The following is a 72,089-nucleotide window of genomic DNA, read 5'->3' on the forward strand; positions in this document are numbered from 1 at the left end:
GAGGAGGAGAGAGAGCGGGATGCTGACAGATTCCTGATAGATGTTGAAAATGGCGCAAGCATGTTCGACCCCAGCGAGCCACCAAACTGTAGCACTGTAGGTCGGAACATGTAGAGCTGAAGCTGGATACCTATGCCTTTTTTCTTCTATTCACCTCACGTTGTTCTCTGCAAGTATTGGAATATTTTCTAAGTGTTTAAATGGCAACCGCAAGGCACTGCCTTGTTCCGTGCTTTTTGGGAATACTCCTAAATGCTTTAACCGGTAAGTGGCATATTACCTTAATACCATGATAGAGACTAGTGCTGCAGGGTAACACCTTTGTGGAGGGGAATTGGTCTCAATCTGCAGGTTTGCAGGGGCCGGTGCATGCTGCAAACAGCGGTAACTAAATGCACCACTGACCATTAGTCTACCAGTAACCCTGAACTTGGCCGTGCTCCGGTGTTCGTTGGTGTTTCAACAGTAAATTCCCACTTCTGGCTTTGAGAGTTGAGCTGTGCACTGCATATTTTGTGGATGTAGCTTATTGAATTAAAACCAAACACGCCGATATCCAGCCCATGTTAGACTAAACATGTTAAAAGTTTCAATACTGAGCATACTGTGGTATCCCAGCTGGGTGAAGAGGCAGACTTGTCTCCGTTTTGTTTCTGCAGCACGTCAGACTGTCTATCAGTGATAACTTCTGGATGCGCAGCACTTTAATATTACACAGTAGCCACGTGTGACGAAGTCAACAGAGTTTCTCGATCGTTTTCATGTTTGTTTTGATGTGAAGAAAAGATGAGAAGAATGGGAAGAATAGTTTATTGATAATAGAATGTGTAAAATGTGTCTAATCAGAAACATTGAGAAAGTAATTGATTTTGTCTTTTTTTTTCTAAATAATGAAGAATTTTAATAGTTGAAGCCACTGAATGTGCATTTGTGCAGAAAATATTTAATGTGCAAACCATTCTGTGTTACTTTGAAAGTGGCTTTTCTTAATGCTGGTCTGCCTCAGGACTGGTGTGTTTTTATCAGGTGTCTCAGGAATAGTGAGGCTGCTGATTTAGAGCCTATATTTATCCATGTTATCATAAGTCAGACTCTTAGTTGGGTCTCTGTGATCCAAACTCAGCACCAAAGGACAAATTAGGACCAATGACTTTTATACTGTTTACTGAAACCTTGTTAAAACTGTGCTATTAAGAGTCTGTTATCTATATGGGCTAATAGTAAAGCCATTTATTGTTGCCTTTATCCCATAAAAAGTCATCAAAACACCCTGTTGGCTAATTCTTAAAGTGAGCATTTGATATTTGTTTATGGAGGCATACTATCATATAAACAGGGTTTAATTTCATATCAGGGTATTTTTAAAGGTCAGTTGGTCAGTCTTTACAACTCACCGCCCTGTGGATGGGTAAAATGACAGTGGTTATTGCTCCGAGAATGGACACAAAGACTGTGGTTATTGCCTGCTGGGGAGAATATTTGTACAGATTAAATGTCAAGACTGTCCCTCTCCTCCTTTTCAAATTTTCTTTCGCCCCTTTGTTCGGTATGATAGACAGTTTCTCTCTCTATGTGAGGCCCCTTAATTCAAAGGCAGGAGAGAGTATTGAGATTTGCAAAGCGTACCGCACACGGACCCTCAAAGGCCCCCACTGGAATCATAGAAGGTGTACTACGCTGTGGTTCATAACATGTTCAGTGAGAGGACTGGGGGACAAAAAACTTCAGAAAAATGCCTTTGAGACGAATGTATTCCAATCTACCCATCACATAAGAAGAAATCAAACACTTTGAAGTGATTTCCTGCCTCAGAGATTAGATTCCGTTTGGATAAAGGCAGTTTTTGTGTCATTTTAAAGGGAGTTGATAAGAGTGGAGCCACAGCAGCATGTAGAGTATCAGGATTAAACAGCGGTTGGACTGAAGAACTCTGTGGCGAAACGCAGATAGATCATCTAGGAGATCTCATGATATGGTTTTGAGAGTGCCACTCAGAAAGTTTTGTGCTGTAATCAAGGACAGTCCAGAGATGAAAAAGAAACATTGTGTTTTGTCTCATACATGGCTCCTACATGGCAATGTTTCTGAAGAAAACTTTAACCCATCAGCTAGGCTAATAGTTAAGCTTTAAATAAGTTGACTGAGTTAGTGTGTGTCTTTTAAGTTTCAACAGAAACAGAAGTATAGATTTGCATATTGAACAGATGTCAAGACTGCAAAAGAAACAGAAACTGTGTCATCCTCCATAGTTTTACGAATACACATATGATACTTGACTTAGCTGGGAGGTACAGTATCTTTTGCAATGATATTCTCAAATACATTTTAATTGATTAAACACTGGCTTGGAATGACAGTATCAATGCTGTTAACTCTGAACAAATGAGTGAAAAGATTACATCTCCCTAATACTTTAGAAATTACTTTTACTGTTTGTCGCTGTTTGCTAAAATATCTCCAAAACGTATATATCGTAATCCAAAGCTACTAGTATGAATTTGATTTATCACAGTTAGGACCGGTATATAAAGATACCATAGGTGAATATTCCTTTTAAGGAAATTAACATATGTTGACAATTCAATGTATACCTTTGGCATAGGGAAGTTGGTTCAGGGAAATGAATTGTTCAAAAGCTGAACTACATCTACATATCATGCAAACACATACAGTATTTCTCAGCACTCTTGTACTGTTTTTTTTTCAGAGTGTTCTTTAGAGTTTTCATTAATGTGTTCCTATAATTGCATTAGCTGAATGCCACCCTAGTTGAAACTACACTCTCATGAGTACTGAGGTGGTTCAAATAGAAGGGCATTGATTAATAATTTAGCGGGCAGAAGCCTATTGGAGGGAATGCAAACATCAATGGTGCATCCATAGTCTTTCCCTGGAAATAGAACGAATATTGCTTTTCCACGGTCAGACACTGTAGGCTATATTCGAATAGCAAAATAGTCTAGCTATTCAATAGATGCTGTCAGCAATAGTTAGTTTATACTGGCAACTTCCATAGTGTTTAATCCGAGGATTAGCCATGCAGAAGACTGTATTTCAACTAAGGTGAATGATAGGGACTTTTCCTGTGCATGCTGGAAAACTCTTTTAATTGGCTGTCAGATGATATGTGAAAGCAATTTCATAATTATAAGCTAGGCAACACCAAACCACTATTTACATAGGGCTGTCATATGATATGATGCCCAGTAGTAATGTCAGTAGCCCATTATAGCCTCACACTGCTGTCAGTAGGAAGCCTGTGGCATGTCCTGAGCTCACTTAGCTCTGTCAGTGGTATTTCCTTCTGCTAACTACATGTGGCTGTCAGTAGCTGGTGTGTGATCCTCACTTTACTGTTGCAGCGCTAAACCTTTGTGCCAGCTAGCCACACTTATCTGTCAATAGTAAGCCAGAGCATGAGCCACACTTAGCCAGCACTTGTCTCTGTCAGCCAGGCAGCCTCCTGGTCTCACCCAGAGTAATCCTACATGTGAGGGTGTCTTTACCCAGCATGAAAAGAGCCTGTGATGTGTGTGTGTGTGTGTGTGTGTGTGTGTGTGTGTGCGTGTGCGTGTGCGTGGGTGCGTGTGTGTGTGTGCATGCGTGTGACTGTCTATCTATGCATGCACATCCATGCATGTATAGATTCATGTCTGTGGATATGTGTGTGTGTGTGTGTGTGTGGACGGGTGTGTAAGTCCGGCCACTGGTGTCTACAGCTGTGCTGTCCTGTCCTCTCCTTTTCCACACCCTGCGGACCCACAGCATTCACAGATGGGTAAACCATAACCACATAAAGTACACAACACCTGTCCATCCCCTTTTCCCCAGTCTCCTTACCTTCTCTTTCTCATTCATTATGGTTCAAAAACAGTATTTACTGTCATTCAGAATGATTCTCTCTGACATTTTTCACACTGTGGTTTTAACTTCCATCTTCTTACAGACCCCATAAACTCAAAGACTTCATTTTGCAATAGGCTTTATTTATTAATAAAGTCAAAGCCAAGAACTTTCCAGTTGTTCTAGGCAATAGAAGAAGCTGTAGTCGATTTAAGTAAGTATATACAGCATCAATAAAGCTATTTAATAAACTCCAAATCAATGACATCCTCACACACTGTGCTTGCTGGTTTAAACCACAGGCGTTGAACACCGAACTGTTATTATCTGCTTCCCTGCAAGGCTTGATAACATTGATTAATGTCTTGTGACAGTTTTGAAAGCTGAGCATGAAAGGCACCAATATATTGCAAGGGCTGAACATTCTACACGCTGTTCCCTCAAATAAGGATATAGTTTAACACTTTTGTATGCTTCATATCCTCATATTTGTCCAGAAGCATTTTGTATAGCCTATAATAGAGTTATTGGTTTTTTTCGCCTTGAGTCTTATCCATGCTTTGCTCAAAACATGAAGCGTGACTGAGTGTGTCTGCAGGCTCTTTGTGTGCTGTATTTTTTTCTGCTGGGAGCTTCCTGTGTGGAAACATGTGAGCCTCACTGGACCAAAGGAGCTGGGGAGCTGTGGCCGGCATCGTTTTGGACAGCAGCAGCCCGGGCAGCGGGAACACCGCCTGCCAGCTAAGGGTTAAATATTTCTCCACCACTACCCCCCTTGTTTTTCACAAGTGGTAGCACTGATGTCTCTATGGTCCCATGGCCATTTTACTTACCATGCTTGTTGAGTGAAAAAAGGGGAGGGGAGGGGAGGGGGGGGGGGGCACTCAAAGAAAGGAGAAAGAACAAGGGGAGAGGTAGAGGAAATTTTTCTTTCCCTGCATTATATATGTGATCTTCATGGACGAGCATGCCGTTGCATTCCTGGTCTGCACCTAAGGGGGAGTATTTCTGGGCTGGAATTTGAGGGATGACGCCGGAGGTTCTCTGTTTTGACCCTTGTGCTGCGACCCCCCCAACCCAGCCCCCAACCCCCCTCCCACCAGATTCCAGGGCCTGGGGCAGAGACTGGTAGTGCTTAGTCCATCAGCAGCTGAAACATGATACCAGGAGAGCCTGCTAAGCTCCTCTTTTATAGTACCAAGTCAGGTCAGGCTGTTTACATCCTTTATTTATTGTTCTCCCTCTCCCCCCTCTTTGCCCTGATAAACCACAAATACAGAAATACAGAACTCCTCATACTATTGTAAAGCGTGAAGCATAACTACAAACAAATACGATTGGTCAGGACCCTGCTTCAGTCACACAATTATCTTTTGTGCCTATAGGTAAGTGAGAGTGAGGAAGAAAGAGAGAGAGACTGCTGACAGAGAGAGAGAGTGCATGTGAGCGAGAGAGAGTTAAATGCGTGCCTTTCTTTTACTGCTTCTCCCTTTAGTCTTGCGTGCATAGGCCTAAGTCTGGACCAGGTAGTCTATTAACCTTGTTGTCAGGTTCTGGCTGAGTGGAAAGAGAGATAGAGAAGCGAGTGGCCAGAGAGCCAAGGTGAGTTTACTCATTGACCCACTGCTGTGCTCTGCGTCTCCGTCTCCCTCCTCGATACATAAACTGCAAAGGATCTGAGTGAAGGATCTGCTGTGGAGATAGGCGAGGATTTAGAAGGGAAGGGCCCATGTCCCTAATCAATGATATTCTCTCTCTCAGCTCAGCTCAGATGTCAGCAGGTCAATGGGAGAGGAGCAGAGTCTTCCACTAATGTTGCAACTGATGACAGACGAAGAACACTGCTGGCTTAGGGGACACAGAATTGGTAACTTTGACTGTTAAAACTTTCTCTCCATTGCAGATAAAAAGAGCTTAAAGCAATATTCCACTTAGTTTTAACATGGAGGTTATTTGGCACTTGACCGCCATGAAAACCAGAATATAAACTACTAACCAAGATCGGACGCAGCTGGGACGAGTTTGTAGTGTTTGGATTTTTACTTCCCATTCATTTCAACGAGGCCATGAAATTAGCCTGAAAACTTACATTTAACAAGTTGGTGAACAGATTCAACAACAGATCTCGCTTTTAAGACTGTAAAGCAGTCCTGGGTCTGTTGTCATTTTGCATTTCTATTGTTGGTTTACACTAAAATTAGTATTTAAAAATAAAAGTAGATCCTGTCTCCCGAACAGGAACTATCTCTCCTAAATGGTATTCCTCCACTGGCGAGAAGAAAAATAGTCCGCCTATCAATAAAAATGCTATTCGGTGAAATTATGTTCTAAAATGTTGGACCCACAGTCCCGGATCTGTTGTTGAATCTGTTCACTAACGTGTTAAATGTAAGTTTTCATGCTATTTTCGTCACCTCATTCAAATGAATGGGAAGTAAAAATCCAAATGCTACAAACTCATCCCGCTGCATCCGATCTTGGGGAGTAATTTATATTCTGGTTTTCTTGGCGGTCAAGTGCCAAATAACCCCCATGTTAAAACTAAGTGGAGTATTGCTTTAAAATCACTTCGACATTGTCTTTGACTGTTAGGTCTAGTTGTTAGATTTTTTTTACCCTGCAGTGTCAGTGGCCTTCAGGTTGTAACAAGCCACAGACACCTGCAGAAATGCCACTTTTATCACTGCCAGTAGAAGGAGATTTCAAGGAGAATTACATAATCACTGTCTTCCTACTCCCTGTTATGATGACTGACCTTGCAGGTGATTACAGGGTAAGGACACTTATCGGAGTGGATCGGCAGGGCGCGCAGTGTGTTATAATGGGAGGATGAGAGGGGGGCTTTCAGCAAAGAGACAGTGCATAAAATAGGCCACTCCATCGTGGGGGAAATCACTGCACCGCTCTCCATTCACTTTGTGTGACTGAATGCACATCATTGTCATTATTGCCCAAATTGGAAACATGCCTAAAAACTGTTGTGTGGTGGGCTTCACAGCCAACAAACTTAAAAACCGTGAATTACAGTTTTTTCCTCGAAAGCCACGCCCACCGTGGGGGAAAACAATATCGCTAACAAACCGGCAAAAGCGGCGATCGGGAGGAAATCTTAACAGATATGGACGGCCTGACAAGGTTTTTCCTGTTTTCGAGTAGACAAGTCTGTCAACGAATTTTTTCAGCACACTGCCTCCAACAGAGAGGAGAAGGTACGCTGAAAAAATGAACTTAATTGGCCTCCATCAATGTCCTTTTTCAATAAAGCTAAATGATCCCACACAGTGGCCTGAAGTGAAATACTTCAACATTTACTACTACTTAATTCAATCACCAGGTAAGATAATAAATTGACTTTGAATAATTTCACATCATATTTAAAAATTGGAAATACAGCTATGCATTTCAGATAAGTTTGAGCGACGCTGATGTGACATTGGTTATTAAAGTGGATTGTTGTTAACTATCTTATGTTAGCTAACAAGTCAGTGAGATTTCTCATTACTTTTGCACCCTGGACTGACAGTCAATACAGAGCAAACTATCCTGAGACCCACACATGAACACAACTCATCTGTTTTATAGAAAGGAACTGGCTCAGTAATGTTAGCTTAGAAGCAGCCTAATGTTAGGGCAGCATGGTAGCTTTTAAACACATTTTAACATTCAGGTTATCTTACAAGAATATAACTAGATAATTACTGGTAAGTTACTGACCAGTGACAAAATACTGGCTACATTATAAGTGTACTTAGTCTCAGGGTCCCAAAGTTCCCCCCTCTTCTACCATATACCACTGTCAGCTCCTCTCTCCTTACGGCCTAGATCCCCATTTTTCTTCTCAACGGCTCCCTCGTGTTACTCGGGAGCCCAAAAAACTGTAATTCACGGTTTCTAAGTTTGTTGGCTGTGAAGCCCGCCACACAACAGCTTTTAGGCATGTTTGATTTGGGGAATAATGACAATGCTGTACATTCAGTCACACAAAGTGAATGGAAAGCGGTGCAGCGGTTGCCTCCACGATGGGCGTGGCCTATTTTATGCACTATGGGTTGTCAGAGGTTCCACATGGATTGACAGCATAGCCATGCAGTATTGTGACTTGCTGGAAGTAGAAAATGACAGGCAGTGTGGGATAGGGTTGTCAAAAGTATCAATACTTCGATAAGTGTCGATACTAAAAATTTTAAACGGATACAATACTCATTTGCAACAGTATCGATACCAGCAGTGCTTTCTATTAATGAAAAATCAAACATATTATTATTTCTCCGCCTCCACTAGCCACACACACACACACACACACACCCTGCACCGCTGCCTACAGCCCCTCCTCTCACTAGTAGCAGTCAGCTGGGTTGTTGCCTCAGTCAGCAAACAATGCTACAGAGTGGTGCCGACGAAGGGGGGCAACACGTCAAACTTGGCGAAGCACCTTAAGGACCGACACGCCAGTCTATATAAAGAATTTTGAGAGGTTACCGAAAGTTCCCGTTTCAACATCACCAACATCTGTGTCTGTGTTTTTTGCTTAGTTGCTTACAGTCTACGCTGCAGAGGCCAGGAGGCAATATGATGTTTCACATGCTTGTACAGTATGAGCTCACTCCCCTCAATAAAAACGAGAAAATCATGACGGCAATCGACACCTGTCAATCAAAAATGTGTTGTTTGATCTCAGACAACTGTAAAATATTGTTTTCATGTTAAAATTATATTTTAACATGAAAACAATATTTAAAAAGAAAACGATTGAAAATTCATTTTTTTCCCCTGTGGTATCGAAAATGGTATCGCATATCGATATTTTCCTGGGTATTGTATCGAAGTTAGAAATTCTAGTATCGTGACAACCCTAGTGTGGGAGTATCATGATCTGATCTGAGAGACCTCATGTGAGGTTGGTTTTGGGTTTTGATTCCTTCAGGCACATGTAAACACAGCTCTCTACATGCAGCTCTTTGTATCCCATAGTGATCAGAATGACAAAGTTGCTGTCACCAGTTAACTTGTTTTGCACATAAAAGGCAGTGTGTATGCGTGTGTGTGTGTGTGCGTGTGTGTGTGTGTACAAGAGTGCACATGCTCTGGGTGCATTCAATCTACAGACTATGAATTCCCTTGTGACCATAGCCTTAAGGTAGCCCAGTCGAAGGTTTTTATTCATGAGCAATGAAAGGCCCTGTGAGTTGTTATCACTGACTGTAACATAAGGAGCATTATGCCTGTTTGTTTAGGTTTGAGAGTTGATATGAATATAATTATTCAGGCTGCAACTGCTATCTTTGAAGTAGTTACCACTGATGCCAAAATTCAAATTGAATTTAACAGAGACTATCTTGAGTCTCCAATCAGGAAAACTCAGCTGCTGAACAGTATAAAGGCCTGTTTTATCCTCACAGGTTTGCCTACAGTCTCTGCAAGAATTGAAATGGTTTGATCACTAGCATTATCCCAGCACCTTAAAGGAAAGTAATGCCAGACCCCCTGAATTACCTAGAAATGTGACAAAGTGGGCGTGGCACCAACACGGTTAACGTGGGAGCAATTACGGGGGCTGAATGCAGGAAAGTGCTCCCACAATGCTTGAACTGCCTGAGCCCACGTTTGCTCCTCTGTTTTAAATGCATTGGAAATATATTGAAAGTGTTATATAGTGATTGTGTCTGTTTGCGGTGTCATATGTATGAATTTATTAAGTATTAAAATATGAAATTATTTTAAGTATTAAAGACGTATTAAAAACTCTCTTTGACACTGTGTTATTAAAAATGTATTAGACTGATGAGTTGGTAATTCTAATATAAATTATATCTATACTACGAGAGCAGGGAGGCATGTACTATGTGTATCTCAGTTAACATTAATTGCACGTTCATATAATGACTTTTGTGTGTGTGTGTGTGTGTGTGTGTGTGTGTGTGTGTGTGTCGCTCCAGGTGTGACGTGCGAAGCGGAGCTCTCCTTCACGCTGGAACCCAGTGACATCATCGCGGTGCAGGAGCAGCCCCTCATGCTCCACTGCCAGGTCGACGGCATCCCACCAATTACGACGCAGTGGAGGCGGAGCGGCCTGCTTTTGACTCAGGACCAGCACCATACCACCTTCATCAACGGCTCGCTCCTGATTGGTCGCTTCCAGAGGACCAAATCTGACGGCTCGTCTGACGAGGGGGACTATGAGTGCGTGGCCGAGAATTCTTTTGGGCTGGTGGTGAGCCGCAAGGCCCGCGTTCAGGCAGCCAGTGAGTGTCTCTTTTCTTTGAGTCTTTGACTGATGCGTTTTCAACTGCTGTATTTGCTCTTCAGAGGGCATGAAAAGGCTGCTGCAAGTTTGATTCAATGTCCTTAACTGTGGAGGCATTTGGATATTTTAATATCATTCTTCGGGTGTAATGAACTTTCTGATGCTCATCTACAGTCTTTTTTATTACCAGTCTTTTTTATTCTCTGGAATTTAGCATTGACAACCCTTCATGCTGAGGGTCTTCAGGCTGCTTTGTTAGAGTGCAATAACCTTGCAGCACTGGTGGCAGCCCACTCACTGGTATCAGCACCAAAATACATTTTCTGTGGTTTTGAGGGTAAAAATCTGTTATTTGAAGTCATTCTAATACCATATTAAGTTCTCAGTGTTGCTGCCATGGTTCATTCACAACATGCGTATTGTATCACAGTTGACTTGAGAAAGGCAATCTCCCTCTGTATTTTTCTTTGTCTCTCTCTGTCACGCACATACATGCCTCAGCTTCAACTTAAATGGCAAACCAGGCATTCTCCTGTGCACATGGCTGAGTTGTTGCAGCAGGAACCTTTGCGATTCTGTGCTGTAATGTACTGTGCTGAGTTAAGGGTTTTCGAAGGCCCCGTCATATGTTCTGTAACACAGAGACAGACAAAGGCTGGCAGAAGCCTGTTGATTGCTGGCCTGTGTGTAGACAGCATACTGCTGTGCTGTTGTGGCCATGCGGCTTTTCTGCTCAGTGGGATAGGGAGGTTAGCAGGGAAGTCTCACTGGCCAGAGGGAAAAGTCACTGCAGCTCAGTGGCTGGCGCTGTCAAACACATGCAACCTTTTAAGACCTCCCTAAAGAGCCTTTCCTTCAAAGGTCAGGTTGTAGCCTCCATTTTAGCACATCTCTTATTCTACATCAGGGAAAAGTCCTCAATATGGCCTCAATATGGCCTCAATATGACCCTCAATATGAAATTTAATGTGATTATTGTTGAACTGAACTTTTAACTATAATTTCAAATTCAGTTTTCCCAGTTCAAATGCCAATGATTGAGACATATTCTTCCTATCTGGTGAAAGAGTTGCAAATCATGTCATTTGTTTTATGGTAGTGAAAATTATATCAATCAAGCATAGTATGTAAACATAGACATTTAGGCCTGCCAGGCTGCAATACACTGCTTTTACACAATACTACAGCTGCTGTCTGCAAGGTAGCAATACACAGTATTACATGGCTTCTGGTTGGATAAGTGAAGAGTGTTAGTCCACTATTGGCAGCCTTTAAGGAAGCGGCTACCTTCCAGTCAACACTTAGGGAAATAAAGTCCCTTGTGCCGGGATGTGTGTCTCAGGAAGCTGCATTTGAAGTTATAGTTAAAAGTTTAAGTCTATAGTAAGCACATTCAATTTCAAGCTGTTGCATTGCCTTACAATTTCATTTTTCAATTCAAATGCAATTTCTGCTGGCGCCTGTTTCTTTCCGTAAAAATGTTATTAGGTAAAATTGAAGGTGGAATGTGATGTGAATACACATTTGTTCTCTCCCATGGGTGGAGGATTTGACCTGGAACACACCGTTTCTATCCATTTTCGGGGTTGTGCAGACAACTATGGGTCAAGTTCAAGGTCATGCTATGGTTGAATTATTCTCTTTTGACTGGGCTTGGATCTTCTGCACTCCTTCCCGGCTTTTCCTTTTGACTAATATTGATTAGAAAGGGACTGAAGGATTACTGCAGGTCACATTCTGACCCCTGACCTGTGACCCTTTGGGTGAGTTAAGTGGTCTGGGGAGGGTGTTGAATGAGTAAAGGCTCTGCTTTAATGAAACCATGTCCTCCTCAGTGAAGCCTCGCCTCTATCAAGACAGCAAGAAGCCATCACCCTGGCCTGGAAATATTCCCCCGGAGACTCTTCAAAGTGTCTCGCAGGATACGAACTTCCCACTGTAAAGCTTCCCCATATTGCCCATCATTACACACTAACATCTTCTGTGTTTCGGAAGAATTGCCACAAAGCAGTAATGTTCTTATTTCTCTGCATCTGTGACCGTTTCTTTGAGCTCCATTTCTTCTGTCACACATGGAAAATGCCCTGGGGCTTTTCAAAATCAAATCAATGGGGCTTTGATAGCACCTTTAGATGTGCTGTTTGACTTCCAGCCTGACCTAGGGATCATTATACATCACTAGGTTCTTGTACTAGCCATGTTGAGGTATTGTATCACATGAAGTAAAATCCATATTTCCCCTTTTTGAAAGCTAAGTGGGCATTACTTCTTTTCAATTTCTACCTTCATTGCTCTTTTTAGTTGTTTGCTAGATGGACGGCAGTCACAAGGCTCTGGGCTAATATTTCAGAACATCTTGGGCTTCCCTCAGTGTCCAGCTTCTTGCTCCTCTTCAGCCACTTGTCCAATGCAGTAGTGTCTATCTGTAGTTCAAGCCTCAGTCCGCCAGGCTCTTATGTCTTAGGTCTTTGACATGAGGTCTCCAGCTTACAGGAGCTTAGTCTATGAGTTGGACTGAAACACAGAGGGATTTGACCATCTCTGCCCTTTCATCCCTTCTGTACCTACCAATAGGGTGCAGACTTTTGCATTTGGCATATTATTTATGGGAAAGTATCTTTCCTTTCTTTTCCTTTTTCAAGAGAGGCATGGCATGGAACTGTTACCCAGCACTACCTTTTATCAAACACTATTACTTGTTTCTCTTTGTACAACAAGTCTTTGTGTGTTAAGGTTGATGCTCCATTTGTACTTTAGAGGTAATTTGCGATATTATAGTCCCCTTTACAACAGAGCTCTGACTTGTACCACTGTGATGCAATGTGTGGTGTGATTACTGAAACCTCTTTATAGCCCCCCCACCGGTGGATAAAGCCTCCATCTTACCCTCCACACCACCTCCCTCCATAAATTTCACTTTTTATTTGCTTGACAACCATTTGTGTGAGCTCACTGTCGGGGGCTGCTGTAGGACGGACTCCCTGTTGCCCCTCTAAATCAGTCGTCGGTCCAGGAAACACTTTTTTTCCCCCTAAATGTTATCTCTTTGATGGTCTCTCAGTCAATCTCTCTCTCCCTCTCTCTCTCTCTCCCTCTCTCTCTCCCTCTCTCCCTCTCTCTCTCTTTCCCCCGGTTCTCTAGGACCTCCTCATTAGCTTAGGTTCAGGAAGCTTTTCATCATTTGGATGAATGACAAGCCTGGTACAGTGGACCGGGCCAGAGCTGCCGCCCCTCCCCCACTGCACACCCGCGTCACCAGGCAACACATTACAAAAGCCCCCCTGTTACAAAATAGCTTTTAGGATCAATTGAAATGACTTGCTTTTGTCTGTTTCTCTGGCATTAATTGGAAAGAGTTTAAGCTTTGTTAAGAAATAATTTATTTTTTTTCCCCCAGTCCTATTCGTCTGGGGAGACTGTAATTGACCTCAGCAACCATTGGAAAAGATTTGGAGACACAGTATGAAGTGTCCTCAGAAAAGGGAAAGTGAGGGCAAACATGTGGAGTGAAAGCACAATAAATGAAAGTGCCAGTAAAATACCTGCACATTACACATATTATTTACATTTTACACCACAGACCACTTTGGTCTAGATATAGAACCTTTGGCTGCCAAGACTATTTTTCACACTTTTTTAATGCTGAGATTGCCATGGTGAATTGTACTCGCTTTGTAATGGCGGGCTGCTGAATGAGACTTTAATGAAAAAGAAGATTCCAGGGGGCTGTCAGGGATGAAAGAGGAGCAGGCAGAGGATGCCTGTAAAAGTGTTGCATTTGCTACCCATGGCTGTCATTTGTGCGAACGTAACTGCAACTCCTCTCAGGGGTGTAAATGTAAATATGGCTGACAGAGGTAAACAGCGCACACAGAGCCTGATACAGAAAGCGGCACGTATAGCTGTGGCAGAGGATGAGAAGTTGTAACACACTGCAAAAGAGCTCTGTGAAAGGTTTGCCGCTGGCAGGTATTCAGGCCGCGGTTAGTGCGAGTGATTTATGAGGAGCCATGTTAGTCTACGTGTGTGCGTGCGTGCATGTGTTTGGAGGGTTGATGGTGGCTCTCCATCACCCTCCGACCTTCCTGTCCCCACCCCTTTCATGGCCTCCTGACTGGGTGAATGCTGAAGCGCCATCCTTACATCTCCCTGTAGCTCCCTTTGTCTGCGAGCCAAACCCCGCCCACTGTCCACCCCCCTCCCACCCCAGCTTCTCTCTCCTAGCTTACCCCTGGTCTTTGAAGCCACTCTGTACATCCCTCTGTCATATAGATTAGCCAACTGAATGCCATATAAGCTTGTTTTGACATTCAGACATTAAGTCTTACAGTGTTTCCTTTTTATCCTTGCAAAATCTAGATTAGCTCATGCAAAAGCGCAAGCACATGTTTGACATATGACATGTTTTTGTGGGGAAAAGCCGTTTGGTATTGCCAGTTTATGCCACAAAGGAAATGTAGGATAGTCAGATGTGTATTCCTCTGCTTGATATATTCCTGCCTTGAAAATATCACGTGTAGTGCATATGGACATGGTTTGCGACTGCTTGTTCCTTCTGTTAGATCCTTTGGGCAGGTATGTGGGCTGATGTTAAAGCGGTGTGTTCCCTCCTGCTGTGTGGTCAGTGTCGCTCCATCTGTCTGTGAGTGTTCAGAGGGAGTGGGGAAGAAAGGGCTTTTTCTGTACTGATGAGGCGGGCTGAGGGGCTGGGAGCTCTGACCTCTGCTGTGTAATTACACTGGAGACCTGATTGGCTTGTTACTGCACACCTGCAGAATAAGAACTGAAATCTCATTGCCTGATTATGTGTGCCGTACTTATGTTGATTCAGAATGGGCATCGATGAAAAAGGGATTTCATGATTTGTTTTAGAATAATGATCAACATTTCAGAATTGGTCTTAGTCCTATATTCTGCCTGTTTTTATTTGAGTAGCAGCATGGGTAAACAACTGTCTCTCTGTCAGTCCTCTCTCTCTCTCTCTCTCTCTCTCTCTCTCTCTCTCTGTCTCTCTCTCTCTCTCTGTCTTTCTCTCTCTCTCCCCCCCCATGCCTATAGAGATGCTGTTTGTCCTCCATGGGTTGAGCTGCTTTTTGTCAGGGAGCTGAACAAACAGCCATGCTAAATGTGCCTCATGAAAAACACTTGGGGTATTTGCATTAACAAATCCTCGAGCTCGTCCAACTCTCCCACGGGGAATGAGGAGTGTGAATTTCTATTATTTCTGTAGATGACACATCATTGACCTCAGAGCAGTGGAAATTCACCAGGGGATCCCATACTGCCCATACTGCACCTTATTTGCTTATTTTACTGCATGTCTTCGTATGGCGAGTAACTGTGGTGTGTCGGTGAGATCCTGGCTGTATAGATTTGCTTTGTTACTCGCCGTCCACAGCAGGGTTATTCTAGCTGTCTGATTGTGATGTTACATTTCAGTTAGGTTTCAGTTAGTTTTCAGATGCTTCAAATAGTTTTAGTTGTGATTATGTTTAGTGATTATTTTCTTCGTTTTTGATTTAATGTTTTGTTTTGTAGCACGTTGAGATTCACTGTGAATGAAAAGTGCAGTACAAATAAAATGCATTATTATTATTACTTAGATATATACAAATTCTAAACTAATTATAATACCATATAATAGTAGTGATGATGCTTGTGTGCCACAGGTGGAAACAAAAAGGGCATTTACATTAACTTGCAGTGTATTAGATTAATTTGATCCTTTTGTTTGGTTTGAATGCAATTATTTGAAATGGTTTTAACTTAAATAGTGCCCCCAAGTCATGCTTTTGTTTTGTTGTTGTTGTACTCTGACTTGCCTTGTCTAAGGTTCTTCCCAGTCAGAGCCCTTAGGACACCATTGTACCAGGTCAGAGAATAGGCTCCATGTCTGTGTCTCAGGCCCTTCAGGAAGGCATCTAAAGCAGCTCTGCCCTTGGTCATCTCTATTCTCTAAATGTCAGGAATGAGCAGCTACACAAGATACAACACAAGTAGAGTGGAGAAGAGCACAACGCTTGCTAGTGTGCTCAAACCTTGAACTATGCTGACAGGTCATGAGAAAGCCATGTGTGGAGAGCTGTAACAGTCTTCTGTTAGAAGGGAGCTGCTGCATAATATGAGGGACGGGCTGCTATGTAGCGCTGAATGGGTGCCCTTCCGCTCTAAAAATATCTGCTTGTGTAAACAACATCACTAGGTAAATCAAGCTACTAAACAGAGGGAGGGGAATATAGAGAACTGGCGGAACAGCTGGCTGCTGGAAATATTGAACAGCTCAAACAAGGATTTCGCAAATTCCTCCAGGCGCTCTGCCTTTATGTTTGACAAGATTTAAATCCGATTCATGTCTTTCTTAGGGTGATATAGTAACAAATGGCATCATGTTTTATATGTTTGCAGATCATTTTCATAACTGGGGAATGTTGGCTTTCTACCACAGATTGATTTTGCCTTCAGTTTTTACTGGGTGTTTGAGAAGAGGAAGTTGGCGAGGTGCCAGTAACATCAATAACCAACATGAGAAGACCAACATGGAGGATCTTATTTCACATCAGAGCAATTACTGGAGATGTCTGAACAGCTGTTTATGCCTTTCACTGTCTCACTGGCTAACTGTCTTTCTGCCACTGAGCTTTCTCCCCATCTCTCCTCTCCCTCCTCCCGCTCTGACTTGTCTCACTGTTTTCCTCTCGAAAAAGTCCAGTGCAATGAGAATTACATCCCCCAATTTCATGACATTGTTTTACAAAGGGCTTGTTATTAAAATGTTATAACTGTCAGTGTTGTTGCCCTTAGAAACTCTCCCTCTGGTTGTCAACAGAATCAAACCGTTTTAGATATCTAGTCTATTTCCCAGTATAAATTACATCAAATATAACCAGATTTTATTAAGTGCTCTGATTGGTTGACAGGAGGTATAGTTAATGAGACGCCCTGTAATCTGTCAGTAACCAGCTAGCAGCTTGCTGAACTAGTCAAAATCACAACGACTTGGTGACAGATTGTGAATGGGTGCCACAGTTCATACACTGAGTAAAATAAAAGGTAAAAATATTGATGTGCAGAGGATGGATGCCCAATAGTAGTAGTAGTAATTTAAAGTGGAAGTAAGGGACAGTATCATCACTTTATGTGGCTTTATGTTAAGAGTTAAGTGACAGCAATGCTAGGTGGATTGGTTAGCTGACTTGTTAGACAAATGAGCACATCTGCTGTTTTGACAATGTGACAAAATGCGTCAGTGGAAAATTGGGAAGAGAAAGGCAATTAAGAGATTGCCGTGGTGGCTGTCGAGAGCAACACAGGCTGCTGTAAAATGACAGAAATGCGGTTATTGGCTATTTTTCACTTCTCTCCTTATCTTGAACATGCATATTTTTTTCATCAGACTACTAAAGTTGAGTGGACAAGACGGGCAAAAAGCGAGGGACTTGGTCTTTGTGTGCAGGTGTGTGAAGGCAAAGACTAAGACACAAGGAGAGAGAGAGAGACAGAGAGAGAGAGAGAGACCTCCATATTTATAACTCTTGGCTTGTACTTCCTATTTGGCATGGAGTTTGACATGTGACATTTGAAATATTGCAGGAATTTCACAGTAGGCATGTTTTTTTCTTATGAATTCACTTCCAAATGTACCATGAATGTCAGATGCTTCTGCTTTGGACATGGCCAGCAAAAAATGGGTGGTGCTAAACCTGTCGACAAGGCCACGCCCCCTAAACCTATTGCAATTTGGCAGAGCATATAGAGAAAGGGGCTCTAAAGCAGTTATAACAAATTCGATGAACCCTCAGAACCTCAAATAATGACACTCATTGCATTAGAAATCTCTAGTAAGTTTAACCTGACTGAATTAAAATCATTGCACTGGATCTTTAAAATATCTTGCCTTTTTTCTCATTTCGACTACTATTTTTTTTGCCTTTTTTCCCCCCCTTTCTGTCTTGACTCATTCAGCTTTATCATACGGTCAGTTTCTTCCATTTTACATTACATTTTAGGCATTTAGGTTATTATGATGAGTGATCAAGACAGGGTTCAGTGTCTTGCTCAAGGACACTTTGACAGGACACATTGCTGTTTTTGGACACATCTGCTGTTGCACAGATCAAACCTGTGACCTTGTCTCTAAAAACTGCACCACCTTGTCACCCACTTCCATTTCCTGTATCAGCTCTCATCAGCTATATGCGCTGCAGCTGCACCCAGATGATGCCCGTTGTCTTCTTTTAACCATCAGCCTTCAATCATATTTTACTAGGATTGGATTGCAATTCTTAGTTTTCAGAAAGCCATTGTTAGTTATTATGGTCTTGGAGAGATACCTTGACATTGAGAATATTTATTTGTTGTTGTTTTTATGCCTTTTGGGGTTGTCCGTCCGTCCCATTCTCGTGAACGCGATATCTCAGGAACGCCTTGAGGGAATTTCTTCAAATATGGCACAAACGTCCACTTGGACTCAAGGATGAACTGATTAGAATTTGGTGGTCAAAGGTCAAAGGTCAAGGTCATTGTGACTAGGGATGTGCGCGACTAGTCGACTAGTCGTTTAAACGTTTCTACCCTCGCTAATCAGCACCAGAAATACTAGTCGGTTAAACTAATAATTAATTATGTACAACGCCGGTTAGCTGTTGCGTCTAAGATGTTACGCAGCCACCCGCCACTAGCCGGGGCTGCAGCCCCAGCAGGCGGTTACGCCCGGATGTAAAGGTGGAAAGTGGGACCGGATAGACATGACATCTCGTAAAACCAACACGGTTGGGCAATATTTTGATCTAGAAAAGGAAAATAAGGTTGTAAACCTGTATCCCACCTAACGAAGATCTACTTGTGTGGTGGTGCGGGAAGACGCGACGCTTAGCAAAAATATGTCGGCTTGCAAGTCTCTATCTCTGTGTGCAACATCTGTGCCAGCTGAGTTTTTTCAGCTGCTGGACTTATTGTTAACAGACTGAGGTCTCGTGTTTCACCCAAACATGCTGACATGTTGATTTTGCTGATCAAAAATGTTTCGTAAGTAGGCCTACCACGTTGACCTCACAAAAGACGTTTTTGGCCATAACTCAAGAATTCATACGCTAATTATGACAAAATTTCACACAAATGTCTAATAGGATAAAATGATGAAGTGATGTCATTTTATGTACAAAAGTTCAAAGGTCAACTTCACTGTGACATCATAATGTTTTGCTTACCACTGTAGCTGAGAAAACGATGGGTCATTCTACAAAAACGGTGGAAGTGCTGTCACTTACTTTTGCAGACACCAGAATCCTTTAAGTTGACCTAATAATCACATTAATTATATGTTTAATAAATAAAGAATGTCCTTGCAATGATAAAACAAAGTTTATTGGCAGAGGCATACAACTGCGAGGCGGTTATTTCTAGTTTTCTTCTTGCAGCTCACCGTGCCCGTCGGTTTCAATGAGAAATTCTAACAATGAATGAGAATAACAATGAAAGGAAAATAACCAACATATCTGGCCTTTACCATTTCACTGCACAGACATCAACTTAGGTCTCACTGTAGGGTTTGCTGCCTCATTTGGTGTGTGTGTGCGTGTGTATATGTGTGTGTGTGTGTGTGTGTGTGCCTGCATCTGTCTGGATGTGTCTGTGATTCTGTGCATCAATCTGAATGCAAGTGTGCTTGTGTGCTGGGCGAAGTGAGACCCTGTTAATGAAGTCTGTGTTGGTCTCCGGATGTCTCTGGACCACCCTAGCTTTTCTCAAACAAACAAATGAAAAGGGGGCCTAAAATTCCTTCTGCCTGGTTTTAAGGCTCATGGGAGGAATTCCTCAGTAATAGAGGTCGAAGGTGAAAGGAGAGAGGGCAGAGGCCGGGCCAAAGGCTAGACAGGGGCGGGCCGGTCTCCAAACGCTGCAGTCTGGCTCTGCAGTCTGCACATCGCACACTTTTGGAATCATGTTTGGATTTGGATAAATCCAATGCGATTTCCCCTCCAGTGTTTTGGCTTGTGGTATGTGTGAGTGATGAATTTGTGCGCTTCAGTGCTGTGCATCTATGTCGTCAGCATGTGTTAGTCCCTCCATCACCGTCACTCCCCCCCTGTTAGTTTTCCAAGTGTGTGTGTGTGTGTGTGTGAGAGTGTGTGTACTGTTGGTGTTCCTATGATGCCAGGCCTCACTAGGGGCTTGGCTAACTCTCACTACTGCCCCGTCACCGCGCTTCACTACACTTAACAGAGCCTTTACGGCCAGATTGTGCAGTTAAAAGCCTTTACAGGGCCTGCACCATCCACCAATAAAAAAACCCAAACTCCCTCTTCCTGTCCTCTCCTTTGGCAGACATTTTGTTTATCGTGTGAGCAAAATAATGGGAGGAGGGACACCACTTGTAAGGCAGAAAGTAAGAAAATCCATTCGAGCTTAACATCGTAAAAGATAGTGCTAGAAAGCTGGCTATCAGTGGCTCATGCACACTCGCAAATGCGTTTATCGTTTATTTTATATCATGTGAAAAAATCTGTAATAGAGAAAGAGACAGAAAGAAGGATGAGACAACGGTGGTTAGTGATAACAGTAATAATAATAATAATAAAAGTATTAATGCGATATCTGTTTGGACCATCCCAACGCTATCCTCCCTTGCTCTGTCTTATCTCTGCACAAATGCACACACACACACACACACGCACACGCACATACACACAGAGGCACGCACAAGTCTGTCCATTTCCTCCTTTTCAACCTGTCGTCTTCCACTGGGCCCCTCAGTCCAGTGTTCCAGTTTGTTCAAGCAGGGATCAGGAAGTCCTCCATTGGCGGCCCATAAGCTGAAGAGACGGAGACAAAGGCCAGTCAGTGATGGGCAGGCAGGCAGCTCTCCTTTGGGCCTCTACCACCTCTCCCCTCTCCCCATCCTGTGTTGTGTGTGTGCAGGGGTACCTCTCGGAGCAGAGCGGCACCTATTGTTAGTTGTGAAACGCAGGGCAGTGGAGTGGCTGGGAACAGGCAGAGGCTGCGGAGATGTGCAGCCTCTGGTTGGCTCCGCTTTGTGACGGTGGCCTGACCGTTTGTTCTCCTGACCGACTCAGCTAGCTGCGGCTGAGGCCCCCTTTTGTCACCGCTGACTCTGGGTGGGTGTGTTTCCCCTTGCGCCCTCCCTCCCCCCTTCTTCTCCCTCTGTTTCAGCATTGACTTAGAAATAGAGGGGTCAGAGGTCATGGGGGGGGGGGGGGGGGGGGGACGGCGAGCGGGAGGGGGGGTTATCTGGGAAACGGTGACCTTTTTGTGTGCACTAGGGCAGAATACCCCTCCCCCTTTTTTATTCTCCTCCCATTACATGTTCCCCTCCTCCTCCTCCTCCTCCTCCCTCAGACTCCTGCGCTCGCTCATTCCCCACGCCCCCCCCCCCCCCCCCTCCTTTCTGATGGCCCCAGGGCAGTGGCAGTGACCTTGGCTTTGGCAGTGAAAAGAGGTGGCCCAAACCTGCTGCAGCGTCACACAGCCCCGACCCGAACCCTTCCCCCCAAAAAAAACACACACAGCAGCCTGAAAGAACAAGAGAGAAAATAAACACATTTTCACCCACACACAGAGAAGACATTGATTTGCCACGCTGTCACCAGAGATATATATATTTTTTTGTAAGGTTTAGTGTTTCTCCATGCAGGCTGAATGGTTAGTCTGCGTGGATAAAAGTCAATTTTATATAACAATGGAGTTGTTTACTGCATTGAAGGCTGCTGTTGTTTTCATACATGTTTAGGGGGAATCTTAACCAAGCATGTCGTTTTCAGTTATATCGCATATTATCTATCGCTTTTTATCATTTTTGGGAGGTTAAATTCTGAAATAAGTGATTTAACTAAATGATCTCATAGATAGAAAGCAAAGTTTACTCTCTCCTCAGTTGTGCAGTATGTCACATGGGGACAGCACACCTGAAGTGTTTGGGGTTAAAAGCCTGTCAGCCTCCAGTGTGTGTGGAGTAGGCCACCAGGGGATGAAATGAATTCCACAGGAACCAATTAGAAGAGGTTGCTGCTGGGTTGGAATGCAAGCAAGAATTCTGGGAAGGCTACTTTCTTCCTGACAACCTGTACGCAATTTTTGTGTTAAAGACTTATTTCCATGTACAGTGGTATACATTTTTAGTTTGTACTTTATCTACTCCTTTCTTATGACACTGGAGTTAATTACGATATGAGAGCTATTTTATCATGATGTAGAAGTGTAGATAACATCAATTTGATTTACTTGAATTTTGATTTGTTTGATTTGAGCGGCAGAGCAAGCAGGCCACAGTAAAATAAACAGCCATCGGTAAACGAGGCAGAGGTAGATGAAAGTGGAAGGAGGTAGGGAATAAAATAGATGGAGCATGTGTTGGTGGTCTCAAATGATCTCCGGGCCCCTCCGGCTCTAGAGGCTGGACCTTGAACCAGGAAGGAACATTCCATTCCGATGCTGTGCCGTGACCCGCTGACCCCGGCAGCTTTGTTTCAAGGGCAGCTTTCGACAGGCAGCAGGATGCAAAGCAACAGCAGCTTGAAGAAGCACGCCTCTGCAGTTAGAACATGCTGGAAAACTGCTCCTCTGTGCCCCCCCCAACCTCCCCTCACCACCCCCCACCTCCCCCACACACACACTTCTAATTCATCATTGTAACAGGCACATTACCTACACTTAACATCAAATAAATGCATTCACACGAACATGTGCACACTTTGGTGCAGACTCACGGTCAGTGAGTGTGCATGGACAGATATGCTACCAGTGGTTAATTTGCAATGTGCATTGCCTGTGCAGTATCGAACTGTTTCATGTACAAACACAGTGCAGCTCCCACCTCAAGTGATGTAGGAGCCGTCGTTAGGCACGGCTCGGGTGTTCCCCTTAGGTGCTCAGGCGATAGGATGTGTTCATTTCATAATCATATAAAGATTTGCTATCCCCCGCCCAGCCACGGACTTTTATCATATTTATGAATGTCTCTAGCCTTTTTTTTATAGATGCGGTTTCATGCGGTGCGTTAGTAAGTCGTAAGGCTGACTATTTCATTGCTGCAGTGTGAAAAGATGAAACATGACGCCTGTAGTGTAATAGCCCTCTCAATTTTCCTGCTCAGACATCATTTGTGAGTGGGAAGACAGTTTGAGAGGGGTAGCTGGCTGCTGGCAGGTTGGAAGCGCCAGTGATATGTCCTTATGCCTGACAGCTATAGTAGTTCTCCTCCCTTTCTCTGCAGGGAATACAGGAGGGCAGAGCAGGACTGTCAGGGAGCCGGCAATACAGAGTGTCTGTTTTTTTTCAATCTTTGTGTCTTGAGGAGCACCAAACAATGTTTTTACACATTAAAACAATAGCAGAGAACAGGCTATTGGTATGCCAGCGAACCAGCCCAGGGCGACTGGCTCTGAGTTAGGGAAACACTATGGCAGCATACACTATAAGAGGATTGGTCAGTTCAGTATGTGATACTGCTGGAACACAGCATTTTTACTCTAATTAGCATTTTAATGGTAAAAATGGTCATTTAGTGCCAGCTGGTAAAAAAAAACATCATAAATTAATTTGTCTCTGTATTCCTTAATTAATTCAGCTAATTCAGATTTAGGAGTTCATGCAAATGAGTCGGCCAAACTGAAAAAAAAAAAAAAAATCTTGTAGAGAGGTTGGCTGGGTGTGCACAGGAATGGGTGATATGGGCTTTGACGGATTATTTTTCCAACGGTGCCTGACAGGTAAAAAAACACTGTGCCTTGAATCTCCTCAGAGCCTGCCAGGCCAAAGGAAGCTGCTTTGAGTGACAATTATACGAATACGTTAATCCAGCATTCAGTCTGAGAGGGGTTCGTCTTACAATGACAAATCACTGCAAAGACAACGGCTCAAAACCTATATTTTATTCCATTGTTCATAACGCTGATAACCTTGGGATTTTTTTTTTTTTTCCGAACAAGAATTGCTTCTCTCAATTTATGTAAAGCCTAAGCTGTTCTTTGTTTTGCTGGCATCCTGAAAACAGTATTGCATTATCTGATAGAACAGGGCATCACAACAGATACAGTAAATACACAGGCTTTGTTTCCACATACAGTAGATAGAGGCAGAGACAAAGGGCTTTCATTTCTCACCCACTGTCTTGTAACACTAAGTGATTATGACAGGGCCTATACTTGCCTTGTTTTCCCCCTGCTCCTTTCCTCTTCCTCTGCGGTTATTTTTCCTTGTGGATCGGTGTGACCTATAGGCTCCGCGCTGTGGGCGTGGCGGAGAATCACACAAACACACACACACACACATGCAAATAGGAGTTGGGGTTACTGACTGCATATTAGCATGAATTCATCTGGATTAGCCAGCTTTGGAGGGGAGTGGGGGCTGGGTTGCTCTGATCAGCGAGGGGCAGTAATATCCCTGGTGACCACAGTCAGCTGGCAGCTTGAGAGCCTCGCCAGAATGGAGGGAGGGAGCAAGGGAATTAAAAGAGAAAAGAAAAGAATAGAAAGCAGCCACACTGAACTGCCAGCTGTCTCAAGAAGAGGATGTGGTGGTCACAACATCTTGGTGTCACAAAGGAGAGAAGATGGTGCCACATATAGTGCATAGTGATCCACTATACAGTATCTGCCTATTCTCTTTATCACCATCTTACAGTATATGCTGCCTGTGCTGATACTGTGGTGCCCTGGGATTATGTCTTATTTATCCCACTGGCTCGCTCTTTGTTCCAATTTATTCCTTTAAGGTTGATTTTCAGCACCAGCTAATTTCTTTCTGTACATGTGTGTGTGTGTGTGTGCATGCGTGTGTTTGTGTGTCTGTGGCGGCTTACAAGTTTGTGCAGGAGCTCAGTGGCTGGCAGCAGTATTGCTCCTCTTCACTCTTCCACCTGCCTTGTTGGTTGTGATTGATGTAACAGGGTCTCCGCTCCCAGTAATTGAGCTCATATTTACAGAATGGGGCATCTGGGCTTTTGTTACTTCCTGTCTTTATCCTCCATTTAGCCCAGTATGAGCCTATGCCCAGAATCGCACCCACCAAGACGGAGAGGATTTACCAAACCAAACATTGTTTATGAGGCACCATTACATTTTTTTTCATGGTCTTTCTCATTCCTTCCCTCAATCCACTCCCTCTGTCTTTGACACAATTGTTACCTCCCCCTTTACTGTCTTGTATTCCCATTGCCCCCCATGAGCGCATCTCTGTTTGCCACACACGTGATGGCACAGTGTTGCCCGGGATTGTGATTAATGGCCGCAATTCAGCCTGAAAAATTCCCTTGAGTGGGTGCCAGTTGGCTTACGCAGAGAAGAAACTCATTACTGCTGTCAGTTGAGCTGACGGAGCGGGGAGGGGTCTGAATGATTGTGTGTGTGTGTGTGTGTGTGTGTGTGAGAGAGTGAGAGAGAGAGAGATAGAGAGGGAGAGAAAGAGGGAGCGAGAGAGAGACTAATTTTTGTGCATGTCAGTGAGTGCATGCGTGTCTGTCCACTTGTGCACATGTATATGCCATTGTGCCTGAATAGGTGTGTGTGTGTGTGTGTGTGTGTGTGTGTGTGTGTGTGTGTGTATGTGTGTGTGTTCTAAGCTGAGTGTGATTGTGACAGTGTGACAGTGTGTCACAGGGCTCGTATCCAAGTAACATGGATAATTTCTTAGAAATGAATGTACCTGATTCATTCAGGACCCTGCATACACAAAAAGTTAGGCTTTTTAATGGATAACCTGTGTCCGCCGATCATGTTGCTTTATGAGCTGTTCTCAGGCACAGTCAAGCCTCCTCTATGTACATGTATGTTTGGAACAGATGGATTCTTGCTTGTGTATTTCTGCACAACACACACACATACACACACCCACACACACACACACACACACACCCCACCACCCCAAGGTTGAAATCTGTCTTTTATCCGTGGTAAGGTAAATACAGCAGGTGTAGCAGGCAGGCATATTCCTGTGCTGAAGCCCATTCATGTTTGATTAATGGAAAAGTTTTCATTTTAAAACCATAATTGCCTGTCCGTTCTTATTAAAGATTACAAGCATGTAGCAGTAAGAAAGGAAAGCAAGAGGGAGAGAAAAAGAAAGAGAGAAAGCAGTCTGAAACGAGGGTAAGCCTGCATTATATGGATAAGTAGAGAGGTGTGCCATTCGCTGGGAATTTGCCAGGTAGCTCAGAGTACACATTCCCTGACACCACAAAGGATGCCTAAATGAAGATTTGAGGATGCTACTGTACATATCCATTGCTGATATGGAAAGTGTATGATATCCATGTGGCTCAGGCTGTTTGCTTTGCTGCTTAGGCTGAAGAGACTGGAGATTTATATTAAAGAGACATTGGGAGATAGCAAGGGATTTGGTGCTGTCACAGGATATTTTGGACATGCTATGGATGGGGGAATTTGGGGAAATGGTGACATGAGGATTTGTAAACTGTCTGGGACAGTGACACATAAATGCCCAGTGGGACCCAGCAGCTGACTGGCACAGCGGACCTCCCTCTCGCAACTGCTAAGGGTAATCCCAAGCATTTCTATTGTGTTTGTTTGTGTGTATGTGTGTATGGGTGTGTGTGTAGCGAGTGAGATTTACACAGCCGTTTGGGGGTCCCAGTTTTGCAGGGTGCTGTTAGGTGCAGTGGAGCGCATGGGTCCGTCCCGCCCTGCGTCTTTCACATGTCCCGTGGGAGTGCCAGATGTGGGGTCATCCATCTAGCCCCGGTTCACACCGGCCCGCCTAAAAGTCACTGTCAGGTTCACAGTCACCATCACATTCTGCGCTCTCTGAAAGGAACACACACACACACACACACACACACACAAACACACATCATTAGTGACTCTTCATTTCAGAAAATTCAGAAAATGAGAGTGTTCCTTCCACTGACCGTATGCGATGAAGAGACAGCAGCAGCACAGAGGAGAGACTATTCGGGAGAGATCCATCCTGGCCTCCTTCGAATGGCCTCCCAACCCAACAGTTGTCCTCTAATGAGGGGGAAGTAATGAGTGTTGGGCTGAGGAGGATTGTGATGCCAAATGTCCATCCAGGTTGTTATTCAGAGCCACTGCTGTCTGCGGGCCTCGCTAATGTCTGGCCTCACAAAACAAGAGGCGGGGACAAGCCAAAGAAGAATTTAATGGCATTTCCATTTGAATATAAATGTTATTTCACCCCCAGATGTCTTTGAGCGTTTTCAAATATTTCAAACTCTGCAACAACAGAAAAGGGACAAAACGGGGATCAAGCAGTTGTGCAGTTTTGCTTTTTGCAGAGAGCGTACAGTGAATGAGGTGAATGAAAGAGCACATAATTCATGTGGATATGAGCTCATATATATTGGTACGATGGTGGGAGAGGCATCTCATTTGAATTATAAAGCAGGCAGTTGCATGCCCCGGTATTGGTGATATTAATTAGATATGTGGCCTCTGGGCAACTAGAGAATGGCATCGTCAAGGCTATAGCCTCTCCCCAGCAACAATCAGAAAATGAAGAGATTGTCGAAATCTATTTTAAGGTACATTACTCCTGGCCCTTACACTTGAAGAATGAATGCATGCTTTTGAAGGGCCACATGATTAGAGAGCAGATTCTATAGTGAAAGAAAACATGAAAAGAGTATTGACTAAATTGCGTTGAGATGGTGAGTGAGGCATGTGCACACTGATGCTGTAGTACTTTGATAATGTGAAAATGTGTTTTTCCATAGAACATGGATCTGCAAAACGCATGACAATAATGACGTTTTTTATTAACCTGTGAAAGGATTGCTTTTATTGACCTGTTCAGTCTGTTACATGTGATATACTTTTTCCCTTCTCTCCTCATCCCCAGTACACCTTCCCTCTAGTTCTAATGCTCCCTCTATCCCTGATCTAGCCCTCCATACCTCAGTTTTATACCTCTCCTTATCCCTCATATGCACTTCATCTTCCAATTCTTCCAATTTCTCCCTCTGATTTACTTTCTTTTTCTTCCCTCCTCTCTTGGCAACATGAGTGAGCGAGTGAGTGAGTGATTGAGTGAGTGAGTGAGTAGGTGAATCTCTACCGTTGCTTAAATGATTTTGAGTGCAAACCCTTAAGCTAAGCTTAATGCTCCTTTAAGCTCTGGAGAGAAAAAAATTCATTAACTTATAAGATTTACTCCGCACTACCTCACTAGTTACAGTGAAAGAGAAGAGGAGGGAAGATGGGAAATCGCCAGGCTATGAGACTAGGTAGAGCCGAGCGGGCATGCTGCATTTGGAGCTATCCCACAGCAAAATCCCTAATAAGGGGGTAATTTGGCAGAGGGGCACAGTAGGGAGGGAGCAGGTTAAGAAGAGATCAGGTTCTTCCGAGTGGAGAATTCCAGGCTCCTGTAGTGTGAGAGTATTTTCATTCATGGTAGCTGTCCTCAAATCCTCTTCAGCTATCTCTTTCACAGTTTTTTTTTTTTATCAAAGTAGCAGCCAAATTTCATCAGAAATTGAGTGAACAGACAGGAACCACCAATTAACAGACAGGAACCACAAATAGAAAACTATTACTGTGCACTTAGTTGGAAGTTTATAGGTCAGCTCTGGGAGAAACAGAGGTGTTAAGGTGATGACTAAAGACCATCTGAACATACAAACATCACTTCCAAAACAGCTCTCTGTCTTACTGAATGACTTCTTCTTCCACTGACTGTTGACTGTTTATAGGTTTGTGTTCATCAGTGCTGGCGGAGTCTGTGGGTGCATCTGTGAGGATGTACAGTACGCACAGCATTAGCCCCAATGAGACGCTAGATGGCGTTGCGATTGGACGTGAGAGCATATGTATGTTTACTGTTGCCACTCCAATAATGCGTACTCCCCCCTCGAGCACCTAAAAAGCGCTGCCGCATGTGTATGGTGAATAGCAACATTTCTCTATTCTGTGGGAAACACACTATCAGGGTGAGTGTCGGTGAGGTCCGGGGGCTTTGGAGAGAAAAGAAGACGTCCTTCTGTGCTGTGCGTCCCTGTGATGGGAGGAGTCCGTTTGAGCCATGCGTGTCAATCTATCTCTCTCTCTATGATTATTACTACAGAATGTTTGAAGTGGTTTAATGAGTATGCAGTTCTCCACCCAGTTAGTCATTAAATGATACAAAAGGCCCACTCTTTTTTTGTTCTCACACATCAAGCCCCTTCTTTGTTGCTTGTGGGTCTCTACATGCACACAACACTTATTAATGTTTTTATTCTTAAAAAGAGACACAATATCAACAATGGCAGCACCAACAATGAAAAACACTGGCAGTTAATTTAAAATTGAATGCTACTTTTTGTGGCACTGGCTTATCTATTATTTTAGCAACACTTTCTCTTTCTACCTCGCCCACATCTCTCTCTCGCTCTTGATCTCTCTCACTCACCCTTTTCTCTTCCTTGCCTGTCTCTGCCTGTCTCTTCTCTTATTCAATCTGTGACTGGGAGTCATTTAAATAATCCCTTAATTTTCAGCATCTGTTGTGCTTTAATGGGCCTCTCTTTAATTAGGGTCTGCATGTTGATGTGGGTGTAGGAGAGTCGGGGCTACTGGGATGGGGCAGGAGTGCAGGGGCTGGGGGTGCTGGAGTGGGAGGAGCGGAGGCCAGGGGGACGATGGGGTGCGGGGTACAGGGGAAGGGGCTTCAGGAGGTTAGGCGGTTTGGAGGAGTGTAGGGGCTGCAGGAAGGGGTGTGACAGAGGCACAGGCACAGCGCAGGGCACCAGGGGAGGCCCAGGCTTTGTCCCTGGGATGGAGAGGTTAGGGGGGCGGTGCCGCTGGCTACAGCAAAAACAACTAGACAGTGAGCAATGTGCCGTTCCCATCACCCTCCTTGGCTCTTTTTACACTGAAAAAAGCTTTTCTCTTGGTGCCGTAATTACCTTGCTGGTGTCCCCCCTGATGTTCTGGAGACCAACATGAGCAAGTGAAACTAACTCAGTGCTATTTACATGCTTGTCAGCTGTGACTGTCTTGGCAAGTAATGTAATAATTATAAGTTGTTATTGTAAGTTTTCTATGACTGTAATGAATACAGACAACACATCTAATTATATAGCAACACTTTTTATGGAGGAGACAAAGGCATTTTTTGATCATCACTATATCTATTGAAGAAACACAATGTCACGACCATGTTCAAGTGCTAACCTCATCAGATAGTCAACCAAATGAGCTCACACTGCCCAAAATATACAAAATCCAAAACATGTTTGCATTATTGCATCAATTATAACTACTGTTAGGAACGGGAAAACAAGTAGCCAATCTCAATGAATTTCTCACCACCCATGATTCCTTGCACAAATTAAGTACATGGGATAAAGATAAGATTTTTATGATAAAACGGCAAACTTTTATTATCAAAAGTACAATCCATTGTTATAGTTATACATTACCATCTGAATATACTATGAGAGTGATTACCTTAGAGAAAGAGAGGTATATAAACCTGTGCGCTGTGTGGATATGTGTGTGTGTGTGTGTGTCTATGCCAGGCTGTCAGTCTAAATTAGCAATAATTACATTTAAAGCACAACAAGGTGATGTAGTGTCATACTCTTATGAGCAATTCAGCAGAGAATATTTTTAAAACAGAGGAATTATTGCTTTCTAGAAATAATTAATTCATCTAGAGATCTGTACCTCTCTCACATCACAAATGTGTTTTAATTAACTTGCTTGGTTAAATAAAGATAATTCCAAAATGTTTCGTGTTTATGTGAGTGTGAACTACAGTAGTAGCAGTGCACCCCCCCCCCCCCCTTCCCCTTTTGACAGCCTTAATAGCAGCCATCAATCTTATTATATTTAACTTAGTGCACACAAGCTCTAGAATATTGATCAGCGTAACAGACTAAGGACAATCACACCAATGTAAACCCTAATGCAAACAAGCTTGCAACATGGGCAGAAAAGACAATCAAATTCCAGTCAAAACAATTCTGTAATGTGAGGGGGAAATTATTTCAAGTAAGAAAATCTGTCATGTTCAGCTGTGGTATTGGAAATCAGATCTTGAGAGGAGAGCGTCCTGATGCAGGGCAGAGCCACCACAAGACCTGCTTAGCAAAGAAAGAGAATAATGGAAAGACAAATTGGGAGTGGGTAGAATACAGAATATCTTATCTTTACCTTGGTAGACATTTAGCTGATCCATGTGAGCTGATCTGTCATTTGTTAAAATAAAGTTAGCTCATGCCCTGGTGCTTGAGTGTTTGACTACTGTAGTGTGTTTGTCTGGGAAGTGCATCATATGAATCTGGCTCATGCTTTGCTGTCACTCTCTTTTCTGAATATCTTCTCTGTCTGAAAAGCTAACTACATTTAGAAGGTGGTCAGCCTGCCTCTTCTCTTTTTAAGAATGAAACAATATTGACATTTAATCTTCTTAAAAACTACATACGTTATAGTTCTTTCTTCATAGTTTTCACAGAAATAGCATGCAAAAACCAAAGACTAAAAGTAAGTTTTTCTGTCTTAGACTGTGAAACCCCCAACATTGCATTCAAGTATAGACATAAAGTATGTCCTTGAACGCGCTTTATATTGGTTAATATTTTGCTACCTGTTGGTAATATGATACTACTGTACTATGATACTAAAATACAATTAAAAATGTCACCACAAGGGAAGATGGGAGTGTTTGGTTTAAGTTATGAATCAAAACAAAGGGTAAAGAGGGAAGCTGAACTGCCATTCTTTACACAAACAAGGAAAAAATAACTGAGAAAACAAGCTTTCAAGGACTCTCTGTATGGCCCCGTGTTGTAGGTATATTGGCTGAGGAGCTTTTAATACAGCCATATGAAATCCTATAGGTGTGATTCCTGAGTCCTACTGTCCTCATAGGGTCTGTTGGTCTGAAGAAGAGCCCGTCCCTCGGCCCTGGGTGGCAGATGCAGCACAACGGATGCGTTTGCTCAAGCAGGTGCTGCCATAGAAAGGTGCTGCTGTGCCAATGCATTAATGGAGGGGAATGGGTGGGGTGTCAGAGGAAGACCGAGCACAGCCCAGGCTTGTCCTTTTCGTGGGTGATAAGCATCACGCACCACGGACCTGCAGATTGATCACAGGAGTGCCCAGGCTGGGGGGGGGGGGGGGGGGGGGATGGGGTAGTGGGGCAGGGAGCCAATAAAATTGCACATCTGCATTAAAATGCCATCTCTGGGGTCCCGGCACAGAGCCTGCTATTTCAGGGGCGCCTATTTAAAGGCTGTTGAAGTGTAGGCTCTCCACGCTGGAATAGCGTTGTACACCATCTCCATTATTTATGGGCCTCATCTCTATTTTACTGGTTTACCGAGATGAGGGGGTGGGGCGGGTACACGGCAGTCGTCACCGCAGATAGAACAACATGTGCTCAATGATGTCACAGGCTTGAGAGGACCTGGAGAGGGGAGAGGGGGGAGAGGGGTGTGTGTGAAATGAATGGGGTGGGGGGCTAGAGGCGAGGAGAGGTATGAGGGAGGGTGATGACATTATAACATAGGAGTTCACTGAAGCTTCACGCCATAGCTGGAGGTTTGAGCAGTGCTGCAGGACGTGCGTCCCTCTCTGCTGGCGTCATTAACTCTGTCACATCGATGAATCATCCTCCACACAGGGAAAACATCCATCGTGACCACGTGTGTGTGAAACATGGAAGTGTCTCATCAGATTGGTTGAATTGTGTCGTTTTCCTCTGCATTGAGGGTCGTCACAGGAAAACAGCGCCGTTTGGGCTTTTAATCACCCTGTTTATTATCTCATCTTGTGTGTGTGTGTGTGTGTGTTTTTTTTGTTGGGGAGGGGATGAATTCCAACTACTGTTGAGATTACATTACTTTTACTGAACAATAAAGACATGGACCATTAGTTTGGGGCGATAATTGAGATAGGGGTCATTCAAATAATTGAGATATAATCCACATTTCCCCATTAGAGAGATTTTTCTTTCTTCTATAAAGGGCAGAAAATCAGATCACTTTGCTTGAACCTCTGTTATACGTGACTTGTAGTATGGAATTTTAGGATGGGGAAATTCTTCATTTCTGCCGGCTCTTGGCATCGGCCCAAAATCCAATACCACTATCAGTAATAGCGCATCCACACTTGCATTCATAATTTATGCCTTGTGTGTCTTTGTGAGATATGTCAAAAAGATATTTTAGGTTCATGTCTTCCTGATGTAAATTGTAAATTGTGACAGGTGGGCAGTGCCAGTCAGTTCTTGACTATTATTAGATGGTCAGAGCTAAGATTCACAGCTTTGCTTCACATCTACAGTAAATCACCACACTCCACATCTCCTGCCTCTGTCCTTTCCTCCTATTACTCACTCAGTCATACTTGTGTGGTGATTCTCATTGTGAACCGCTGTGCGTTAAAAAGGAGGGATTTCCTCACTGTGCACTAATGTATGGATTTCTTTTAGCATGCTCCCCACCCTCTCTAACTCATTGCAGTCATTAGAGCTGCTTCATTTAGTGTACACTAGCAGGGCCACGCTGGTAGTGGACAATCTCTAATCATGTGTGAATTTTCTGAATGCTCTGCAAAGTGACACTCTGACTGGAACAATAAAAAAAAAGAATAGAAAAACAAAGTCTGCTGGAACTGGGCTTTGGGGTGAGAGTACCTCACTGCCTCATATCTGATCAACTGTGTGTTCAGTGTGTGTGTATCTGTGTATGTGCATGCAGCTGTTTGTATGTATGTGTATGTGTGTATGTGTATTGTTGGTGTGTTATATTTGTTTAGATTAGTCTCTCCAAAAATAAAGGGCACAAGAGCAATGCCAGATTATGAATGCCTGTTTCCTTTTACATTCAGCATGAGGATTTATTTCTCTGCCTCTGTATGTGTTTACCTATGTATCCCTACATATTGTGATTTTCCAATTGTGTCTGTGTCCCTGTGTGTGTGGGTGTGTGTGTGTGTAGACAGTGGCAGGGGTGTGGGCCTCTCAGCGCAGCCATGTTTTATGCATGAGGGCTAAGGGTGGGGCCCGTTAGGGGGGTCGTGTCTGCGGACACACACAACAGCCAGATCAGCGGACACCATGACTACTTGGCAGAGATGCACGAGAAAGCTCTTTTAGGCGCTGGTCTTCCTTTTTACTCCTTTGTTCTTCAGCATTCATGCCCAATTTCGGTTCTTTCTCTGTGTCCCCAGTGTTCCTCTCACAGCAATAGACACAAACTGCACAAACAGCGGTGTGCCCGCGGATGCCTGTGTGTGTGTGTCTTAATCGAAGACTGTATTCGAAGACAGCTAGCTGCTTTGATCACGTTAGTCATGAGTGCTCTGTTCTCTGCGTTTCTGTACATTGTGTTCTGAAGGATACCTCGCTGTTTCACCACACCTAGACTATGTGTATCAGCAGTGGCAGTGCCTCCGGGGCTCTAATTCAATGCTACACACTGCCGTCACTGCCCCAGGCTCTGAATTACAGCAGACCAAGCCAGAAAGCATTGCTGATTGATTATGTCTACTCTCACTCTAGTAAAGGATGCATGGAGGGAGAGTTACAGGCCAATATTGAATAGCTTGGTACTTTTTCTTGACTTATCTATAGCTTGCAGTGATTTTCATTGTTTGAAAACTTTGATGAAATGAAAGCCAAAGGTGTTTTTTTTTAAATCATGGCTCACAGTTCACTCTGTCAAAGGGGTGCTGCTATAATAATGGGGTTAGCTTATGAAACACTATTTATGTTCACTGTGAAGTTTAAGCCATCTCTGCTCAGCAGTGAGGTAGGCCTAAAACACTTTATGATAGAAGGTTGTGAGTCCCAGGTGGAGACATTGCAGTTGGGCCCTTGAGAGGAGCACTTAGCCCGAATTACCTCAGTAAAAAAGTCCAGCTGTTTAAGTCTGGCCTTATATGTAATGTGGTAAGGAGGTAAAATAAAAATGCATGCCCTAGAAATGTGTCAGGCTGAGTAACAGTCACACTTACAATATTTCTAGAGGCAACAATGATGGAAACATTAAATGTCCTATCTCTTCCTTCCTATATAGATCTCACACCTTAAGAAGGCTGAACTGTCAGTGCTAGAAGAATGCTAAATTAGCATGTTTAAATTTTCATCAGAGCCCCATACATCCATTTGGAGCTCTAAGGTCAAGTCGTGTTGGAGAATGCCACATTTCTCATTAGGCGCTGAGATGGAATAATCACAGCTTAAGACCGACTGATGCAACGTACTGCCACTCTATCTGCAGTATATTATTTCTCTCTCTCTCTCCCCCCCCCCCCCCCTCTCTCTCTCTCTCTGTCTCTCTCTCTGTCTCATTAAGAAGAATGTGTGTGCATGTGGGTCTGTGCTTTATTAATGTATAAATATGTATTTTAGATTTTAGCACACCACTATTTAAGTGGCCAATTATGGGTTTATGCACATGGATTCTTAGAAGGTGGGCCTTTCGCAGAAATAGACACACTATTAATAGCATCCAGATACATTCAAAACCATGACTAGCTGTTTGTCATATGTACAGGCACAATTACATAGTACAATGACACATGCTGGCAGTTCTTGCATCAAGAGCATGGTCAAATTATATATGTAATTTGAGGTTGAAAATTTTTTTTCAATCCAAAAAAATCAACATAAACCAAGTGAGTCGTATGCCGGCAGTGCTACCACAGGCAGCACTATACTCCGTCTCTGTATTGGGCTTTCAGAAAAGACAAGCCTGCCACATAAAATAAACATGAACAAGACATGTCAATAGACAAAATTTAATACAGAAACAGTAGATAAGCCAGTGAATAAATAGAACTCAGCGATCAGCAGTGCAGAACGGACACAGACATGGAGCAATGGAGCAATAATAAGTACGAGCACATGCACTTAACATCAGAGGATACAGCTGGGAAACAACGCACATTACCACAAGGACAAACAGACAGCGGCCAGCACAAGCACATTTCAGACATGCATAAGCTTTCTGCAGGATGCTGCTTACTACTTGTTCATCCGGAGCAACGACTAAACATAGCCTACAGTTTGGAAAAGAGCAGCGCATGAGACAATAAGCGGGTCTGTCCCTCTTGTTATGCTAACAGTGTTCAGATAAGTCCTCCTCGCTCCAAGTTAATTATGGTTGACATTTAAATGAGTACACTTGTCTTGAGGATGGTGGGAGAACTGAAAGAAACAGGCCTCTCTCTAATTGAGTTTGTGGCTCGCTCCACCTTCCATGCCGCCTTTGTTCTGCTGGGAGTAGATATGTGAAGCGCAGTTGAATGAGACTCAGGGCACGGATATTGATATTTGTTATGCTATATGAATGTGTATATATTTCTGTGTGTGTTAGCATGTGTTCTCAAAAAGGTGTCTGACCTACATGAATGTTAACATATGGCAGGAATATTCCTACCACCTTATTTCACATGTGTAGCCATCATTTCGGGTATGACTGCAGTACTTGTGTCATGTCTTCATTTAAGTGGGATGGGCCCTTTGAATTGTTATGCGGCATAAGTTTAGAAGAATAGCAGATATTCTTGTATAACCAGCATGTTTCTCTTTGTGGTGACTTTTGGAGGGATATGACATGTTTGAGAAGGTAAATGATTCGAGCCAGTATGACAAAAATATGCTAATATGCTGAGACTTCAGAGATAACCGAGTGAGCTAGGCTTACACAGCATTTGGGTCTAGACTACATTAATCAGATAATCCTATTGAAACAAGTAGCTATATCATTTTTGAAAAAAAGAAATATTTCTCTCAGAATTTGTAATTTTCTAAGGAAAATAAAGCCATTTTAATTTTTTTAGCTTATGTCTATCAAGTTTCTGCTACCTCTGACCCACTTTCACTGGCAACCAATGTAGATTATTGCAGCGGTCACTGCAGCCTATTCTCTATTGAATGTAGTGAAGTACAACTTCATAGGCATATTGAACACAAACCTGGGTGTCTCCAACAACATTTGTTTAGACTTTCAATGGGTGAGAAGAGAGTGAACCTATAGTGCATTAGCTATATTGATGTCCATCATTATGACCCAAGAGGTGGTTATTCAGAAAATATCCTCATTTAGCTGTATTTAGAAATAGAATTATTGTATCCCAAATACAGCAATTTGAAACTACTTTGGGTCTTTGTTCAGCCAATCTGTATTTTCACCTTATAAATCATCACCCTCATCTGGGCTATAGTTTTCTGCATAACATAATACTGCAAAGTAAAGACATAAATACAGTATGATAAGATCAGTTAGAGTATCTGAGTTAATGAATACATTGTTTGGCATTGGTATGTCATACTGAGCTGTTGTGATGCTGTTTTATGGCACTTTGGCCCTGCACACTTTATCAATATGTGGTAATGATAGACTTGTCAGGAGATTTCTCCGTACATCGTTTGGCCAACAAATGTTACATTATTATGAAATTGACAGATTTCTCATGGATTCAACTCTGCAGCCATGTTGTGTTATTAACGAGTTTGCCTCTTGAGCTAATGCCTTCCTCCCTTCCTCCCTCTCCAGCCATGGCAGACTTCCATGTCCAACCCGAGTCAGTACATGCTGAGGAGTCTGGTGTGGCCCGGTTCCAGTGCCAGATCCACGGCCTGCCAGAGCCTGTCATCAGCTGGGAGAAAGACGGCCGTCCGGTGGACACCAAGGATGAGAGGTAGGACCGCAGCACAGTCCGGCTGGACACTGTTACAGAGGGCTACACTTCACTCGTTCACAGCCAGATGATCTCTCTCTTTCTCTCCCTTGTTTGTCTCTCTTTCTGTCTGTCTCTGTTCCCGTCATCTCTCTATCCTTCTGGGGTTTTTTTTCTTTATGTCTTGTAGGTACACCCTTCTGCCTACAGGTGTTCTGCAGATTACAGGAGTGCGTCAGGAGGACAGTGGGAAGTTCTGCTGTGTGGCCCACAACAGTGCAGGAGTGAAATACAGCACAGAGGCACACCTCACTGTTTCAGGTTGTCATATTCATACCTATGATGAACATATCTACCTACTGTAAGGCATACTAATCTTTTATCTTATGGAAAGTATGCACACATACCCTCACTGTCAGTTACTTAGCCATACAGCATGTGCTGTATTCTCTACTGTTCTTTTGTTCTCGCCATCACTGCTTGAATAGTGCCATTTCTTTTTTCCCTGTTTATCTATCCAACATATTCCAAAGATTTCCCAAACCCATTGTTTCTCTGCCTGATCTAAGAGATACACCATATCAAGATAATGCACTATAGAGAAATCCAATTAAAGGAAGCCATCCATCACGCTCTCAGACTCACAGCCATCTCTTGCTCCCCTCTCCCTTGTTTTCCAGGCTCCCAGTCATCTGTTTACAAAGAGCCTGTGATTCTGGTTGGTCCAGAAAACCTCACCCTCACTGTTCACCAAACCGCCATCTTGGAATGTGTTGCTACAGGATACCCTCGGCCCATCGTGTCTTGGAGCAGACTAGGTAAGATAAAGTGCTGATTAGATAGAATGAAAAGGGCCCAGTGTGTTTTCACCCCAAGAAAAATATTCAGCTACTGGTGCAAATTGCATGTTTGCGTGTGCATGTTTAAATGTGTCTGTGTGTAATTGGCAACACACCTTTGGTCTACCTTGCATATGTACATGTATATATGTCTGCTATAGTATAATATTTATTGTGTATACATGAGGCAAGGGGATTCTACATTAGCCCTGAGGGCTAAACATTATGTTCTGTTCTTGATGAATGCGTCCTTCATCCCCTCATGAAGTTGAACCTCCAAAGTGACACAGAAGCACTGGAGAGCTTCACAGTAATTGAGATGAGGTGTTGAGACGAATAGGATTCGTTCCCCCCCTTTCTCATGCATTTTTCTTGACTATCACTCAAACTCTGTCGTGACCAATTTTCCAATCTGGTATCTGTTTTCCTTAGCTATTATCCAATCTGATTTGCTGTTCAAAATGTAAATTGCTGCCCCTCCCAACCAGTTGGGCATAATCAGATTGAGGATACTGCTTTACACAATGTCGCTAGAATGAAATGCTAACACGATGGGATTTGTGTGTATTAGATTACGGCAGGGAGGCTGGGATAAGCTGCATAATGAATCTGATAGATTCACATCAGTCACTCCTTAATGCCAGAGTTTGTTTTGTGCTTTTCATTCATCAGCACCACAGCCTGCTAGCTTGCTCTCTTTCTACTCTGACACTAACCGAATTAGTGCCTGACAGAGAGAAACCGATAGAGAGAGAAAGAGAGAGAGGGAGAGAAAGAGAAGAAAAGGCAAGAAAAGAAAAAAAAATGCTTCTATTAAGACAAAAGACGGCTTCTTTGTGGTCCAGTGAGCTGTGAGTCAGTGATTATGGGAAGAGGTAGGAATAGCAATAGAATACCCATCATTAAGAGTGAGAGAGGGAGAGCGTAACCACTTGCCCAGCAAGGTGGAGTGATTTATTTCATTTTAATAATTTGTCATGATTAATGAAAATATTGTCTTCCTGGTAATCTATCACCAAAAGAACATCCCCAAATTATACATTCTATTCTGTTCTGTAAGGCAGACCAAAGATTGATAGTTATGTCAAAAAATGTATGCAGTTTTTTTTTTTCAACTAACGAATATTGCTAACGTATGCCCTATGCTATCTGTTCAAGATTTGGAAAGATTCATGCTTTTACCTCCTCCCATTTATTGTAATTCCCTGTTCACATGCCTCAGTCAATCCACCAAGGGCAGATTACAACAAAATACAACTGTGAGACTTCTCACAAAAGCCCCACGCACAGCTCACAGCACTCCTACACTGGCTTCACCCCCACTGGCAGCCAATTAAGTTCCGTATTGACTTTAAGATTTTTCTGATTACTTCTAAAGCATGAAACGGCTGTGCCCCATCGTATATTTGTGAATTGTTGAGCCCCCACAAAGCTGCAAGGTCGACTTCAGACCTAAACTTAAACCAAGAGGGAACAGCCTGAGTGTGAGATCAGCAAATGGAGCTGATTGTTTTAAACAGCAAAACCCGTCTTTTCATGTCAGTCTTTGACAAATTTCATTCTCTTTCTTTTTTTACTCTTTTTTTTTTTACATCACTGCTGTTCCTTTACGTTTGTGAAGCACTTTGTAACCCCTAGTTTCAAAAGGTGCAATATAAATAAACATGTACTTACTTACTTTACTTATATGTGTTAAATATTTGAGGACCTGTACAGTGCTTTTATAGAAGTACATCCAGAAAATAGACTGCTGAGTAGTGACCATATGGCATGTGTCTCTGGCTGGAGCTGCTGCCTCTGCATGTGTTCAGCATGGCCCCCATCTCCCCTGCCTGGCCTTTTAACACATCAAATCTGGACCATACAGGCTTACAGGCTGCAGATGGAAATTATAGATGGGATTCAAATACCCCCCTTGGCCTCATGGCCAATATCAGGACCAGGACCAAGTCATTGTTGGGGTTGGAACTGCAGATAGGGCGCACAGGAAAGTGCGGGCTTATCTTGTAAGTACAGTGAGAACAGAGAGGAGGGAGCTATAGCAAAATACCATCTTTGCCCCACTGCCAACTAGTTATCAGGGTTAAGCATTGTGATAGTGTGAGGAGATAGATAAGAAGTTGCAGTTACAGTTTCTGGGCCCCCACTGTATTTGGAAAATCCCCTGTGTAACGCTTATAATGCGATGTACTACAAGGCTTTGTCTGACAGGCAGAAAAGATTCCTGCTCAAGTGTGCAAGCTTAGATTAACTGAACATCCATTAGAAAAGGTTCAGTGTAGGCACTTCACACTACATTGAAAATACTCATTCATTGTAAAACATTTGAAAACACAATCCTCTATCACAGGAACTTTCTAGCGTCTCTCTCTCACTTTCTCATGACTGTATGAATAACATGTAATTGTTGTAGGGTTTTCTGTCTTTATTTATCTTTTTTTGTTAGTTTTTAAGTGTGTGGTTGAAATTCAAGGTCTTTCTGTGGAATAGTGTATGCTATTAAATGGTGATAATAAAGACCTTTTGAAATTCTCTTCTCACTCACATGCACGTATGTATGCACACACATGCAGAAAATAAGCTATACAGTACACACACCATGAACTCAGCGACCCTCGTCCATCTATGTCACCCTTGTTCCTATTGTACTAGCGTCATCTTAACAAGACATGCTCTGTCACAGTTCTGAGAACTGCACTGCAGTTCACTGTGAAAACTGCATTCCCGACCTCTGGGAAGGCCAGAAATAGCATCGCCTCCTTTCACTTGTGTGTGCGTGTGTGTGTCTGTGTGTGTAAGTATGTGCAGTAGGTTTAATCAATCATTCATGTGGTGGACTTAAGCTTACTCTGATCTTTAAAGTAATAGTAGTAGTAGAACCCACCCTCCCTCCCCACTGTACATATGCACACCTAACTCTTTTTTTTTTGCTGGCCTATTTAATTTTTTCCCCCATCTCTCTCTCTCTCTCTCTCTCTCTCTCTCTCTCTCTCTCTCTCTCTCTCTCTCTCTCTCTCTCTCCCTCCCTCCCTGGGTAGATGGGCGTCCCATCGGTGTGGAAGGCATCCAGGTTCTCGGCACGGGGAACCTGATGATCTCAGATGTGGGTGTGCAGCACTCAGGGGTCTATGTGTGTGCTGCTAACAAACCAGGGACCCGTGTTCGGAGGACTGCTCAGGGACGTCTAGTGGTCCAAGGTGAGTCCTGGGTGAAGAGGATGTGCCGGTCCAACTAGACCAGTACTGTGATACAGTATATAGAGGGAGACTACAAGCGCATAAATATACTCATGGTCAGTTGATTAGGTAATGCATGTGAATCTCCGGCCTCTCAGTATATTGACCATGGGGGTGGATTTAGATTAATCAATTATCCTGAAATAATGGGAGAGCAGATTTGCCAGACTTAAAGTTATGCTGAGGCTGTATTGTTCATACTATACTTCCATTTTCATTAATAAGGGAATGAGAGTTAGTACCTAGGAAGAATTTGATGGTAGGTTCAGAGACAGACCAATGGTTCTGGCCAATGGGATGTGGCCAGTGGTGGGTGGCCCCGCGCATTAATTGTCACCAAGCAGGATGCATTCAGCAACCACCTCGCTCAGGTATTGATCACATGGCCCACACTTTGCCTCAGCCCATAGCAATAACGCTCCTGGTCAATATTTCATTTAATCTGCCTGACAGCTCAGAGACAAGCCCCTACCCTTGCAGGAACAAAGAAGAAAAGCCACGGCTGTTAATTATGTGTCAATTTCTTTGGTTTTGTTATTGATTTGTGAAAACTAGGATGCACTGTTAACTACCAAATGGATCAAGGTAAGGCCTATTTCATTATGAGAAAGAACAAGCTATTTTTACTATACGGCCTTGAAGAATTGGTCCATATTGTAGCGTAAATATCCCATACTAGATGTTTCTATGAATGTGAGACGGTCTCAATGAGTATCAGTTCAGAACAGCAGCAGGGCGGACAGGGGGTGTGCAGCTCGAACCTCAAACCCATGCAGTGGTGAAACAATTAAAATCCCCAGCCTTTACACATTAACAACAGCACTGATGCACTGACTCAATTAGGTGTCCCTTTGGTTCATTTGGAGGTACAATAGAGACACAAGGGAGACAAAGACAGAAGGAAGAAGAAAGTGGGAAAATAGGGAACGAGATGAAGAAAGATAGCGCTGATGGTCTAACCCACACCCTTACAGTTGCAAATCAATATCTTCCCTGGCTCCCCTTGACCTTCACCTTAAGACAGCCTGCAAAGAACAAATGAGACAGAGAGAGAGAGAGAGAGAGAGAGAGAGAGAAAGAAAGGGAGAGGATGAAGGGGGGAAAGAGAAAGAGAGATAAATTAAAGGGCCATCACATAATTCTGAGCAGACAACATTCAAGTGCCTGAGGGCCAGGTGCCTCACCTTTCTTCCACAGAGATAAAAGGAAAGGCTTAGATTGAAAAAGTGTCACGCACTATCTTGCCGGTAAGGACAGGACCTAAAGGGACGACAAAGTACTGGAAAAAAAAACAATTGGTAGAGAAGGACAGTAATAAACAGAACAAAGATCAAAGGATCAGAAGAAGAAAAATAAAAAAACAAAAAGACAAAAAATAAAAGACAAATAGCAATAAAAGACAAATAGCAGTTTTATTTTCATTATCTTATTCGCTATACCAACAAGAATCACTGGTCCTGTTGGCACTCTGTGCTCAAACACACTTAACAGTAGAATCAAATAGTTTTTACAAGCAACAATTGATACAGCAGCAGTTGATACAGCAATTTTGTACCGAAACAGAAACGGACTCCAGTTGCCCAATCTCAGAGGTAATGGAAAGCCAGATGATGGGGAAGGAAGGCAGGAGACAGTTGAGATAGAGAGTGGAGGTAATATGATACGACCAGCGATCCAGCTTCGCACCCTCTAGCACTGATATTGTAATTATCTTAACATTTATTTCTTGAGTTAACACGGGCATAAATAATTCAAGTTATCAAATCATTGATAACTGCTGGCGGGACAGCGAGTACAGAGGCAATGATACAATACCTCTCTACCTCTCAGCTCGGATAAGAGCAGCAACCCAGGTTTTAAAACACTGGCTGATGTAAAGGCAACGACTCTATATGATTTAAAGTACCTGTACTGCTAAGAGGTGAGAGCCATTTAATATGGAGAAGTTATTACCACTAATGGGCTATAGCTGCGAGCCAATAGCATGGGATGAGGCCGGACAAGACTACTAACTACAGTTCCTATTACAAACTGCATCACTTGATTTTCATGGGTTTTTTTATGGGCTTTTTTTTTTAAACAGAAGGACACCTATTAGTGCTGTAATGTGTGATTTTCATACACTTACTGTAAGCATTGCACTGCCACCCCAGTTTCTACATCTCTCTCTCTCGCTCTCTCTCTCTCTCTCTCTCTCTCTCTCTCTCTCTCTCTCTCTCCCTTTCTCTCTCTCTCTCCCTCTCTCTGTCTCTCTCTCTCCCCATCTCTTTCCTGCTTTATCGCTACTACTACTGTCTCTCTCTTTTCTCCCTATTTTCTCATACTTCTTTTCAGACGTTGCACCTCGGGAGGACAGAATATCAATCCGGTTCAAACCTTATACTAGTTTGTTTCTCAGGCAGTGACAGAACAGATGTTTGCGATGATGGGAACTAGACCATATCTCTCCTGACTCTCTGTGTTTCCCACCTCCTCCCTTCAGCCCCAGCAGAGTTTGTGCAGCCTCCGCAGTCCATCGCGCGGCCCGTCGGCACCACCGCCATCTTCACCTGCCAGGCGCAGGGCGAGCCGGTGCCCCAGCTCACCTGGCTGAAGAACGGGCAGATTCTGGAGCCCGGGGGACACGTCAAGCTCAGGAACAATAACAGGTGAATTACTAATTACTGCTTACATGCATGCATTCATACATACATAAAGACATACAGACATAGCTGCAGATGCACAGGTCACAATGCTTGCATAATGCTTGCACACTTTATAGGCATACAGAAAGGACTCATAATGTATAATGGAGCCCTGTTACACAAAAAGTGCATAATGGTTGTTATCACCTAGTTGTAAATACACTTGGATTAGCCATCACACCTACCCAACAGGACATACTATTTACATATGGGCATTTATAATTGACCCTTACTCTGCAAATATCTGTGGGTCATTATCCCATTATCAATGCAAATCATGTCTTTAACACAGTCCGCCTACGGGTTTATCTTAGTGCCATCAGGGTACCAGCTATATCCCTACAACTGGCAATGCATCAGCACAAAGCTGGACCACATCCACATCACCCATACAGATGTCAGCAGCACTAAGCACTGTGTTGTTTGGGGCGGCTTGATCTTGATCATTGGCATCATCAAACGCTCCATTTCTCTGCGTATCTGCTGCTCCTAACGCTACAGCTGCTGGCACACATGCCTGCCAAGACATGAGCTTCATTTATCTGTGCGTTTGTATGTGAGGAGCGTATTGACTGGCTGTTGGATGCTTTCCCAAGGCGCTCCCCTGGAATGTCCATGAGGTGGAGGAGGAGGACCCAGGAAGCGGTTTTGTAATTTACCATTCGCAGCACCTTAGACCATGAAGGCTGTATAGTGCTGTATGCATTTTTTGTTTGTGTCATGTGGTATTGCAGTACCATGGTAGAGAGAATTTGGTTGGTCCTGCCTCTCTCGGGTCAGGGTTTTGCTATTAACCAAAAGCTTGGGCTCTGTCACAGTGTTCCTGATTTAGAGCCACAGAAAAGTTGATGAATACAGCCGGGGCTTTCTGAATTACAGCTCAGCAATGCCACGCATGAGAGAAAGGAGCTACAGTTTTACAGATTCATGGTTTATAGCATAGGGATAACGTCATGGCTAAGACTATTGTGTTCTGCCGCTTTCCAGTTCATGATTTCATGGCATAACTTCAAAAGGATACAACATAAGCATCTGTGTTAGCCTGTTGTTTTTACTACATATCAGGCATCTGAATGTTTATTTTGGGCTCATGGCATTAAACCGCTACACCCTATCCATACAGTAAATGTATTTTTGAATTAGTTCTGTCATGCATTAATACACCTGGCAAGTTCATGTTTCTCAGTTGGCCCTATAGCAGGAAACCATCCTTACAGTATTTGTTGCTATTATTCATAAAAGAGAAAAATGAAGTGATTACATTTGATATGCACCAAAAAAAATCAATACTTGCAAGTCAGTGCAGTGAATGAAGAGAGGAGCAGATGCCTCCATCGCTCACATGCACTGCTCCACTCCCACTTGCCGCCACCAGTCTATATTTGTCAGAGAGATGGAGAGAGGGACTAACAAAGGAGGAAAGAGGAGAGGGAGAAAACAAATGAGGGCCCAGGCTTAGATGTAGAAAAGCAGAGAGAAATGGAAGGGTGGTCGAAAGAGAAGTGATGAGTCGGCAAGACGGACGAATGAGGAGAGAAAGACAGATAGTGTGTGCAGCCTAGTCGCAGCATCACAGCATTTCCACTTGCCACCATTAGTGTACGACCAGCTATATGGATCTCATGCATCACGAACCCCACTCTGTGATTGGTTAAGGAGCCAGGCCTCAGCTTGAGGTCTACCATTAGCTAATTAGCTCATAAACTGAGCTAGTTGACCAGGAAATACAGTCAGCCATTTAGGGAACAGAGAGGCTTGATGTGCATCTCAACAATTCATACTGTGCGGCTGAATAGTGAGGTAAGTAGACAGGAGACATTACAATCTGATTCATTATCTCAGTCTCCAGCATAATCTCCCTGAAAGTCTTAAGTGTACGGTCTGAATGTGCAAAGCAGCCCTCGCCAGGGTGATTCACAGAACAAACAGACTGTGAAAATTCATAGTGAGGTGAGTTTTAACTAAAGCCCAAAAGGCTTTTTGCCTCAACCATTAAGTCTCTCTTCTCTCTTCTTCTGTGGATGGAGTGTTTTCATTATAGAGCTTGAATTAATAGAATCCAATTCAAGTTCTGTGGTGTTCATTCTAGTGTAGCACAGGTATTACTGAAAGGATGGAAAATGATATGGTATAGGCCATATCCTTCCTCACAGAGCCAAAACAAAAGTAATGATATGCAAATGCTATTCGACTGCTCGGGGCAGCACAATGACTCTGTTCTTACATATACGCTTACTGTATCTGATAGGGGAGGCTTGGCTGTGTGAGAGTGTGTGTGTGTCTGTAAAAACGGAGGGAAAATAGTCCAGAGATATACACATGCAGTAGGTTTCTCCCCTCAGCCATCTCTCATGATGCTGACCTTCAAGAGCAAATCGGACAAGCAAAGCAAGGGGAATCGATTGCACATTTCATTCACACACATGCATGCACACACATTAATCAAAGAACAAGTGATCCCCGCACACGCCCATACGCACACAAACAGCCCTCTGGTGCACACCCGTTACTCATTTGCGCGCACACATAATCAAACATGCAAATGCATATACGTGTTGCCCTTTACTCTTAATCCTCATGCACACTACACACACACATAAGCACATCACACACACGCACACGCAGAAGACAAAGCTACATGGAGGTTATGTGAAAAGCTACGTGAGCTAAGATGGTGTCAGAGGAAGTCCAGATGGGCTGCGCAGGGTGTAGCTGGGTGTTTGCTCTGCTTCCAGATCTGAGTCCCAGCCAGACCGGACTAGACTGGACTGGACTGGACTGGGCATTGGCTTGGTGGAGATACGATTTGGGGGCATACACACACCTGCACACAAGTACATGCACACACACACACACTGCAAGCATTAATGCTACCCCATCCATTATTAGCCTTTGCTGACCAGGCTGCTGTAAAACATGCTATCACGGCTACTATTTGAAGTGGAAGCCTCTGAGAGAGCTGTTGTTAATTATGTGTATACGGACTCGCCTCACTCTGAAGTCTCTAAAGCTGGCTACTGTAATCATCTACCACATACAGGCAGCAATCCCAGATTAGACAGTGTATTATGCTAGAGGTTGAAAGCCAGCCTGTATTGTTAGAGTGATAGCCGCTGAATTATTGGCATCTGAAGTTTAATTCTCCCTTGAAGCAAATGAGGCAAAGGGCAAGAAATAACCTTTTCCTCAAGTGTCATGTTTTAACAGGATTTCCCAGTCATGGTTTGCATTAATTGTGCTGCTGTTGGTGTAATCACTGTGAGAGCAACACCCTACGAGCATATTACTAATCTAAGCACTTTCCTACAGCTATCATCTTTCTAGTTCTGTGTGCGTTCAGGGTTTTAAGGTTATAGTAATAAAGATACAGGGAATTTGTTTATAGTGCGGGCGAGCGCCTTGGTGTGCTTTATAATTAATGGTCAACATATGAGGGAACAGGCTTCTACACAGACCTGGACATTTTGCTGTGGAATCTTTTCAAAGAGTCTTTTTTTTTCTTTTTTTTTCTTTTTTCATTTTCTTTCACGCAGACCTGCCTTTCTTGTTTGCGCCCCCTCTCTGTGCCCCACACCCCCCTTCCTTCCCCCATTTCAGAGAGCTGGGGCCTGGGCATTGGCCTTGAACTCTGACCCAGCCTGCAATCAGTCATATCCCTGGGCCCTTCCCTCCTCTCAGGCCACAGACAGCTCATCGCTCCTCCCTTCCCCCTTCCCCACCTCTTCCTCCTGTTCTCTCTTTGTCCCCTTTTTTTTTTCCCTTCTCCCTCTCGCTAGATCCCGAATGGCCACGCTGGCTTTTGATGGGGTACTGCTCACTGACAACAGAGTGTAAACACAGCCTCAGCAGCTGAACAACAGGCCCTTTCCAAGGCCCCCTCCGCTGCCAGCCACTCCCCTGGCCCACGGCCTTATCCATCAATCTGTGAAGTGGCCTTGAACTGATGAGTAAATGATGGTGTCAACCTGTCGGTCTGTCAGGATGGGACAGCTTGGGTCTGGAGCTCAGGGAGGACAAGCAAATAGCCCAAACACAGGCCATATACCTCCAAAATATCTCTCTCTCTCTGTCTCCCCCTCACTCTCTCTCTTTTCTTTCTCTCTCCTTTTGCCTCACAGTGTGTCTATCTAAAGAACCATTGGTGGCTTTGTTCTGCTGTTGTCTGTTGCATATTAATGCAGATGGAGAGATTGACACCCAAACAGCGCTGCAATTTTTTCTTGAAATTAGAGTCACATCAGAATAACTCATCAAGTCATCAAAATAAAACAAAAGATGAACGGAGGTCCATTGATTAGGCTCTCATATCTTAATCTTTGTGACTGTGACTCTTTCAGAACAAAGAATGAGAATAAAAGGTTTCTTTTAGAACCTTTTTATCTTTAAGAACTCTCTTTGAACTCTACAGTAGAAAGGTTCTCCAGACAAAGAACTACTGGTGGTATGGTTGTACAAAGAACTAAGTACAACCATACCACTTTTGCTATTCTCTCTATGATTCAACCTATAACCAGCTCATGAAAGGTTTTACATTTGCTGTTCTAGACATCCAGAGTTGAGTAGGTCTTTCCTGGGAAATATCCTCTTGCCCACAGGAACTGATCCATTTTACATTTCCAGCAGCAGAAGCAGCAGCTTGTTTGGAATAAACAGAAGAAGAAGTCTTTAGCATGAGCAGCGATATCCACTGCTTAAAATGCAACAAAAGAGCGGTAACTACAGAAGTACAGAACTACAGAAATTACATAAACAGAAAATCCAAGGAAAAAGACAACACAGTACTGGACACACTGTACAGTGGAGTAAAAAGTTCCTTGTTTTCTTCAAAATGTTTTTGAATAAGAATACAAGCTAATTACTTAGAAGAGTTAAAAATGCACAGAAGTAGCCTATCTGCAACAAAATAAGAACAATAAAGACACATATACAAACTTGGACACCTTGTAAAGACACGCACACACACACAGATAGAGAAATGCACACAGAAACATAGTCACTTGTGAAACTGTCATTAATAAATCAAACTAAGCCATAGGTCCAGGAAGTGGGGCAGAACTGTTGCCAGCAGGTGTGGAATTTCATAAGCTAGACGTCAGCAGCATCAATTTGTGTGTGCATATATGTTTATGCGTGTGTGTGTGTGTCAGTCTGTGTGTGTGTGTGTGTGCACGCATGCAGTTGGACACCACTGTACCATCTGAAACAGGCAATGTCTTGTGAAATTTCCCTGAATTCCCCTTGCACATTCAAGGGGCCGGTGGCATCCGGTAGCGTGTCCCTGGGGGCCTGTTTGCTGTGTCTTTGGCGTCTGGTCAGGTCGCCTGTCTGAAAACACTCCATCCATCGCTGATATGAAAGGCTGTCAGAAATGTGATGGTTGAGCAGCGAGCTGAGGCCTGGCGACTGCTGCCACCTTAAGGGTCAGAGGTGAGATTGAGTGAGAGAAGGTGAAATAGAAAGGGCCTCTCCAACCTGATAATTACCCAGATTGAATCCACCTGGCAGACTGGAGGGAATAATGACTCTCCCACCCCTCAGCCTGTCCTGACCCAGTGAACAGACACAATTGTGTCGCAGCACATCAATTTTTAAAAGGTAATCGAATGATTCACTCCTCCATAATGCCCGTTGACCTAGAAGAACACCCCTCTGTCCTTACAAATCCATCACTGGTGAGTCTGGTATGAGGGCAGTGTTGTCTGTCTCACTGTCCTCATCTCCTATTTCTGCTCGCACAAGGCCAACATGTTATTCTTTCAATAAAATGCGAGTTGTTCCTCACAGACAAATCCCGGCGTCTCTGGATACACCTTTAATGAATACACCCAAGATCCAACCTACAGTAAATCAGTTTAAGAAAGGTGACGGTCTCTTGTGCAGGTTCTTACAAACTGAAAGAAGAGACAGAACAGCAGGGCAGAAGATTATAGTTCAGCTCTATTTGTTAAACTCCCACAGCAGTCAATTCAACTAATTCAATTTAGGGTATAGTATGAGAAACAGAAGCAGAAAAAGGATTTCTTCCCTTTTATTTGCAAAATGTAATTGATCTCCCCAAATCCCAGGAGCAGGCACTATCTTGCAGTAGGGAAGGTGGATGAAGGAAATAGTCTAATTGGTCTACAATTCACAGGGATCCCACAAGCCTTAAAGATCTTTTAACGTTTGTGGATTTGAGAAAAATAAAACAAGGCCTTTAAAGTTTTTGAAAATGAATAAATGGCCTCTCTGGCCCCTTTTCTGTCTTAATATCAACACTTTACATCCAGAGGAAAACCTTGTGATGGATATTTGTGTTTTTAGCAGCAGTTTTAGAAATTAAGGGTTTTGCCATGATTCCTTGACTTGACAAGTTAAAAATTGAGGCTTCTTTGATGTCTAAAACTGAGCAATGTCTTAACCCAAAACATGACAATTTTGAGTTGGAACCCTGCCATTCAAGAGCCTTCATCCCTCAGGAACACCATGTAGCTATATACTTCTTCGCGAGTATCACACTTTAAATACAGCACAAATGGTCTTGGCATGAAGATGGCATGAAGAAGTGTTACGTGCCATGGGGCCTCATTTCCATAGTATGTTAAATGTTTTATTTTTCTTTTACCTCAGGACAAACAGGATAAGAGGGCTAGATTATGCATTCAGGTCTAATAACACCCACACTCACACTCACACTCACACACACACACACACACACACACACATACACTTGCCCGCAGCCGTAAACACATGCACGCAGATATTCTTCCATAACAGAAGAAAGGGCAGGTTGGAGGGAAGAGGATGAAATGGAGATAGAAAGATGGTGACAAAGCGCAAAGAGCGATGAAGGTATGATGTGAGGAGTGAGGAGAGGAGGGATGGTGGGAAGAAAGGAGATAATGTAGAGTCGAGGGTATTGAGAAAAAGGATTTACTGTGGGTGGATAGGCATGTGTGTATGTCAGAGTGCAAATGAGTGTGTGTGTGTGTGTGTGTGTGTGCACGTGTGTGGATGAACAGATGAAAGGTTTCACTGATGTTGGCAAATTAAATTTTCGAAACACTGAAATGCATTTAAAAATTCTCATCCAAGTTCCAGCAGTAGAGCAATCAGTTTGAGAGTGTGTGCTGTGAATGAGGTTCCTCTGTACACACTGCTACTGTCTATAGTGTGTGTGTGTGTGTGTGTGTTTGTGTTATATGTGACAAATCTCTCTCATACACACTCACACACACATAACACACACATAGCTGAATATGATACCTTAAGCTGTTGTCACATTTATCACTGTTTTATGCAGCCAGTCACTATTTTGCTTTCCTGTGTTCTATTAGATGGGCTGCATTTTATGAAAGGCATGTCATTGTTAAGAAATGCATACATATGTCAGTAGCACCTTGTTATTTTGGCAATTAAATAATACCTTTACCAGCAATGCTTAATATAAGGCTACAGTCCTACATATTCGAATGTTATGTTCCACCATGTTGGCATCAGAGAATTACTGAGTTACTTACTGAGTTATTATCGTTTACCAAACAGTTTGCACTCCTATATGTATTCCAGGTTCTCAGAGTATAAGTGCATCATTAAATCATGAAGCATTACTCGAGCACAGTATTCTTGCTACATCACTTTACGTGGAAGTAATTGCCGGCACTGCTCTTACTCAGTTTGACATCACATGTACAGTGCTTTGCTTTGGTGTAACATTCCTCCCCCATCTTCTCTCCTTCTTTCCTCTTTTCCCCTTCCTTCCCCTCCTCTCCCACTGTGTGCTCTTCTGTCTCCTCTTCCTCCCACAGTACATTGACGATATATGGCATTAGCCAGGATGACGAGGCCATCTACCAGTGTATCGCTGAGAACAGCGCCGGCTCCACGCAGGCCAGCGCCCGCCTCACGGTGCTCTGGGCAGACGGGCTGCCTGGGGTGCCCACCCATGTGCGGGCCGAGGCCCTCTCACCCACCACCATCCAGGTGTCCTGGAGGGAGCCGGACCAGAACACTCAGGACATTATTGGCTATGTGCTGCACATCCGCAGGACTTCAGGTGAGGCTGCACTGACTTATCAGATCCACATCCAAATAGTACTACGCAATAGATTACTCTACATGAAAATGTTTAATAGATAAAGCGTTGACATGACAGCAGCTCCACATCAGGTAAGGAGAGACTCCAGGTGAGATGAGGAGTGTGAGGAGAGGGGGAATAGAGATGAGGAAAGTTCTCTGGACTCCCCAGAATAGATGATCTCTCTGTTATGTCTGTCCCTCCTCCAGAGGAACCATGAAAGCTGTTAATTGATAATTGAATGAGACTACATCTTATGGTAGCATGTTAATGTTTACTTGCTGAGGGCGTTAAAGCCACCGAATGTATATGTGAAGAGTGTTTGGTGTGGTGCCCCCTCTTCTTTGTGTGTGTGTGTGTGTGTGTGCTCTTATTCACCTACATATCTGTGTGCACGTGTTTACGGCTGCGGGCAAGTGTATATGCGTGTGTGTGTGTGTGTGTGTGTGTGTGTGTGTGTGTGCTTTCAGTCGCCTAGCCCCAGCTGCTGTTCTCCTCAGTAGTGCTATCAGATGGATAATTAAGGGCCCCAGGGGCCAACCAATAGGATCTGCTTTAATTACCCTCCATAGATGGCATGGCCCAATGGGTTGAGAGCTGGAGCTAGATAGTGGTTATGGGTGGGTGTCTCTGGATTAAGGGCAATAAAACACTATAACGCATCCTCCGTAACTCCCCCTTTTACCCCCTCTATTTCCACTTACCTTGCACCACCCCTGCAATTCACCCAGGCATCGTCATTCAGGCACCCAGGGCTACATTAGATTACCCATTATCTAACAGAGCTATTCTGACAGGGTAAAAACCAGTGAAATAGGCAATAACCATAAAATGATGACAGAAACGGATTGTATTTATTGTTTCACCGTTTATCTTATCTATTCTCATCCCTGCACCTCCTCCCAACCTTCTTTTCCCTTCTTTTTTTCTGTTTATTTCTTCCCTCTTTTCCTGCCTCTTACCGTCTCTGTTCCTCCTCTCCCTCGCTCTCTTTTCCACCCTCACCCTCTCTCTCTTCCTGTCTCTCCTTCAGACCCATTGGAAATGGAATACCAGGAGGCAGTCAGTAAGGTGACTCTGCAGCAAGTCATTGGGGATCTGGAGCCTTCCACCAGTTACACCTTCTATGTCAAGGCCTATACCTCCCGCGGGGCCAGCAAACCGTCTGACAGTGCCACCGAGAGCACCCTTGGGGAGGGTGAGTCTAAGGCAGAGCTGTACTCTCTCTCTCTCTCTCTCTGTTTCACGCGTCAGATAGTGAGCATGCATAGAGACTCACGCATGAATGCACAATTACTTATTTACTCAATACACAGAGGCACACATTCTCAGTAATTGGCAGTGGTTGCTAGGAGTGAAAATATCCTTTGGAGTTTTTAATTGCAGAAAATCCATAAAAAGCAATTGTGACAAAGCTTAGATTATAGTGTCTTCATTACTTCAATTAAACTGGTTTTGGAACATAATTGAATTAGATTAAGTCCTTTTTTTGTTCTCTATTTAAAAAATGACCTCAGTTCAGGCTAAATTGCTTATAAAGATTTTGACATAAAGCAGATGTGTGATACAGAGGTTGGTCACACTTTACTCCGATTTATAACACAATCATAACACCTAAACAACAACTTGGCACATTCATGAATGATTCCTTGTGTCAGGTTTTTGTCAGCTGTGACATAGTGTGACAAATTATTAAACAAAAAAATTTAAATGAAGGTTCTCCTGTTGGTTGACTTTCTAACCTTAACAAAATCGGGGTTTGTGTAAAATGTTACCTTTACACGCCACTGTGTATGAGGTGTCGTACAAGTCATATTTCAAATATACTAGTACCATTTTGGTTAATGGTCTGTGTTGTGTTGCAGTGCCTGCGCCCCCCTCCCTCTTCACCAAGGTGGTGAACAGCAGCGTGGTGCAGGCAGTCTGGGAGCCTTCTACCAAGATGGGCCAGCACCAGGGCTTCAGACTGTACTTCAGAAGGGCCCACACACCACTCTTCACCGGACCCATTACCTTCCCCCGCAACGCCACCCACTACAACATCACTCAGCTGGGTGAGACATCAGGCACATAGTGCTGCTCCTCAGGGCTACAACTGATTGTAGCATGGCTAGTTCTTAAATCCTCTCAGTTTCTGTCATCTTAATCTTCAGTGTAATTACTGGAGAAACCACATTTGATAGTATGACATGTTTTTGCTCAGTCATCCATTCTTTACCCATCATCTGAATGTCTCTTTCTCTCTCTCCTTCTGTCCAGATCCTGCACTGGTCTATGAGATAAAGCTGCTTGCATACAACCAACACGGAGATGGCAACGCCACCATGCGATTTGTTTCACTTAGGGAGGCGGTGGAGAAGTCAGGTGATTGTCTGCCATAACCAACGACAGCCACACACTTGTCCCCATGCATCTAAGTTTAAACATTCTCACTGAGTCAGACTGTTGCCTTGAGCAAAGTCAAACTGTCTCTCATACACCACACTGGCCCTCACAGGCACACACACACTCCTTATCACACATTTTGACACACCTCCCTCACACGCACTCCTCAACACACACTTTGTGTCTCCTTTGTGTGTGGTTATGCAGGTTGGGTTGACTGTGATGTGTGCTGTATCTCCTCAGTGTTGAACACCCCGTGCGACTGTGTGAAAGACGAACAGAGCAAGACATCCACAACAGGCATCATCATCGGCATTCATATTGGAGTCACCTGCATCATCTTCTGTGTGCTCTTCCTCATCTTCAGCTACCGGGGCAGGTGTGTATAGACATAATCCGTATATGCTGAACGGCAATGGATGGAACCAAAACAATATACAAATGAAAGAAAACCACCCAGCATTCACAAATAGTTTTCTATGATCAATGTCGATCTAGCCTGGTTCCAGACTCCTGAATCGCATCCTGCCCACTCTTCAGATTTTGTCAAGCGATTCAGACCGTCTGGTGTTGCTCTCGCTCGGAGCCAATCAGCGCCTTTGTGGGCGGGACTAAAGTTTGAACCGTTTGTGCAACAGTTTTTCATTGGTGTTTCGGCCGAATAATATTTGTTGAAATCACCCCTTAACCAACATATTTTCTTTGCAAATTTTTTGTCAAAAACATATGTCCAGCATCAGTGTCATTGAAAATAACTTAACAGTGGCCAAATACATCACTCACTAGTGATTGGTTAGGGGAAAATCAACCCCCCCCCCCCAGAAAACGGCTAACAAGGAGGCAATCTCAGGCTGAATAATGGAGTGGTAACGAAATGGCCATTTAGTCTGAATATCAGGCTAATGTGGGTCTACTGAGGACATGAAACTCTGACACGTGTGTGCATGTGTGTGTGTGTGTATTCCTGTAATCCCCAGGTTAATGATGTGTAAGACAGTCCAGGCCACCCCCCAGGCAGGCCGTAGTGTGGTGCTGGAATCCTCTTCCTCCTCCCAGGGGGCCTCTGGGCTGAACGGGGCTGCCAGAGGAGAGATGGAGGTCAATGGCAGCGCAGCAGGGAAGAGTATGGTCGACAGCAACGAGCTCGAGAGACTTTTCACCGGCCCCAACACACAGGACGCATGCATGGTGAGTCACGAGACCTGATAGCTGGAACTCTGTATCAGAGAGATGAAGATATTAGAGAAAATAAAGTCAATAAGAGGCATGTGAGTCAGGGAGAGAAAGGTAATTTTATTTGATGGGACGTGTGCAGAGGGGCGGGATTGTTCAAAAATCTGATAGATTTATTGGTTAGAAATGTATATTTAGTTCTACTAGTGCAACATTCAATGGTCACCATTAAAGATACTGTGTTTTCCAGGGAGTAAAAGTACTGGGAACTCATTTCATGGGGACTTAAACACTCAATAAATAAAGAGTATTTTTCAGGACAACAACATTGTTCTTGTTTGTGTGTGTTTCCAGTCAGAGAACTCGTGTGTCTCCTATGCGCTGAACGACACCCAGCTGTCTACGATACCGCTGGACGAGTTTGCGCTGGAGCGGGACAACGAGACGCAGTTCCAGGAGCCTCCTGCAGCGGGAGGGGGCCGGCAGGACCAAGGCTAATCACGTATGAAGGCCAATTCACATGGCGCTGTCCACAGTGTCCACTTAGACTCTTCTCTCACTCAGGTTGACAACTGTTTCCTTTCATAGTAGTTTTCCTTTTGTGCAAAGATTTTTTTTTTTTTTATCGGTAAGTTAAGAAGTTCTAGAAGATCTAGGACTGGATATCGGAGTGTTCTTGGCCTGGGTTCGGAGAGCTATCTCCTGATGGACAGCTATATCTAGCTTGGCAGGCCACTCAAGAGTTTTGTTTGTTTTTACAATTTGGTACGTTGTTAATTTTCTGGTTGCCGGCAGCACACAGAATAGAGGCCCCAGAATGTCCTTGTTATACAATGCTGATTTTATTTTAAAGTATATATATATATACGTATATATACATATATATATATCACTTCTATGTCAAAGTGGTTATAAGTTATTGGTCTTATCACTACTTTTCTGTGGATGTCAAAGACTCCTGCTGCCTGCTCTCAGCCTACCAATGATTCCACCTTCTCATCTATAGAAGACCTCGGCCTTCTTCCAGGGATTTGATATATTCTGTCTCAGGACTTTGTTTTCAGTGATATCAACATTTTTTATTAGTTCTTGGCCTTCATACAGGCACTAGACTTGGCTATGTGAACCTTAGGATTCAACAAAAACCTACCTCAGCCGGAATGAATGTGTTGTGGGAAGCTTTTTGGGTCTGTACCTTCCCCTGTGTTCAATTACTTTACATACAGAGGAACTGATTGGTTAGAAAATTACAAGATCAGGCGCCGCACTACCTCAGATGTCAAGAATCGTCACTCTTCTCCTGCTTGTCAGAGCAAAATGAAAAAGAATATCCAACATAAAGCACTTCCAAACGCTGAAGTTAATGTTCTACCTCAAGATAACAATGTTAATGTTGTCACTGTTGTTGTTGTTGTTTGTCTGTTTATTGCATAATGAAATATTTCCCTTTCCCTCTGTGAGATCCTGGCTTCCCTCTGTTGATGAATATGGTGTTTGTAGATATGTCAGTACCTCATGCAAGTTGACAGACTGATGACATTGTTGTATGAATTCTACTTGTAAAGACATTTTATAGTGTTCGATAGTTTTTTAAGATTTTATTTCATTTAAAAGACCATAATGTTTTGTTGTTTGTTTTTTTTAATTGCTTCAGTTGAATGAAAAGACTTAGAGATGCACTGCACCGCTAATGATATTTTCAGGAGTATTTACTGCTAATTGAGATATGCTACATAATGTTCTATTGGACAGCAAGTGAAGTAACATAATGTACATACATCATATATGTATCTAAGAAACAGTTCTATGATTGAATTCTGTGTGCATGTGGTATTTGTACAGTGTGTGTATTTGTGGGTGTTTGTGTGCAGGTGTGTGGTTTAGTGAGTGAATGGAAGTGTTTATATACATATGTGATGTATGTAAAAAAAAAAAAAAAAAGGAAAAAAATTAAGCACAAATGTGTCAAAATGTCATAAAACATGATTCCACTATTGTTAGTGTAATAGATCTCATACAAGATATCATAATATAAATTGGCAAAAGTGTATTTCTAATCTGACTTTGGATGATATTTCATGATTTAAGTTGACACTTAAAAGTCAGGTCATAGTGCTCATAGTGTTTTTTTTAATCATATCACATCATCTGTCTCCTTTTAAATGAAGGAGTGGCCTTCAGACTTCTGGTGAGAGGACGTGACAGGCGAACACAGGCGCTGATCGTGCCAGTCTGTCGCTACTCTCTTCCCAAAATCCATAGCTGCTGCTCAGCCTTCTCCCTCCAGTCAATACTGACTAGTAAAAAGTGCTTCAGGAATACCAGGATTATAGTGCTGGATGCTGACTCACCCACAGAGAGACAGCTGGTTGAGAGAGAGAGAGAGAGAGAGAGAAATAAGAGGGCACGCTGCCAGCTTGGCTGTCAGCGGCCATGACCAGTAGGTGGGCATACGAACACTGCTGAAGCCTCTCTCTCTCTCTCTCTCTCTCTCTCTCTCTCTCTCTCTCTCTCTCTCTCTCTCTCTCTCTCACATACAGGAATTGCTCTGATGCATTATGGTTAACCTACCTCAACCCTGTTTTTGGCCCTGCTCTCAGGTCACTCCCCCTTCCCCCATAATGAAGGAAACTTCTAGAGTATGCACAATGGAGTAGAGGAATACACACACGCACACATATATACTGTATATCTATATATACAGACAGACAGGCAGACATTCTGGCTGATTGGCAAATACTGTCATTCTGTATAATGTTGACAGTTACCGAACAGACAAACAAAAAAAAACATGGTTGCATGGACACACATACAGTATGCGCACACACACACACACACACACTCTCACACACACACACACGCAGGGAGGGAGAAATTCTTAGGACCTTTATCTTGTGCATTATTAGAACAGTTCATGTTCATGCTTATTTTCTAGTGGATGTGAATGTATAGCATTGTTCATCATCTGTTTTTTTTTTTGTTTTTTTTTCATATCGCCAGCTTTTTACATTTGTTTTCTCGCCTGTGTTTGAATTTTATGTTTGCTGTGGGCTTTGGGGCACACCAGGCTCTCACCATACATGTTGCAGTTTACCTGTGAATGAAGTAAAAGTGGGAAGTGGGTGGCACTTACAACTCCAGCGCACACCAAGTTTGTTTTAGCGATTTCACTTCGCTGTGCTACTTGTTACTGTAATAAGCTAGAAAGGGGATTAATGAAATATAGGAAATTGGAAGATATTTGGTAAGCAGCTGTTGAAATCTGTGTTGTACGATTATTGGGAGCCTTTATTTTAATCTGTCATACTGTCCGAACGTCCATGACATTCCAAATGAGAGTTGTACGTGTCCCCACCGCAGAGGATGACCCTGCATTTTAATGTGTTATGCAGAACAAACCATGTATTATGCGGTAAAAAAAATCTGCATTACACACATTTTACACTTCAGTGGTCATCTTGAGGTAATTTTATGCCTTTTAATTTTGATAGCATGCTTGTTTGTCTGAAGATTGTTTTTGTCTTTGCATTCATTTATTGTACTTAATTGTACACTTTGGTGTTAATATTATGTTACAAGTGTTGGAAAAAACAATAATGGTACTTGTCAAACTAGCAGAACAAATGCCTGACTTAAATGTCTCCTACGTGTGTATTTATTAACTACCAATGTGATATTCTCTCTCTAGGGCTGCTTCAACCTTAGTGTTTTTACTTCTGCTGAGAGTAATTTCACTAGGGAAACTAGAGGTGTGCTTTTCTTCTTTCCCTCCACTGTCCTCTCCTCTTCCCTCGGTGTAATTTAGGGTTAATCTCCTGTTGCAGGAAATTGCCCACATCTCATCTGTGGATGTGACAGGTTTTAGTGCCATACAGTTTAACCTGATTCACTGAGAATGTGGTGCAGTGACGATCATGTTTACGTGATTAGATTTTGATAGGTCAGGTCCTCATGCTGCTGTATATTAGAGCTTTGCCCTGTGTGATTTAACAGGCTCCTTAAAGCTGTTCTGACTGACTGGTAACTCCATCAGTAGAAGGGAATGGATGACTCCTACGCTGACACTGTAAATGTTAAAATAAAAGGGCCCTTGTCATATGTTTTGCAGCACTGGGAACCCCTACATCACCAAACCCTGCTCCTGTCAGTTAGCCAGCCTCCTTTTTTCCTCATGCGAGAATCCTGACCATTGATTTTTTTCTTGGACAGGGGGAGTGTGTGCTCAGGGACACTCTGATCCTCACGTTATATTTGTCTCAGCAGGCTACGCTCGGCCTTGGTGCTGCTCTCTTAGAATCCATGTATTTGTACTTATAGTGATCTTCCTCCTTAAGTTCTGATCTGTGCCCAGTTCAGGCAGTTTTCAAGGGAAGGAATGCCTCTTTGTTGCTCAGTTAAATAAATAGGGGAAATTATTGTTGGTGGTTCACACATACTGAGGGGATAGCGATAATCCCTATAAGGCTTTGGAGAGATGGAGCCTCTGTCCACATCAGTAGTGAGCTCCCCAACCACATCAGTTGTCAGTTTTGTTTTTATCTACTCTGCTAGAAATACACACAGAACACACAGGCAAGGGCACCCATGCATGTATGTCATGCACACACACACACACACACACACACACACACACACACACACACACAAACATCAAAGAATCGTTTGTCAGAAATTAGCTCAAAGCCCTCTTTAGTGTTCCCCAAAGAAACCAGGAATCTAGGGATTACACATTAACATGGGGTTACATCATCAGTGGAAAGATAAACCTGTGACAACTTCAGGGAAATCATCACTCTGGGAATACAGAGAGTAAATAAACTTTTTTCTCTCACAGTGAAAGAGTTGCAGTTTAAGCCTATAAATCCCCTTGATGAAGGGATTCACTAATCCAACCATTTGTTTCCCTTGATTCACATAGTGTGGCAAGGATTACCATGGTAGCAGTCAGCTATGTCCTGCGCTTTGGAAACCTGATAACTAAGTACCTTTGTTACTGGGTTGGTAGCCTTACATGGCTCTAACTTCAGTGTGATTTCATTCAGTAGTAGCATGATTCATTCATGCTTCTACTAATACCCTCAGGTCCCTATAAAATAAAGAAGGCATCCTGCCTCCAGCAAACTGCTTTGGGCAAGTGTTGGCTTTGTTTTACATGAACTATGGTGCCAGTACATGGCTCCAGGTGTTAAGACTACACATCTGTCCATGCAGTCCTCTCTTGCTTATTATGCATATCCTAGACAGATTTGAAGACAAAAGATCAAGTGTAAAGGACAAGATAAGCTTAACCTGGCTGCAGTCACATACTATTATTGTATAATGTCTGTTATGGATGTAACTACATGCTGTAACTCCATGGTTGACTTCAATGCCTTGGGTCTGAAAGATTCTTACTATGGTTTCTCTGAAATCCCAGGGTCTGATGTAACTTAGCTCTGATCGAAATATCCTCTGTGTTATGTTGTACTGATCACTGTGGCACCAAATGACCATACGAAATGATTGTGAATTGATTATATTTCCAGTGCATTTATCTCTCTGGCGTTCTGCTCTAAGACCCCAACGACTGTACATGTCAAATAATGCTGAATTTAAAGATTTTTCAAGTAATTTATACTCTTGTCAAATGGTGATTTAATGTAATTGTACTTTAATGTTTGAGATCAGTATTATATTTATATACAGTACCTCTGTCAAGAAAGCAGATTGAATCCGATGTATTTAAAAGTAGTAGACAGAGGAAAACCTAGATCAGCATGATAAACAATAAGCTAATGTGTTATTTTAGCTGAAATGAAAAGTGTTAGTTAATCATTATTGGACTTGTGATGGTAACACTGTGATATTTAGCCCAATACAGCAATTAATTTTGTGATCTCAATATGGTGCTATTGATGGTCCTGTCTCACATTGTTGGTCAATCTGTTTTGATAGTGTGTATTGATGAAAATAGGTTGAATGACCTTTTGGTTGATGAATCCAAATCTGTCTTGCCCTCACTGATGCCTGATGATCAACTCATCTTCATCCTGTTCCAACCAGTCATCCTCACTGTGAGCGACTTGGGGTGAGATTCTGTCAGTCCTGTTACCTTTAAAAAAAAAGTGACATGGTGTCTTTGAGGAGAATGTTCGCTCTGTATCGGTGTTGTCAACACAATCCAAAATCGTTCAGTCATCCTTCAGAGAGGAGAGGAGCAACAGTGTTGAATCTACTCAGTAGGTGCGTTTGACTCCCATCCTTGTCCTGTGAAGTTATCTTCAAGCACGATATGAAAGGCAATTGTGTGTTAGCCTCTTAGTAAAAACATCAGTGTTCAAGAGTACAGAGACATGCATTGTACAAAAATGTTATTTTATGGAACACCACATAAAATATACATTGCTTGTGTGTTTGTGATCCACATTCTAAGCCTCAATCCTGCAGCACAGCAGGCAATTCAGTCTTAAAGGGAAAATTATGCCAATATATTGTTGCCATATCAAAGCATGCAGGCGTTCAGAATGGCTCCATGTGACTTGCTCTTGCCCAGTGTTGTTGGTTTATTCCCTTTTATCTGTAGGACTACGTCCTATATGCATAACAGATCTTGGAATAGAAGAACTGATTTGAGATTAGGTTTACCTGTTAAATCCTAGTAAAATTGATATAGTCATATGAGCAAAACAGTGATCCTATTATGCATACAGGCTCTGACCTTTAGCACCGCTATTGGGTCCTGAAGCTTGTTAGGAATTGGAAAAAACTTTAAACAACAGGAGATATACGTCAGATCAGGTGTAAAACAATCACATTAAATGGCCTTTCTTTAGTTAGTCTACCAATTTCAGCAGAAATGTCTCAGTTTAATTGCTTTTATATTACATTAATTGCTCTCTGCTGTAATTGATCTCCACTTTGCTTTTATAATAAATGAATTGCTGTCATAACTTGCAATTTATGATGTCAAGCTCATTACAGTATCTGGCCACAGCAAAGGGCAAGAGAAAGGAAAGGCTCTCTACCACTTCATTCACACTACATTGCCACTGGAATTGCTTTTACCGCTATTACACGAACAACAAATAATACTACTATTTAAACTATGCAGTTTTATTTTCTTAATCACTGCAGGGTTAGAATGTGGTGCTAACCTGAAACCAAAAACCAGTGCCCAGCCAGGTCTGTAGACTATTTGTTCTATGTTCAGAAAAGAAGCCTCATTTGTGATTTTACCTGGGTTTGATAAAACGAAGCAGATCAGAGGGGCAGAAATCGCACCGGCCATTTGGAGAGAACAAAGGGAGCACAAACCTGTAGAGTCAGCTGCGCTTGATCACACATCTGTCTGTCTTTTCTGTCTATATGTTTCTCTGCCTGTCTGTCTTTCTTTTTTTTTTGTCTGTCCGCTGAGGTCAGTGCCTCTGTCTGCTTGTACTGTATATCTCACAATTCAATTCAGGTCAATATGAAATGAATTTAAGAGTTCTCAGAGCATTGTCAGGGATCACTACTGTACGTTTCCACAAAGTTGTGTTTCTACACTATCTGTAGTTCCTCAAGACCAAGGTGTCGCAATTATAAATCTGTATACATATTCACATATACTGTATGTACTGTATGTGTATGTGTATATGTGTACAAAGGCAAAATACACAATTTTTAGTGGTTTGTATTGTTTTAGGGTTCATTGTGCAACACTGATTAAAGAAAAAACAACAACAATGATAATAAACTAGTTCTAGTAATAATGAATTCAGACTCTGTGTCTTTATTATTTGCGTGTGTGTACATAAATGCATGTAAAAGTGAGTGGATAATGTGCTGTGTATATGTGCATGTGTGTGCACTCACCTATGTGTGTGTGTGTGTGTGTGTGTGTGTGTGTGTGTTTCACATACCTGTAAAAGACAGGTATGTTGTACCCGGTGGATACAGGATTCATTTACAGTGAGGAAGTGTGTTTGCTTTCTGCAGCCCGCTGAGATGCAGGAGATCAATCTGGTCCAGACTTCTCCTCTTTCTCCCCTCTTCTCTGTCTTTTGCTACTGTTCAGCACATTAACACATGGACTGCTGGCCAGACTGAGTGTATTGAGCAGGAGGCCCAAAGCTGCTAGTCGATGAGGGCTGGTGCCGGATTTCTAATCAACGCGGATCCTGATACATGATTGGACTTCAAGACAAAGGGAGAGTCCAATATGGATCAACCTCTTTCTCTGTCTTTCTTTTTTTTCTTTCTTTCTCTGTCATTCTCTAAGCTTCATTTCTCTTCTCTTTAGCTAAATGTTATTAAATTAGTGGCATAAATGTGTTCATTTGAAGGTATTAAGGTAAATTCTAGATCAAACAATGATATAAATGTAACCATTTTTCACACTCTTATTTTAAATTCCTGATTTTCACTATAATCCTAAAAACCTCTCCAATCCTGGAGATATCCATATTTTATCTGCTCAGCCACGGATGAGCAGCATATGACAGTGTAGCAAAGCTAATCTCTGTCTCTCAGTATCTGTGCTGGACTGCATGTCTATATTGTCTTTCTGTGCATGATAATTTGTCCTGTTTGATGAAATGGACCTCCTTGGTGGGTTCCTTTGCATGTTGATTAGTATGTATATTCATACACTGGATATATCAATTAGTGGAGATGCACTTCAGTGCTGCATGTTAAAATTCACTCTCCCTACAGACACTGTAGATAAACATCAATGCTGCAACATAACATAGTGTGTGTGTCTGTGTGTGTATATGCATGGAAATGTGTAAATACGTGAATTTGTGTTGTGTTGTGTTCTTTCTTTCTTTCTTTCTTTCTTTCTTTCTTTCTTCCTTTCTTTCTTTCTTTCTTTCTTTCTTTCTTCCTTGTTTTTGTTCTTTTTTGTTTTCTTTCTTTATCTCTCTCTCTCTCTCTCCCTTATACACACATGCACAGAAGAGGCCAGACTGGCCATATAAAGCAGTGAAACTCTATCCCCGGCTGGACCACCTCAACTGGGCCCCGGCTCCTCCTGACCCCACAGCATTTAGAGTGAGTTGAGAAAGGGGACCCCGGTTTCCCAGAGAGAGCCCAGAGAAAGAGAAGGGGGGGCGCAGCTGTCTTTTGGCTTCTCACACCGCACGCCTTTTAGCGGCTCAAAGGGAGCAGCCAAAAGGGAGGCAGGCCAGAGGTCACACCAGCCAACTTTCATACCCGCCTACCTCTGATGTTCCCTGTTTTTTTTTCTTCTTTTCCCTCTTCTTTTTTTTTTACTGTTTCCAGATTTCCCAGCCGTAACACACTTCCCAGGTGACGTCCCTCCTCTCACGTCGCAAATAATCAAAACCGTCTTGTCAGCTCCTGTTTCTTTTTTAAATGGTCTCTTGTGTGTGTGTATGTGTGTGTGTGTGTGTGTGTGTGTGTGTGTGTGTGTGTGTGTGTGTGTGTGGTTGTGGAGGTTTGGGGGGTCTTGGTTATGCGTATGTGTACGCACATGCTTGTCCACATGACTCTGTGTGTGTGTGTGTGCATCTCTGCGTCTGTAGGTGAGTCAGTGTGTACGTGGAGCAGTTGAAAAATTATAGCATAGGCAATGTAATTTTTGCCTCCATGTGCCGGAGCCGGTTGCCTGTGGCTTCAGCTGAAGATGGAGTGTCATGAAGGAGGAAGGCAGTGTGGTGGAGGGTGACTGATGGAGAATGTGGGCATTAACATGCTGAGGCCACAGGAGACGTGGCACTGAAAGCATTAATGGAGTGACTGTTTCTGAGAAAAGGAGGACTGATGTTATTGCAATGCGTGCCGGGGGAATCATTCTGTGGGAGCCAGCCTTATAGGCTATATAGCTGCCCTTATAACACATTTATATGTATTTGCCAGAAATAAATCGGGTGGCCTTTTCAGTTGGCAGTGAGTGAATGGCTCACATGCAGAGATACGCAATCATCATCCCCAACCCCAACCCCCCATTCTCAAGTTGCTCTCCATCTATCTCTCACACTTACATATACACATACACACATAAGTGTTTGAGCAACTAACTCATCTACTCTCAGTTAACACACACAGTGCACGCTACCCCCGAAGAAAGAGCGGTGGGAGGAGGAGAGGAGCGGGGGACTGGGGGAGTGGGGGAGGGGGAGTGTCGTTCACTCGGCAGAGATGTCGCATCCCCTGAGCGCACGACGGCAGTGATGTGTGAAGCGGGACAAAGGGAAAGGAGGGAGGGTGTGACAAAGGGAGGGAGCGAGGGATTGTGATGTTGGGGTGGAGGAAGGGAGAAGGGGAGAAGATGGAGGGAAGGGGATGCAGCCGGTGTGGGGAGGAAGCAAGCAGTGAGGACGTGTAAATAAAGGGGAGGGATAGAGGGTGGTGCGGTGCTTTAGGGAATAAGGGATAGAGAAAAGGACGTATTATCTTCTAATGCGCTCACTTTTGAGCTCTGGTCACCACTACACTTACACTTCAACGTTTCTGCTTCTACTCCTTCACCGTGACCACAGTTTTCGATCTTCTCATTCCTTCTCCTCTCACTTTCTCCTCCTCTCCTTATCTAGCCTTTGCCTCCCCGCCTCTCATCCCCTGTCCCTCTCCATTACCCCCCAGCCCTCACCTATCTCTAATCCATACACAGGAAGAAAACCACCGGGGGGGATTGTGGTCTGCAAACAGGGCTTTGTTCCAACAACAGGAGTTAAACACATGCTTGTATCTGGCCTTGAGGAGGAATCGCTTCATAATGAACGACATGATAAAAGATGTAATTCATTGTCTGTTTGATTGACTCAAACATTTTCCCTATTGATTTTTAAGGGTCTAATCACACTCCTCTTCATACCAAGGTCGGCTTCCTGTCTCATTGCCCTGAACAGAGTGCTGTTGTTGCAGGCAGATGGAACCAGCTAACACAGCAATATAGCCTTCTGTATCAATGGAAGAAAGGACTAATGTACTGTAGGTTAGACCCTGTCTGCTTTCAACAGCCCCCTCCCCTTCCACACACACACACACATACATACACACACACACACCACCTCACCCTGCCTCTCTCTCCCTCTATCTCTGCTCCACTCTATCTGTTTAATCACACACAGCCATATGGATGCACAGTGTGTTGTATTAATTAGACCCTAGGGCGTGGCCACACACGGGGGACTTGAGTGGCTCCCACAGTTGCTATGCTGGGAGCAGAGTCTACCTACCCAGCATGGACTGGGAGGATGGGCCTATAGGTGGGCTGCGGATGGGTGACATGTAGCGGTTGGTAAACTCTTTTCTGGCACGACGAGGATGGAGAGTTGTCTTTTTAAGCAGCAACAAATGTGGCCTCAGATCAGCTGTGTTGGCATGCTAATTATGGCTGGCGGAGGCGACACTGATATTGGCTGGCTGCTTCGGGAAGCCTGGCAGGGCATCAGAGCAGGACGTCCAGAGACCCACGAGGGAGGAATAACACTAATGTTGAACCAACTGTAAAATCCCAACATTACAATTAAAGGTAGTCGTGTTGAATATCAGAAGATTTAGATGAAAAACATGTCAACAAATTTATTAGATAGAAATATAACTATTTTAGACAGAGGTTACTAAATTCAGTCCCCCACCCCAATATTTGTCTCAATATTTGTCTATCTTATTAATAATAATAATCATAATCATAATCATATCCATAATCATAAACTTTATTTATATAGTACCTTTCCAAAACAAAGTTTACAAAGTGCTTTACAAAATCAGATGACAAGGAAGGAAGGAAATGATTCTATTACGTTATGCATATATATATATATTTAAAAAAAAAGCTGTTCCTCTAGCTACAAGGTTGGACCGTGTCATTGATTATGAGAATATGTTACGGTTTGATGTCTCTCTGTGAGCTGGATACTCTCTGTTTCATGTGGCTAGAGTTGAATTGGAATAACATGCCTTTGTCACATTACAGTAGCACCCTGTTAGAGAGGTTTGTGGTGAAATGGATTAGATTATCTTTGTTAGTATGGGATGGTTGGCCTTGTTTAAGTATTTGGTTAACAGTGGTGAGTCATTTGTTAAAATTTAACAACTGTGGTAGAGCGGAGGGGAATATTATCCCCCCTCACTTCTCTGCTGAAATCCATATTTAGCAAAGGGGACACCAAACACGTTTTGTGTGAACAAAGGGGATGCAGTCACCTCTTATTCCCCGTCAAATCGCTCCAACACCCCCTAGGTGACGAGTGTTTTCACCCATGTTTACATTATCTGCATATTAGCAGCAGTGATCTGCCAAGCATATCCAAACCTGCACTTAGTCTTACTTTGCGGTAATGTTCAAATAAACAGCATGAACATTTCTGCTCCTAATGCGTCCAGATTTTTTTTTCTTGAAAGGATGAGAGCTCAATATATTATGTATGTGAAAGTGTACTTTGCAGATTATATAAGCCTCACTGTACGAGAACGAGCCTCGGAAGGGTTAAGGAGTGCAATCACTGGGGAATAAATCAGGCGTGGGTTGTTGTGTGTGAGTGTGTGTGTGCAAGTGTGTGTGTGTGTTTGAGAGAGCGAGAGAGAGAGAGAGATGGAGGGAGAGAGAGAGAGAGAGAGATGGAGGGAGAGAGAGAGAGCCTGTGTTCACTTAAGCCTCATCCTTCGTCAGGCCACTATAGAGCACAGTAGTACCCAAAGAACAAAGGATTAAAGGTTTGTATGCACAGTTATTGCGCATATATCATTTTTTAGAAAAAAAACAAGGACAGAAAGAAACAAACAAAGAAAGAGAGAGAGAGAGAGAGAGAGAGAGAGAGAGAGAGCATCCATTCCCCCATCCCCGGCTCTGGCAGGACTGCCTGGTTAGCCGGTTCTGTCCAAAGAGAGCGTCACATTCAGACAGCTGACCCCGCTCCGTTGTCTGGAGCGACCCTCTGTATTTGCCCGAGCTCTTAAGTGTTTAAAATTCCTGAGCCTCACACTCCGCTCCCGCTGAGGGACCAAGAGCCTGGGTGGGCACCAGGTCCAGTTGCTTGGCTGGTGAGGTGGGTCGCTTGAACTAGGGGGCCAACTTAGGGAATGGGGGGGGGGGGGGGGGGGGGGGGCGGGCGGCTAAATGGGGAGCTTGGGGGGCGAGGTCGGCTTAAGGGGTCGTGGGGAAAGGGGCCGATGCGGGTCAGTGTTTGCCCAGCTGTCTCCTGGCCATGTTGAAAAGGAAGTTACTGGACAGAGATGGGTGGAGGTGGAGGTGGAGGTAGAGGTGGTGGAGGGCGCTGAAGGGGAGGGTGTTCATGTTTGGGGAATTGTCAGGACAGGAAGACAGGTGAAGAGTGCCTGAGCACACCAAGGGAATGATTTAAACCCTGTTAGGTCATTTATTCTACCCACTCTTCTCAACTCAATTCATTTCAATTCAGTGAGATTTTCTGTTGTCTTGCACATGTCACGTTTAAATTCTGTGGTCTTATAGTCTTTCACTTGGCAATTTATGCACTCGGGTAATGAGAGGTCTGTTTTCTGGACATACATTTACCATTCATACAGTATTCATACAGTAGTTTGTGGATTAGAGGACTCAGTGCTCGTCGCGTGGCTGACTACTGTATGTGTTCTGTGGTGTTCACTGCGCTGATGCTCTTCTTCACCCATACATCTATACTAGGTCACTGTAATCCTGTCAAAGGCACCTCCTTTTCCTCCCTTTCCTCCCTTTCCTCCAGCTCTCCCTCCCTCTGACCCAGGAGTCCCAGGAGAATATAATTTATTTTTCTTCATCTGCCTCACCAAATCCTGCGAAGCAATCAAACAAATCCTTAATGTTGAACCATACAAGGCTATTTATTGGGTTTGTTGGGTTTGTTTACTCCACGTGTCACTATTATTCTGAAATTTGTTATGCATGTGTTAGGGCAGCACTGGCATGCACCATAGAGTGGTGGAGAACAGCTCCTGTGCCGTAGGGCAAATATTAGACTTAACATGCAGTTTGAGACAAACTAAGATAAATTTAACAGTGCAATCAAACTTCTGAGTGCCAGTTTTTCACATATATCTTTATATACAGTATATATACTATATGTTTTGTACACACTAAAGGAGGAAGGCAGCATATCAGAGCCTGCTTTTGACCAGCCACTTCTTGAAGCACAGTATGTGTGTCACGACTTCCTCTGAGATTTTACATTGGTCACATTCAGACTCAAGATGCAAGTAATTACAAATGATTTTTTTTCTTTTTGAGACATTTTGAGGCCTTGAGGTGGTGAACAGTTAAGGTCAAAGGACGGTCAAAGGACGACACAAGGATCTTTACAAGGTCTTTGACTGAAGCTTTACAACCTCAGACACACCAACATGAAGCCACTGAGCTTGTTTTGATGAGAACGGAAATATATAAAAACGAGTACTGGCCTGAGGGTGTCTTTTAATCCCATGGTTTTACTCTGAGATTGGATCTGTGTAATGATTGTATTGCTCTCAAATTGCATCATCACCCGCAGGATGAGGGATAGTCGGCCTAATGGATGGACCTACTTCTCGGCTGAAACACGGGGCCCATTTCCAAGCATCATGTCATGTGACAAAGAGTCAGGTTAGGTTTGAGAGATGGGGGGGTCACAGAAGGAGGCCGCTGGTTTGTCCTGTCAAATCTCATTGTCTTCGATGGGCTGGTACGGAGGTGAGGTGAAGGTCAGGTTGACTCCTGCTAACCCAAGCCCATCCCCCACACCACCATCATGTTCCTCTGGTCAATGTCCTGCTTTACCATTGACAGCTCACTCAATAACCATTAATCTCCATGGACATGCAGTGGGTGGACCCCGCTAGGCCGCTAATCACACAATCAATAGGTGACCATAAAATACCAGTGAGCTCACCAGAGGGATCGATTAGTACAAAGAATGTAACGCTAACTGAATCACAGTAACTATGTAATAATATCAAGAGGGCAGTGAGTACAACAGAGGAATAGTACATAATCTCATTGGCTTATATATTTCATGTTCTGTTTTAGGCAAGATTTACACAATTTTGAAATAACATTTGTGGTTCGAAATCATTTTACTGTATGATTCTGGGTCCATCCTATCAATCATTATATGAACCTGGCCTTTGTCCCATTGTTGAAGCCATTTCAGAGGATCTTACAATGGCCTTTCCTTTGTTGTCTCAGCCTATAGGCACAGGGCTATCAGTGTGCATGCATGGTAATGTATGGATGACGAAACACACACAGGTCGGCGACACCATAACTCTCTCATCATACAGGGAAGAAAGGCATTGCCATCTGATGGTCAGATGTAGTTACTACAGCGAGAGTTCACCTCATGTTTCTCTGATCGATTCAACGCTTGATTCCATCTGTCCAGTCAGTGAGAGCTGAATCAGTGGAAACCATCTGATAAAATGTACACTTTAAACCTGAAACGTATACTTTAAACCCTTGTCCCAACACCATAACCATTTCATTTTTATGAAGTTTAGGGTTTTTTTTTCCCATCTTTCCATCTGTGTAGCCTTATGATATGGAATCAGATCAATCCTCCACTCTATCTAATTCACAACCTAGATGTGTGATCCTTCATATGGGATTTCATTATTGTAGATTATTGATCAATGCAGCAGACTCAGAGATGTTGGATAGAGGCGATACTATCAGAAATGGGATCAGGATCAGTCAGCGCCTGTCATGCAGTGGATAGCGTCTGATGACTTAAAAGCAAGTGCCAATCTAAGTTGTTGTGGGTCAAGGTACCAAGTTGGACAATGCATGCACACACACACACACGAACACATACACACACACTCACCTACAAACTCACAAATTCTTTCACTTACCAACTAATTTTCTCTAACACACAAAAAAAGCCAGTGACTAAGAGAAATGTATTGACTCATTGTGTGGTTTTGTGCGTGTGGTATGTGTGTGTGTGTGCGCGTGTGTGTGTGTGTGTGTGTGTGAGTGTGTGTGTGTGTGTGTGTGTTGAACACCAGAAGGGAGCATCCAGGCTGCCGGGTGGTAATTGACTGTCCTGCTAAGTATTGCTGACAATGGGTGCAGTTTCCTGGCCAGAACCCCACTGTGTCAATA

General features: G+C 43.2%; 1 protein-coding gene across 1 annotated transcript; it reads left to right on the forward strand.

Annotated features, from left to right (window-relative positions):
* The first annotated feature begins 200 nt into the window (after positions 1-200).
* On the forward strand, positions 201-56,566 carry igdcc3 (immunoglobulin superfamily, DCC subclass, member 3). The gene is made up of 14 exons (XM_071525734.1): positions 201-264; positions 9,780-10,085; positions 37,572-37,716; positions 37,886-38,016; positions 38,376-38,513; positions 41,573-41,731; positions 44,253-44,418; positions 52,242-52,489; positions 53,544-53,708; positions 54,376-54,564; positions 54,770-54,874; positions 55,139-55,274; positions 55,873-56,083; positions 56,423-56,566. Exons 1-14 carry the CDS (start codon positions 201-203, stop codon positions 56,564-56,566), a joined length of 2,307 nt encoding a protein of 768 aa, XP_071381835.1.
* The last annotated feature ends 15,523 nt before the right edge of the window (positions 56,567-72,089 follow it).

The sequence above is a fragment of the Centroberyx affinis genome, unplaced genomic scaffold (assembly GCF_046629955.1).
Source record: "Centroberyx affinis isolate AG114_WGS23_722 - 3 ecotype Tasmania unplaced genomic scaffold, CSIRO-AGI_Caff_v1 ptg001333l_1, whole genome shotgun sequence".
NCBI classification, from domain to species: domain Eukaryota; kingdom Metazoa; phylum Chordata; class Actinopteri; order Beryciformes; family Berycidae; genus Centroberyx; species Centroberyx affinis.

Coding starts and splice junctions, on each gene's coding strand:
- igdcc3 (XM_071525734.1), top strand. CDS start 201: ATGGCAACCGCAAGGCACTGCCTTGTTCCGTGCTTTTTGGGAATACTC. Junction 37,717..37,885: donor GTGGACACCAAGGATGAGAG/GTAGGACCGCAG, acceptor TATGTCTTGTAG/GTACACCCTTCTGCCTACAG. Junction 38,017..38,375: donor GGCACACCTCACTGTTTCAG/GTTGTCATATTC, acceptor CTTGTTTTCCAG/GCTCCCAGTCATCTGTTTAC.